Here is a 70,920-nt window from a genome sequence, read left to right on the forward strand (position 1 = left end):
CAACAAATGAGAGGGTGGGGCCCCTTGTTCAAGACTTGGATTCAGTGCTTAAGAGAGCAACCTATCTACTAACCCTAAAGTAGGTAGGAGAGAATTCCATCTTGTACCCTATGTTCCAGTTATCCACTCGATCTTACCTCTGAAAAGGGAGGCTTATTGGGCCAACACTGATGAAGTGCCCTCACCTATACAGATCTAAGGATAATCTCGTGTGAACAGGAGTTCATAGTTAACTCAGGATTAAGATTAAGTTACCTAGGTCATCAATAATCGAGATAGTCAGTTTTAAACAGTAAACAATGTTATAACGTAAAAACAAGACTAATTCATGGTTTAGTCTTATGTAAACACTTTACATAGGATGCCCCCACTTTCACGTCTCTACATGAACGATTCACGATCACCTCGTTTGTACTACAAAGTGGGCCGCATCCATAGTTTCTCTAAATAAGACACTAAACCTTTATTCATATACTATAGACTATTTAGACTATATATACTCGAACTTGATCCACGTTTTATGTTTACACATAAAGTTCAAGTTTATTAAAAAAAATAGCCTTGAAACTTGATTTATTGGATTTAGGATTATAATATTTAATTTCTCAATAACAACTTTATTGAACCGAATATGATTACAAACTACGAGTTTTAGGACAAAAAATTCCAACAAGATTGTCTTTTGATTTGTACGGGTGAGAGTGGCCAAATTGCCGACTCAATAAACTTATCATTTTGGGAACACAAACATGTTTGATAATCATTCTCATTCCACGTTCTCAAAATTTAATGTGTTTTTAAAAAATAAACAAAAAATAGAGGAAACATACAAAACAAAAAATAGACATGTTTATTAAGGGGTTAGAGGCACGCATCCTCTTCACATTCATGGTTTTTGTATTTTAATATAAGAACTAAAAACCTATCCGTCCTTCGCAATATTCTTTGCACCGCTCCGTGGGTCCTATCCATTAGAGAATTTGAGATTAGGTCCATTGAATGAAGCTACTTTATTAACGGGGTGATGAGACTATCCATTAGAATGACAAAGGGAGAGATTTCAGAGAAAAAGCGAAGCAAGGAATCCATAAAAAATAGAAGTTGAGAGAAGAAGCTCTGATTATTTCTTTCGAATCTTGGATCTCTACCCTCGATCCAGTTATGATAAGAAAAAAAGTCTCCTCTTTAATTTTGAACAATTAAATTACAATATATATTAAATAATATTTTTTTATTATTAAATTATGTATATAGTAGAGTGGCTACGTCCTTTTCAAAGTTTCAAGATTTTGAGTTCATCCTTGATAAACTAAAACATATTTTGTTGTATATGATAATATTTTGAATATAGTTGAACTGTTTTTATATATATGTTAATGAGTAAGATCGAAATGCCAATCAAATTTGTGAGTATGAGTATAATACATTTTTTGTTATGAAATTTGGAATGAGTGTCTAATTAATATTGAAGGTTTTAGTTAGTTAGTTGTAAGGAAAATTGTAAATGGGCAGCAAATTTGGAATTCCCGCTGCCCGACTCACAAATTTATCTTTGCCCGCCAAATAATTGAATTAAAGCGCATTTTCAAACCTCGATCCGAAAAGGCTTCACGCGGATCGTCCTTATCAACCGTCGATTAGATCGATAATCCAACGGATAAGGTGCTTCGTTTCCGAACTCCAAATCCGACTGGAATTCGGAGTTCTGTATCATCACATTCATAAATACCCCAAACCACTAAATTAGGGCATTAACTCAGAAAAATTCCCAATCAATCGATTCATTCTTCATCCCTTCAAGTCAATCAAGGAAATGTCTGGCCGTGGAAAGGGAGGAAAGGGGTTGGGGAAGGGAGGAGCAAAGCGTCACCGGAAGGTTTTGAGAGATAACATTCAGGGCATTACCAAGCCTGCCATTCGCCGTTTGGCTCGTAGAGGTGGTGTGAAGCGTATCAGTGGATTGATCTATGAAGAAACCAGAGGGGTTTTGAAGATTTTCCTTGAGAATGTTATTCGTGATGCTGTTACTTACACTGAGCATGCAAGGAGGAAGACGGTGACTGCTATGGATGTTGTTTATGCCTTGAAAAGGCAGGGAAGGACTTTGTATGGTTTTGGAGGTTAGGTTATGGTTTTGGTCTAGATAATATTTGTATAGGTTGTTTCTTTTCTGCTGGGTTTCTTTGTTTCTGCAAGTTCTTTTCTTATTGTTCTGGCAAAATGATAATGGTTCATTATCCAATTGTGCTTTTGCGTTACTACCTGTCTCTCGTACCATTTCTCTCCCTCTTCTTCCGAATTTGAATCAACAAGAACTCAACAGTTGACGAACTTAAGGTTATATACAGTTGAATGAAGTTTGAATTTCTTAAACATTTGGTATGGGATTTAAACAACGTTTAACTTGGATCTCCCGTTCCAATATTTAGGCACGCTTATTGTGAATTCAAGAATTTTTGTATTACTGATTTTCTAAATAATCAGCAATCCAATTTGTTGAACAAGTTCTGGCAGTTATCTTGCTTAAATAATTATGCCGAAGAATTGCAATCTTGGAAGTTGAAAGATCTGTGATGTAAAAAATGGTATGATGTTCCACTATTCATGGATGAATGAATCCAATTAAACTTGGACGACTTTGAACATTTTGCTGGGTGCATGTGAAAGGTTTATTGAAAGACTAGCATTATATTCAAATGATCGTCTCTCCTTGATATTTGAGTCTAAACAACATAACCTTAAGGAATTTCTAGTGCCACCAAAGAAAGATCTTTTGCAGAATTGTCAAGAAGAACAATCGTGAGTTTCTTGTTCTTTGCTGGCTTTTTGGATTGATATATTTCATAATGGCGTTACTTTCCTATCATTATTTTGGTACTGCATCCTAATTTCAAAGCAGTTCATTTGTATCAGGTGGTAGTTTTGTTAAGGGTTCTGCAGGTTGACAATCCTTACGATGCGTTTTAACATTGCATCTTCATGGTTTTAAGTAATCTGTTGTATTCACTGGCTACAGCAGCAACTTTTGTCTAAATGATGCCAATCCATCTTCTACTTAACTGGTGCTGTATGTTGAAGAGCAGCGTATGCATTTTCAATTTGTGCAGTAGTTCGGGGTCTTTTACAGCGTATGCCAATCCATCTTCATGCTTTTCCTAGATTGGGTTCTCAGGTACGATTCTTGAAGTTGATCTTTGTGTAGTCCGTGCATATTCTCAAATATGCCTTGGTGTTTCTTGCTGTAAGTTGATGTGCTAGAGCATTGCTAATGCTTAGAAAGTTCACAAAGTCTAGTTATCATTGAGGTTTTCAAGCTTTGCTACTTGCTTGCTATTCTACATTTATGTGGATTTAGAGGGGCACTTCCCTCGAGCAACAAAAGATATGCATACTGATCTGTGATCTCAACTTCTTGATCGACTATCAAAATATCATTTGTTAATGAGCATTTGATCTCAACTGGGTTAAGTTCTTGAATATACGGCCGTTGGTCCAACTATTTAAAGCGAGCAAAAGAATGTTGGTTAAGCTCTTCCTTGAGGAATCCCCATTTTGACGCTTGCTGCTTCACGAACAAATTCTTTTTCTGGACCACAACTGATGTTCTCTGTTTTAGTCTCATGACGTCGTATTTGCTTTTATCTCGTCTTTACTAGTCCATCGTTATACTTCTACTTCCTTTGGATGGCTTGATTGAGATCTTTGCTTTGTGCTTTTGGGATGTCATATCATATTTTCCATTATGCTTGGCAGATATGGGCAGCTTGATAGTAAGTTGATACAATAAGTATTGTCAGATCTGCAAATATTCTAGATCTATGCAAGTCCCATGAAGTATAAAATAAAACAATCTGCTTCTTAACTCAAATCTATTTGATTACCAATGCTACTTCTGCAAGTATGAGCATGATCCACAATGGTATCAGGAGACTTTTGTTGGAAATTGATAGTTTAGACTAATGGAAGGTAGAGTTTCATTTAGTTGATTAGGGCTATTAGCGTACTCAAGTGTGGCAGTGCTTACGTTACTCAAGAGTTTATACGTTCGAAGTTAGGAAGTTTGTATTTGGGGTGTAGAGTTGCAAGTTAAAGTTCTATATAGTGAAAAATATATAAAGAGGAAACTATAAAGTTTATCGATAAATGTACGATGTGTCGATGACATTTATATTTGAACACAAATTAAATGTGTAATCACTTGCACCCAAACAGTGTTGTGCAACTTGTATCTTTACTATCATAATATTTGTCGACAAACATCTTAAACTCGAATATTATGTCTTAGGGATGGCAAAGTAGCCATCTATGAAATTTGTTGGAGCCCAGTAACTCTACATGGGTGACTAAATGAATACAATATAGCCTCAAAAAGAAAAATGACAATATTTCCAATGTGATATATATGATAGGCAAAAGGTTTGTTCAAGCATTTAACTTTACAAATTTTGTTAACCATTTCGTTCGCGCTTATGTCTTCTTTGATTATTTGAGTTACTCAAATGAGATACTTAACATGAGCATTAGCTACAACACTATACAAAACAAAGATGTGAGATGTGAAACTTATTATGTATGTGAGAGTTTAAAGTGAAAGGGCTGTAGCCGTTGCTGCGGATAGGTCTTCTTTTTTCATTCTTATCGTTTTAGTCATCCATCCGTAAGCATGAGTCTGAGTCTAGAGGAAGAAGCCCCCAACGGAATGAGCAACCGCGGAGTGGGCATCGGGTATCTAAGGATGATTTCTGAACATATGAAGTAATTACCGGATCATATTTCATCGTTGCACTCCAATTCCCAAGAATATCCCTGTCTTATGGCACCTGTGAAAAGTCAATCAAAGAAGCTCATTAACTCGAATTCAAGAAGCTCAAAATTCATCTGCTAGATTGAAGACGGAGTTCATTCCTAGAAAATGCAAGGTTTTGCCTATAGGTTCAAAGAATATTGAAGCAAGAAATCATGAAAAAGAATATTGAGAGTTTACAAATTAGGCGCAAAGAATATTGCAAGGAGCGCAACGATGAAATCCATATTAAGCTAGCCGACCCCATCCTGCCTTTCTTTATGGTATTCCACCTGGCCGAAATCGGGATCATCGTCTAGCCAATCCTCGTATTTTTGCAAGGGTATCTACCCGCTCCTGGTCGCTTGCAATGGTTGTGACCTTCTTGTCTTTGAAAGGCGCACAGGCTTCCTGGGAGAACTGGAGAAGGGGGCGTCTTCTCGTCTTTGCTTACGTGTCGACACAAGTCAACTTATAGGGATTCTTTGAAAAAGTATGAAAAATAATGGCAATATTCTTTCGATAATTCTTTGATCCTCCGTCCTTAGTCGTTCTTTATATTCTAGTGGATAAAAACAAGTCCGGAGGACGGTCTCGCTCCTTTTTGACTCAGCTGGAACTGGAAGTCTAGTTGTCGACTTTCTTCCTTCTCTCTCCGGTCTCGCTCATCCCTTCTAGCCTTCGGACCTGTCTTATGCATCCTTACTCAAATTTCATTGATCCTCTCCGCCCCGTGGGAGTCTGAAATATTCTTTGAACCTCTCCGGTCGAGCAGCGGCTTTGCACCGCTCCGTGGGCCTCTTTTCTTCGCCTTCTTCGCAAATTCTTTGCGCCTTCTATATAGTACTTTGTCTTTTGTCCACTAAAAACAATGTAGATGTCCACAGGTCCGAAGGACTATCCATATTAACCCGTCTGTCCTTCGGACGGGGGATTTGAATACTATTACTTCTTATTTGACGTTAGGAGCTTTGAATTTGCGAAGCGGGGAATCGGCAGAAGCCCATAAAGAGCATTACGTACAAAGGCCTCACCAGCACATTTGGACTTTCCGCAATTAACCGAACTTTGACCCTCTCCTCTCTAGTCTCCCTTCTTCGAACCCTATTTAGGGAGTGCAATAGAGAACCTGAGATCCGATGCTTTCAATCAGTCGAAGGAGCGGCAAGCCTTTACTTTAGATTCTCTTAGTCAAGCTATGTATGAGTTCCAAGAAGTTCGTAGGGGAAAGTTAGAAAGAGATGTTGCGTATCGGGTATCATTCCGGGCAAGGAGAGAGCGGTTGAAAGAGGTGGAAGATTCTCGTTCTTCGATCTGTTCCGGCTCTTTCTTTCTTTGCTGGATCTCGCGCAAGAAAAAATGTATCTTCTACTTTCTGCCCTGCCTGCCTATCGTCTCCGAAGTCAAAATCGCATATTCCATTCCAGGTGAGGTTCTAAATGTCGAGTCATTTCATTGATCGGCTTGGGTCCTCGTATTCTTGAAATTCAAAGAATGAATAAGGAAGAGCTCTTACCGATCTTCTCGAAGAACCGACAGCTACTTCCTCTCAAGCCGATTCTTCTTCTTTTTTCATGCCGAGAAAGAGGAGAATGCTTCTTAAAGTAGTAGGCTGTCCCCTCCCGTCCGTCCTTACTGTGTGACTCTTAGACTGCCGATTGAGAGTTTGCGGTTTAAAGAAAAGAGCGGGTCGAGACTGAACCTCTGGAAAGAAGAAGGTTCTCCTCTTTATTCTGATTCAAGTTCATGCCGGAATCAGACCATCCGTAATTAACCGAAGTAGTCCTACGTCCTACGTCCGCAGGATTTATCCGTAGTCCTTCGAATGAGCAAGTAGGGGGCGGCAACTAAAGAGGTAGCGAGACTGACCGCAATTGCAGGAATAGGTTGACTTTCTTTCATTTTGGTTATGGAAAGTGCAAGTCCTTTCGTTTAGTAGAGGAGATCGATGAACACCTCGCGGTGCTTACACCTCTCGCCTATTCGAAGTGATGTTCAAAAACCTCGTCCGAGAACTTGTATAGAGAAGGATTTCCCGCGGCGCAGCGGTTCTTCCATACCAACTTAGTTGCCCGGCGCTGCTATTGGCATAACAACTATAATAGCGACACAAGACTATCCACTTGGGTTAGCAACTGCCACAGCGGCTGCCACTGACTCTTCTGAAACTGAGTGTGAGATTGCTTCTTCTCTCTCTCTCTCGGAAACTATTCAATTGAGTACACCCTATACATGTATCATAAATCTTTACTGAATGTGACATTGGATCTATCATTTTTTTTAAGACGATAAACGAGTCAATTTGTAAATGAATTATATATTTAGATACCAGATGACTCAGAATTTTGAGCGAGGGAAAGGTGCGAAGCCGCTCTCAAGAGTTCACCCGAAGGAGAGGTGCGAAAAGATGCTCGACATTCAAACTAGAAAGTGGAGTGGAACAGCGCGAGACTAACCCGCTGGGTTAGAGGAAGGTAGTTGTTGTTGGTGCAGAAATGCGAGGTTACGTACGAAGGATCGGAAGTGGCAGTTCTTCATTAAAACCGAAATCTTCATTCAAGCACTCTGGTCCCAATCCTTCCCTCAGATGAGAATGGCAGAGACTGATTACGAAAGAGATTAAGAATGTAGCAGTCAATAATCGTATTCATACCGCTCGGACACCGAAAGATAAGAGTTCGAGGTGAGAGTCCTACTCTTCCCCGATTGACTTCCGTAACCCTACTTATTTGTTCTAGTTTGAGGCGGCCGGCCAAGGAACCTATTCTAAGCGAAAGAGTCTTATCTTGATTTATTTCATAATGCTAAATGCTCCGAATCTAGTAATATGGAAATCAGGGTCAAGACGACCGTCCGAAGGTGCAAAGAATATTGCGGAAAAGAAAATCAGCTCATTAACCGATAATGAAAGAATAATTAACTCATTAACGATAATGAAAGAAGCTCAAAATGGGAATGCAAAATGTGCATCTTTGTGCTAGATTTCAGACATCTTTGCTTAATATGGGCAGTTCCATACTCTCTTTTTGACGGAGGGAAATCAATGATTTTGCTAGGTTTTGGGCCTATACGGAACGCAACTTTTCAAGTCAAATGCCTTCTTTTTCACTCTATTTTCGTTAAATATCAATCTTCAAAAAAGTCCTATTTAGAAGCAAAAAAGCCGGGAAATTGCAACTGGTCCATTAGAAAAATCTAGGTAAAAGAAATGAACATTGAGAACTTCTAGTTTGTGTTCCGGAGAAAGAGAGGTCTATTCTTTATTTCACTCCGTCTTCAATCTCCAAATCAATGAAGGAGTACAATGAAATATAATGATTCTTGAATTCGAGTTAATGAGTGAATTCTGATTTTCGTCAATATTCTTTCCAACCCCTCTGGTTAATGGTCGATAGCTGCTACCGGCTCCCGGGTTTTCTGAATAGGATGTATGGGGTGTAGCTCCTGGAAGGGAGCGGCGGATTAGCAAAGGACTGATTTATCCATATTAACTTCTTGGACTCATTCTCTACCCCCTACGTGGGCTATGGAAAGCAGTCAATGAAAAATCAAGCTCCAGATGAGTTGACTGATATCATAAAGAGCTTACTCTGGAAATTACCGCCTACCTGCCGTCTCGCTGCAAAGGGCGCGATCTACGAACAGATGAGTATAGTGAGAGAGCCACACCCATTCTATCGAAGGCGTCTTTCTCTCTTGAAACCGAGCTACTCTTGCTTCCCCGAGAATAGAGTGAATTCTTCTTTCTTAGTGTGATTTGTGACTTTCTGAATTATATAAGAAAATAGTGAACATTTAGTTAATTACTCCCGGGTTTTCATGGCAGTAGTGTATTCACTTCGCACAATGATCGGAGCGAAGTTGAAGGTAGCTGCGAACCAACTGGAATGGGGTCCGTCCTTCTTTTCCAACTGATCCTTAGTCCGATTCTTTCCTAAAGATTATCTTGCGGATCTTACTGTAAAATGAAGCTAATCCCGGTCGAGTATCTTATTCGAAATACAGTGGACTCTAAACCAGAGTCCGGAGCTCGATCCGTGGTTAATGAGATCCGAGTGCATTCCGAGTGGTTTGGACGAGTCCAAGAAGTTAATATGGATTTGAGAGTCCAAGAAATTGGAAGTTCCATAAAGGAGTCCTCCGTCCAATGGCTATTTTTTTCCCTTCTATATATTCTTTGCGCCCCTTGTTCATTGATTTCATGCGCTTCTCAACTCATATTAGATCTCGCCTCTCCCTATGTATGGTCGTCCGGTTTAGAGTCCTTCGGACGTGCTCAGTCCTTTCCATTAGTAGTTAGGAGCTTTTCATATTGCGGAAAAGAAGAAAGGAGCGCAAAGAAAGGTCCAGGGTTCGCAGTCCGCAGGATTTATCCGTAGGACTATCCATTAGAAGGAGGACTATCCATATGGAAGTAGTCCGGAGGTTTATCCGTAGGACCATCCGTAATTAACCGAAGCAGTCCGCAGGATTTATCCGTAGTCCGGAGTCCTACGTCCGCAGGATTTATCCGTAGTCCGAAGGAGTGGGTAGAAAGCCGAGCCTATCTGCACCTGCGCCTTCTTTTTCTTCTTCGCGCATCTGGTCCGAAGGACTGACCGCAGAGGTTAGCAGTCCAAGGCTATATGGAATAAATCAGTCGGAATATATGAAGAATTAATACATCTATTTCTCATAGATTATGATCTTTAAGAGAGATCTTGCCGCTACGTGGGAGTCCCATTCAGCCTTGCCACCTTTCTCTTTATCGCTTCGCACTCTTATCCAATTTGACTAAGCATACGTGGACCAGCCGAGATAATGAGATGAAGAGCTTTCTAAACGACGAGACTAAAGAGGAGATTTACTAGGGAAAATGGACAAAATGCAAGGTTTTGGGCTATGCTAGCTCTCCGCAATATTCTTTGCACCTCAATTCAACCATTATCGTGATATAATCACAGTCTAGAAAAGTCTTGGAAAAAGAAGCCAAAAATCCCGGGTTTCCGCAATGTGAGAATGTACCTACGGAATCGATCTCATTTGCTTAAGACATGAAATGAAATTCAATCACCTGGGAAAGTCACAGGAGCGGGTCGGTCGGCCTAGTTTGTGAGGAGTCCTCGGAGTAGAAGTCAACGGACGTCGTGCTCCTCCGCCTCTTCTTACAGTCGATTCGACTAATCCTCTCTTCGTGCCTAATCTGATACCTCCCTCTCCCGGGCAGCTGCTTCTCTCAATTACTGTAACTGTCCTTCGCACCTCTTCCCCAACTTGCCAGTCTCGACTTTTCCTCATTCTATTCTGATGAGAATGAAAGAGCAAGGGCACGGACCAGGCTGAGGCAAGGATCCGAGGAACTTTCCTTCATCCAGTATGAAAGCCAAAGGCCTATGAGAAGAAGAAGAAGTTCATTCCTTAGAAATATAAATGAGAGCGAAAGCGGCTCGCTCGCAATATTCTCATGTCAGTGGAAGGCAATATTCGATAATTCAGGCTGAGGCGGAGGAGGAGTTGACGGCTCGCCTTAGATAGGAAATAGGGGGAGAGGCGCAAAGAATATTGCCCATGGGCTCGACTGAGATGGACGGAGGACGAGGCGCAAAGTTCGGTTAATTACGGAAAGTCCTCCTTCGGTTAATTACGGAAAGTCCTCCTTCGGTTAATTACGGATGGTCCTACGGATAAATCCTCCGGACTGCTTCCTTCCATATGGATGGTCCTACTTCCATATGGATAGTCCTACGGATAAGAATCCTCCGGACTCCAGACTACTTCTGTTAATTACGGATGGTCCTACTTCCTTCCATATGGATGATCCTACTTCCATATGGATAGTCCTACGGATAAGAATCCTCCGGACTCCGGACGTAGGATAAATCCTGCGGACTCCGGACTGCGGACTGCGGACTCCGGACCCTGGACCTTTCTTTGATGGAGGCGCAATGAAATATGCGGCGTGAGAAGCAAGGTTTTAAGTGCAACTCAACCTACTAAAATAAAAAGAACCTAAAAAATACTGTTTTAAGTGCAAGGAATGATATTAATCTTTTACATAGTCTTTGAAAACTGGAGGCAAGGCAGACCAGTTTGCTCTTTTCAAACATTAACATGCGAAGCGAAGCATTAAAAGAAGAGATAAATAAAGAGTTAAGGAGCGCAAAGACGCAATATTCCTTGCGCCGGAGGACTATCCATATTAAGAAAGACTATTACAAACATTAGTATGGACTATTCCGTGCCTTTTTACATAGTCTCGGGAAAACGCAATGAAAGAAGAACTCCTAGGACAGGTAAAATCAATGAAGACTTCTAGTTTGAGTTTATGGTCCGGAGAAATACGGGTCTATTCTTGATTTCCCTCCAAGTTATTCAATCAAAATTCTTCTTGAATTCTCGTTAATGAGCTTCTTTCTTTGCGCCTGCGCCTGGACCAAAGGTTAATATGGATGGATAGTCCTACTTCGGTCCAGGTGCAAAGAATATTGCCTGGAACTTGAATAAGGAGCGTAGCGGAGTAGCGGAGCGGTGGGTTCGGTGGCTTCGCCCTGCTTCGCCCTTTGTTTTCCAGCCAGCGTAGCGGACACCGGACACCTTTCTTTTCTCTTTTCCAGCGTAGCGTAGCGGAGAAATCAAGCGGAAATCCTCTTTGAACCGCGGAGTGGGGATTTTCAGCCTAACGTAGCGGAGCGGTGGCTCTCCCTATTAATAGAACTTTGTCTTTGTACTTGGTCAAAATCAAGCAGAAATCTTCCTGTCCTCCGGACTATCCATTAGAAGCGCCTCTTGTCGAGTAAGAAAGGTTCGGTAAAACTCTCGGGGATTCCTTATCCAGTTTATTCCTTTCATATGAAACCGCGATACTTTTCATTGACTTCCTTCTCTTTCTTCCTTTTATTCCGTTTCGGATTCTAGAATCTTTCCCCGCGTAGTGGGCATTGACTTCTTCATTGATCTTCCCCGCTTGATTTATGTATGTTCATTGATTCCTCTTGTTTTTCTTTTCTTCTTATATCCTATTATGACTTGAAAACCACTAAATCTTTCTTCCAATTGAAGTAAATCATAAAAAACCTCGTGAACTAAGAAAAGAAAAGAATAATTCTGATTTCATCACCTTGTTTTTACGGAGGGAATATTAAGTCTAATATTCCCCCTCAAGATGGAGAGTATATATCTTTCACTCCCATCTTGCATAAATGAAGAGATAAAGTTATGGCATTAAGGGGCTTTGTGAGAGCATCAACAAGCTGATTTGAAGACCGTATAGTAGTTTGATAGTCAGTCCGGAAATTCTCTCATAAGAAAGCAATACGGTATGGTATGTCTGCTGAAAGGGGGCATGATCGGGCCCCCACGGAGGGGGAATCACTCGCGCATCCATCTTGCTCTCAGTTGTGCCGACCGAAGAAGAAAGAGTTGGTGGGGACTCATCATCAGTAAGACGAAAGGTGGAAAAACCCGTATTCAGACAAGGTTTCCACGGAATGATAATGAGATTTGACTCCGTCATAGCAAGCCTTCATCTATGGGCTAGAACCAACGGAAAGAGTCTGACTCAAAGGTTATTTTCGGAGAGGAGTTAGGCTCGACCCTGTTTAAGAGAAAGAGTCCGATCTCCTCTTGAAGCCACTTTTGTCTTTCTAAACCCCTTGAGAACAGGAAGAAAGATACAAAGAACAAACTATCGAGAAATTGAGTGATTCACTCATTTATGATATATGAAAAAGAGAGAATGAAAGAGTGAATAGTTCATTCTTTTGTTGTTTCATTCTATGTTTCATTCGTAACAGGGAATCTTTGCTTTCTTCTATTACGATAGTGCAAATTGTTCTTTATTTCAAGAATAAGTTGGATACAACCAACTGTACTTTTCTAGTTATAACTACGAAAAGGTGCATGATCCCGCGAATTACTTCTGACAAAATGAAGAAATCATATTGAAGAACCATAGCCATTTCGCGATTCATTGGTAAATCAACTTTGATTTGAAGGCCAAAATCAAATAGCGGACCGAGAAATGGTGCCCGAAGATGGCGATGGCGGATACTGATAAAGGGAACTGCGTGCGTTTAAGAACTCTTTACATTCTAGGTGAACTCCCACAACAATAACCAAAGATATGACAACAAAGATCAAGAAAAAAGAAAAACTTATTCCTAACTTCAAAATTTCAAACTCTCCACAATGTAATTTATCAAACTAGATCAAAAGTTCTAAACATGTATCATAACACAAGAATACAAAGTAAAACATAATGGTTGAGAGATAAAATTTTATGAGAAATTTCATTTAAATTCAAATCATGTTGTTCTAAAATATGGAAACTACAACTCCTTTTATACCAATTAAAAATGTTATATGAAGGACTTAACATTTAATTTTATGTCATTTCGATTATTCTAATAAATGAAAATACATAATATTTAATAATTACATAAATCATTACAAATGTGAATGAATGGATATGAATTTCTAGAATCATTAAGTGTTGATATGACTTTTTAAGAGTCTTAGGACTATGTTCTTTACCTAATTCATTAGTCAACTAACAAATTATATGAAAAAGAGATTGATTTTAGATGTCATGTGTGCTTAGTCAAAATGTCCCATTCAAATCCTAATTTAACTAATTACCACTTCTTTTTCTTAGCTTTCCCCCCCTCTTTTTCTTAAGGGAAATTATTTAGTCTATTACTATTCTATTTACTAAACTAAGATTTGCATATTCTGTAGTATATGGTTATATCTTACATCCATGCAAATGTGCATCACTATTTTCTTTACCTCAAACCTCGCGCCTACACAGGTTCACTTACACGATTCAAGTGTTAAACAATAAATCATATAAGCAACCCAACTGTACGAGGAACAATATACTTGAATGCTTAATTGAACTAAGTGCTTTATTACATTTGAGTAGACTCCACACAACATTAAATTAGTGCTTAATCTGATCAAACATCTTATGAATTTGACAAAGTAGAATACATATATTAATTAATTAAGGTATATAGTAATGAGTGAGAGATGAAAAGTGTTTGTGCAACTTGGCTTCGCTAAAAATGGAAGAAAGAAGTATCCATAAAAAAATGCTTAAATAAAAATTACACTTTATTTTTCTATTAAACGTTCTATTTTTTACTATTTTTCATATCCATACGGAAAACTGTCCTCAAATATAGAATTTTATTTTGAACTTATAAAATTGTATTTAAATTTAGGCACTTTAAATATGAAAAAGAACATTTGGGCATTTCCCGCTGCCCGGATTCAGGAATTTCACATTACCCGCTACCCGGGAAAAATGAGAAAAAGTTTAAAAAACAATTTACACTTTTTAAAGTACAATCCCTAAAGGAATCACGCGGATCGAGCTCTTGAACCGTTCATCTTTCAAAGATCTAACGGTGGAAAGAATACTGAGCTAAACTCGAAAACCAAGTTTCCAATTTGCACTTCCATAAATTAACCCAATCGTTTCTATATCTTCATCGAAATCAAAATCAAAACTCACAACCGATTTAGTTCCACATCGCTGTTCTAATATAACCACCAAATCACCGGCGACAATGTCTGGACGTGGTAAGGGCGGTAAGGGATTAGGAAAGGGAGGAGCTAAGCGTCACAGGAAGGTTTTAAGAGATAACATTCAGGGCATTACCAAGCCTGCCATTCGTCGTTTGGCTCGTAGAGGTGGTGTGAAACGTATCAGTGGATTGATCTATGAAGAAACCAGAGGTGTTTTGAAGATCTTTCTTGAGAATGTGATTCGTGATGCTGTTACCTACACTGAGCATGCAAGGAGGAAGACGGTGACTGCTATGGATGTGGTTTATGCTTTGAAAAGGCAAGGAAGGACTTTGTATGGTTTTGGAGGTTAGGTTTAGGGTTTGATTCCAAGAATGATTGTAGACCATTACGTTTGATCTTGTATTTTGTAGTCGAACTCGTTCTTATTGATTAATGTAAGTTAATTCCTCATTAGTTGGAAGTGATGGAAGCTTTACTTCATTGATGCCATGTGCTATAAGATTTTCGTTTTTTTCTCTCCAGTTTTCTTAATCTTCTTGTCTCGATAATTAACAAATTTCTTCGAGCTAACTGTTTAATTGTTTCCAATTTGAAACTTTACTATACGTTGATATCGAAAGAAAATGGCAGCCACAGTTTCTGTTTCTTTCATTTAATACATAGTATGGGGTTTGAACAATTCAACTGTCATCGCTGAATCTTTTAAATCTTTGGAAGCACTGCTTTGGTTTGAATATCTAGTTTCAACTACCACGCTCTTTGTGCATGGCTTGTGGAAGTATGTGTCATCTCAATTTGGCTTTTCATGAATATTTGTTAGACATGAATTTGTGCAAGAAGGCAGACATGAATTTGCTCTTACCTGCCACCGTTGTTAAGTTGGAAGGCTTGGATCAATGTTACCTGTTAACCTTTTTATTCCTGCAGTAGAAATTAATGCTTCAGATGTCAGCTTGAACAAGAAGGCACTTTAGTTATCTCCTTTTGCTTAGTAATATTTTCAGGTGAGAATCCATTTTGTGTTGCCCTTTACACCTCTCCCTGGATGATTTTTCATTGGTTGATTTGTTTGAAGATGACAATTTGCTGTAGCAGACTTCGTTCCATCCTGTTTTTGTCATGGAGCTTAGAATTTTGACGTTTCGTGATTGTTTTCGTTCCATTGGCTTAACTGTGCGTCCTATGATCTGTTAACACTTACTAGGTAGCATTCTGTAGTTATCGATATTTTGGACGTTCTTTATTTATTCCCTTTTTCTCTACACTGTTTATTTACCTTTGCCTATGTTATGGGAATGCTTGAAATTTTTTACTTTCCAATTTGTTTCTCTTGCTTTTACTTGTACCCAATTTTTATATCTGCCCTTATTTTGGTTCTTTCCCGCTTCTTTTCTGTTCTGTTTATTTCTAGAATTGATATTTTTGTCTACTGTATTATATCAGGGAACGAAGAATGCAATTTTTTGCTATTATTGATTGCTTTTCTTATTTATGGCTGGATCTCATTCTTATTTGATGTTTGCTTCTTTTGGTTTACAGAATGCTGAGTGTTCATTCTCCCTTTAACCGGTAACTTTACAATACCTGCATGTATGAAATCATGAAAGATGCTGATTTTGTTTCTTTCCCTTTCTTGCTTTCTATGTATATTGTTGAAAGCCTTGTGAGTATAGCTGCCTCTGTCTTTTATATGTGTAGTATGCTCATTGCTGCCAGTAACTTTCAATAACGATCATAATTCAAGATTACGTGGCTCTTGAAAGAGACTGCCTGATTTTTCCAATAGCATATTTTACCTAGAGCACTGTTTATAGCTTTACTGATTGATCGACATTTGACCCATGCTTCAAGTCCTTGATATGGAACAGAGAGATATTGTGGGTTTCTGCGATTTTGTATTCCCCTGAACCAATACAAATGAGAACCAACCGTGCGTCATTCAGTTTTTGCTACCCTGGTATATGTTAGCCTTTTATGTTAGTTATAACCTTGTGGATTGTGATGAAGTTTGAAGTTTGAACTCATTTCAACTTGATCAGAATTTCACCCCTTGATCAACCTGCTAAGCCATCCTCTTCTCTTTTTCGATGCACCCTTTGTCCAATGCTATAATCTTTTTACTCTGTTTTTCATTGGCATATTTGATCATTGTTCTCTTTCCTGTTGATCGGTCTCGGTTTATCTAGAATTGTCAGAACTCTTACCATCTCCTCAATCATGTGATTTTTTACAAATGTCCTTAAACACTATTAAGACCACATTGGATTTTTTCCACCATTCCATGTTTGACTTTAATCTCCGTACAGTTCTTCATCCTCTTCATGTGGATCCTCCAAGAGCTTTTGAATTTTTTTCTTTTGATCCCCAACCAGAGGTTAGAATTAATGGATCTTGATATCGTAGATTTTAGAATACCATGTATTTTGGATGATGTACTGATCTCCTCAACAACTTTGGTAGCCAACATAACTTATGCAATATAGAACTGTTGGAACATGTCGGTATGTTATCTATATAATGAAAGAAGACATCATTTCAAGATTCAAATCCTTTCAGGTTATCTACCCTTTATAATTTACATAAAATTCAGCTAGCATATCTGTGCATTAGTTATCCAAAATATTGATGCCGTGAATGTAGCATGTCATGTTATGCCTGTGAATGTAGCATTCAAATCCTTCCAGCATGTCTGTGCAGAAGCTTAGATAGGTTTGAAAATATTTGAACTGAGCCTGAAGGTTCCTACATCACAAACAGGATTAGAGGGAATGTAGAAATCCCACAAATATTGATCCTAGTTCATTTACGTTCTCATGCCTGTGAATTGGCAAAGCCTCCACATAGACCTACGATCTTATGAACTTCTCTGTTAGTACAGTATCTTCCCCAAGAACCTTTTAAAACATTGTTCCATCACATTTATTGTTCATATCTTGTTAGGCCTCCAGTAATACACACTTATCTCAGAAGGGAATAGTAACTGTTATATTTATGGTCTTAGGTCGGTGCGTGGGCTAATATAAAAAGTCTACTCGAGAAACTGGTCTGAGACTCACTGCAAATGAAGTAAATCCATATTATGTATCTTTTGATTTCACAGAGAACCTGATATCATTGCTTGATTTCTAGACATTCACAGGCATGAGAGGCCTGAAGTTTAAAAAATCCCACAAAATCACAATGCTTCCCTTTAACCACACAGTTAACTTCCTCAACCATATATATTCATAAAGATATATAAATGATTTATTGATATATGAAGACCCGATTTATTGATATATGAAGATATATAGATGAGTTCTTTTCTTCTGTGGTTTCTAACTAGCTTTATTGATATAAATGATTTAACACCATATATATTCATAAAGATAGTGTAGAACACACTCTTATAAACTCAAGATCCCAAAGCTTTTCAAATGCAGTAAATATTGAAATGAGAGATAACACACCAATTTATGTGAAAATCCAAGTATTGGAGAAAAATCACGATTGTTTGTTGTTATTATTTTTTAATGAATAATTCAATAGGTACAAGGGAAAATAAATATAGTATACAAATGAATTAAAAAGGAAATGATTTAGGAAATAAGGAAAACATTCTCATAATCTTTCCATAAATATTCTAGGATTCTAATAAGAAAAATATTTAGAAAATAATGAAATGATTCTAACACTTCCCTCAAGTTAGGATGTATTATCAATGAGGCCCAACTTGCTAACACAAAAGTCAAAGTTTGGTTGGAGAAGCCCCTTGGTAAGAACATTAGCAAGGGATGTACCAAATGCATATGCTCTATTGTCAAGTCTTTCTTTGATGAAATGTCGGTCAATCTTAACATGTTTAGTGCTATCATGTTGAACATGATTGTTAGTAATATTAATAGCGGCTTTATTATCACATAAAAGCTTCAATGGTGTCTTACATTCCTGATGAAGATCTCACAGGACTTTCTGAAGCCAAATTTTCTCATATATTCCCAATTCGGCCTCAGCACTGCTCCTGACCACAACACTTTACTTCTTACTCCTCCAAGTTACAAGATTGCCTAAAACAAAGGTACCATAACCAGAGCTAGACTTTCTGTCAACAACAAATCCAGTCCAATATGAGTCAGTATATACCTCAATGGTATTTCTGTCTGTTTTTCTAAATATCAGCTATTTACCAGGTGTTGATTTCAAGTATCTCAAAATTCTGTTGACAGCTTTCATGTGTTCCTCATACGGAGCATGCATAAACTGGCTGGCAACACTCATAGCAAAGGAAATATAAGGACGAGTATGAGATAAGTAAATTAATTTACCAACGAAGCGTTGGTATTGTTCTTTATCAACTGGAACTTGATCATCAAAGTTTTCCAGTTTACAATTGAATTCGATAGGAGTGTCAGTGGGACGACATCCCAACTACATGTCTCGGTTAGCAAATCAAAAATGTATTTTCTTTGAGACACGGAGATACCTTCTTTAGATCTGGCCACCTCCATTCGAAGGAAATATTTCAGATTTCTCAAATCCTTGATTTCAAATTCATCACCAATTCTCTGCTTTAGTTGACTGATTTCTGCCTTATCATCTCTAGTCAAAATAAATTCAATCCACATAAATTATTAGAATAACAATCTTTCCTGTCTTGAAAACCTTTGTAAATAAAGTATGATCAAAGCGCCCCTGACTATACTCTTGGAACTTGACAAAGGTAGTGAATCTGTCAAACTATGCTCTGTGAGACTGTTTCAGAACGTATAGGGATTTCTGGAGTTTACACATATGCCGACCAAACTGGGCTTCAAATCCAGGGGGGCTCATGTAGACTTCCTTCACAAGGTCTCCATTCAAAAAAGCATTCTTCACATATAGCTGGTATAGAGGTCAATATTTGTTCACAACAACAGATAACAGAACTCTAACATTATTCAACTTAACAACTGGAGAAAAAGTTTTTGAATAGTCAATACTATTGGTTTAAGTAAATTCCTTTGCAACTAATTTTTCATTGTGTCTGTCAAGAGTACCATCTGCTCTGTATTTGAGAGAGAACATGCATTTGCATCCCACGGTTTTGTTTTGTGTTCCTTGGGTAGAGTACAAATGTCCAAAGTATTAACTATTAAGTAAGTAAACACCCATTTGTTATTATCTTTTAAAAAATCGTTATTTTGTGTCCTCAAAGAAACAACAAATTCAAATGATTTTGGGAGTTTACGATTCCCGCTCTCTACCCGCCAAAGATATTGAAAATGAAATCAAACCGCTTTTTATTTCACTTTTCAAAAATCCTTTACCACCATCCGCTCTACTTTCACATGGATCGACCTTTTCAGCCGTCCATCAACAATAGATCCAACGGGCCTCATATTTCTACCCTCTACCAAATCACACATATATATTCTCTCTCCCCCCACCCAACTCATCATCGTCATCTCCACAACAAAATTTTCAAATTTTCCAATTGCCTTAATTCTTCTTCATCCCCGAAATCACCCATCTTCTCTGAAATATGTCTGGCCGTGGAAAGGGAGGCAAGGGATTGGGAAAGGGGGGAGCAAAGCGTCACCGTAAGGTTTTGAGAGACAACATTCAGGGCATTACGAAGCCTGCAATCCGCCGTTTGGCTCGTAGAGGTGGTGTGAAGCGTATCAGTGGATTGATCTATGAAGAAACCAGAGGGGTTTTGAAGATCTTCCTTGAGAATGTTATTCGTGATGCTGTTACTTATACTGAGCATGCAAGGAGGAAGACGGTGACTGCCATGGATGTGGTTTATGCTTTGAAAAGGCAGGGGAGAACTCTATATGGCTTTGGAGGTTAGGTTATCGTTCGATTGCAAGAATAATTGTAGACCTTGGCTGTAGATCTGGATTCTCCAAGAATGATTGTGTTTGTCCGTTCTTAATCATTTGAGACAATGAATTGAAGAAATATAATTTCTTAGTATGTCCACTATCTTCTCTTTCTGTCACAAACTACGAAATTTTATAGCGATTTTCCGAATTACAGAGTTGTTTATATTTTGAAGTATTGATCGGTCTAATGTTTTAATTGAATCTTCTACAAACTCACAGTTGATTGATTGTGTTAGTGTTTTAGGCATTTTGGATGATGTCTTCTCATTCCTAATTTTAAGGAAAGCGTAAGCGCGTCCCTTTCCTTCGCTATGACTTTTGGTATTGGGATGCCTTCATCTTGCGTATTGTTTCGTTGGGCGTCGACTTATAAAATGGACTCTTCCTTTAATTTCTACATAACAAATCATTTTCACTTCCTCTCTTGGTACTAAAACAAGGCTAGAATCATGACGCATTTTAAAAGATGTACAAACTTGAACTTTAATAGGTTTTTGTTTTGCATATTATGTTAACATTTTTCACATTTGACTTGCTCATATCAACCGATTTTTTACTAGAGAAAATCAAATTTATGAGGTCTAAACCCCCATTTGTTGTGTATTTTAATCCTTAGACCATTACAAAATATTTACTTTGATATTGTTAACTCTTCAATGAAATAGTGAGCTAATGGTTTTAATTAAAGGTATGCAAAATTTGATTAGAGTCGATCTTTCATCAAAATTGCAACTGAACCACCATAACCGTTGCAAATAAACAGAAAAATGACAAGTTGAATGGAAAAAATCTTGTGCAACGATTATGTATTGTCAACTAGTTCTAAATGATTCTATTTTCTGCCACATCGACCTACCTTGCTACCTCCCCATCGTCACTGGATCTTCCTCAACGAGTGCTTTCTCAAGTACGAGAATTACTACTCCTATAAGGAGTTCACATCTTCATCTAGGGATTATGTGAATTGCCCCTCAGAAATGAGTGAATTAATTAGGATTACGATTTGACGGAGTCTTAGAATTGCATAGTGTAGAATTATTTCACACATATCCAACGTAACAGAACAAGTCCGCCCTAAATTTGGGTTCCATTTCATGAACAGGGAGAATAGTCCCTCTTTTCATGTGGAGGTAAGATAGACAATCCGGAGTACAACCCGTATAATATTGATTGAATTAATAATATATTCATTTATTTATATTGAAAATATTTTATTATTTATTTAATATTTATGTGTAATGTTTGAAATATTACTTCTATTTAGAAACTTTGAATTTTTGAATTTATAATTTTTGGATGTGAGTATTTATCAACCTTTAACAATTAAAAAAGAAAAAAGAAATGAAAAAAAAGTTGGATTTTCAACCCAACTAACGCAAAACTAAACCAAAAATATGGCAAAACTAACCCAAAAATATGGATTGAAATAGAAATGCAACTCAACCCAACCAGATTACTCCCCTATAGGCAGCACCAAAGAGAGTTACAGATGAAGATTTCATAGACGGGGATTGTCCTAAATTCTTCCTTCCAGTTAATGTAACATCATGAAAACCATTTGAAATTTTAAAATTGTGACAATTTGACAAAAAAAGAAATTAGAGTTTCGTTGTACAAGGAAACCAAACCAGTATGTGTACAAGGGAAGAGATTGCACTTCTTTTATAAAAAATGCCTAATCAATTAAGTCTTTCATGAAATACTTGAGAAATATCCAGTTAAGGAAGAATGGCACATAGAGGTCAACGACATCTGATAAAGGCAGATGAGAAAAAAAAAAACAGAATATAGAATCTATGTTTACATCCATCTTATTTTCCTATTAAACATATTCTTACAAGCTAAATGCACCTATTTATAGCTTAGCTAAGACACTAAAAAGGTATTTTCCCTTCAGTTTTAATAGCAAAGATCAAACAAAACATTCTTAAATATCAGTCTACAAGAGTGAACCAAAATAGAACAAAATAGGATATAGACCGATTTAAAAGATTCCAAGCTAGTACCCTAAACTTCACCACAAAGGCCTACATGAGGACTTAGTGTAGAGAACAATGTTTGGTCGTTTGGTAAAACATTGTTCTCTTATAGTTCTATTATAAAAAGATCAAAATAAATAAACAAAGCTTCCTCAAATTAGAGTCGCGGTCTTCCAAGCACTGACACCATCTGATTCCATCGTGCAATCACATATATACATCCACATTTAACTGTGGAATCAAAAGACTTTCAGTCTGATATTCTATTTCAAATTTAACATCGCAATATACTATTAAAAATACATATATATATTAATTTGTGCTATTCATACCAGCTACGAAATAATCTATAAATTAGAACATTAAACATCCCCCCCCCCCCCCCCCCCCCCCCGTTATCTATATAAACAACCACATTCAGTCAAAATTGATATTGACATACACATTATAGCTTTTACAAATAAACCATCAAAACTGGTCCAAATTTAAATCGAAGGGGAGTATGGAAATATGAAGAAGGTGATATCAACATACCTATCTACGCTATTGATACTATATGTCAGTGAAAATAATCATATGAAAATCCAATGGCATTACTCCTTACCCCTACACATATTCGTCTCAATCCACAGGCAGGTTGTTTTCAAATATTCAAACAAATGTAAATGCATTGAATATGATTCCGAAGAGACCAAGTTTTTACCGCTCGTTGATCAGGGTCAAAATGCCATGATGCTATCCATGGTCTAATGAAGGAGATCATGTTGCAAGACTAGCACTCAGCAGTATAAAAACTTGATACTGTCCCTCAACAGTGATGGTATTGTACCTCAAATGAAGGCCTCTGAGTTGCGGCAAACTGCTCAGCGGATTCACTCCACAAGCACAGCAGTAGAATACCACCACCACGTTGCATACATTTGGACAATTACTTTAAAATAATGATATCTCACCTATTATCAGGCATTTTTACTATAAAACGCAGGCAAAGATTCCATACACCAACAAAGGCTTATTCTTCTTGCAAATTTCTTAATTTCATTCGCCTCGAGTCGGATCCCATAGCTATGAAGACTGTTCATCTTTTAGCACGTTAGCCAACTCTCGGTTCAATGCCTTACATATTAGATTTATTGAGTTGAGGTTCCCTGAGAAAAAATTAAAAGAGAAACATCATCAGTTACAATCATGAGAGAAAAATATGGAAATTAGCAGCACAAAAATATAGACATCATACCTCAATGGGGAACCGCAACTCATTTGATGTATAATTAGCAGCCAGGGTTTTATTCCAACCAATGTCACCCTTGCAGATGTGATCAGGCTAAGGGAAATAGAAGATCCTTTGATTCCCAACTCATTAAATGAAACAGAAAGGACTTAATGAATGAAAGCAGAGTACACAGTGACTACTGTTCATCAATTACATTACCGTGCTGAAGTCATACGAAAGCTAACAATAGAAAGCCCAAAAGCTGTAAAGAAATTCAAACCAATTCACGGAAAAACTATAGCCCTTTTCTGCCAAGTCTAGACAATGGTGGTGATACAGAGAACAGAGGGTGCTCGTTGAACCAAAAGCATCTATATAAGAACCAACTAATTTATCTGCATAGACTCAGCATGATACTTTTCCAAGTCGGCATCAAGATCTTCAGCAGAAACCTTTTCACTAGGGCCTCTTCCCCGCCCACGCCCTCTTCCAAAACCATGACCACGTTGACGTGATGGTGGACCACCCCTACCTTGCTGCCTGTTCCATTATAAAATGAATGTCACTATGATATGGATGGCTCAGAGGACGGTACCACTGATTATATAAAACAATGTAAAATCAAAGCCAAATAAACTGAGCTCAAAATATAAAGAGACTTGAGTAAAGGGGACACACTACAAATGAAAAAAAATGGCTCCAACCATCTTTATCGTGTATCATTGTACAAATCTGTAAAAAAGTTATTCAAGTACGAATTCATATGCCATAATTGTCTGCATCAGAGACAAATTTTCCCGAGAAAACATACAACAGCATACTCCACCTAAAATATACCACAAGTTAACTACTACAACAAATGAAGAGGCCGTAATACAAATCCTTTATAAGCAGAATTAAAGGTCACCAAAACAAGGGGAAGAAAACTTTAACAGTTATAATAAGACTTAAGAATCTGAAAACAGCTAATATCAATCTGAAAACTTTAACAGTAATACTTGCAATTCATGATATATTATGTTACAATATGCGGATGTAGTTAACTATTCCATCCAATTATAAACAAATCTGTGTTCTAATTTCAATGATTAGGCATAAAAACATAATAGAGTTTATACCTTCTCGGAGCCCCATTTGAATTTTCGAAAGGGTTCACAGCAGCGGTAGGACCAACAGCAGGCGTGGAAATATTAGTTCCAACGATCTCTATCTTCATTGGTTTTCCATCAAGCTGAACGTTGTTGTACTTCTTTACAGCCGCAACAGCATCTAGTCGTCGTGAGAAAACTACTTCCGCCGTTCCCTATAGACAGAGAATTTCTTAACTTCGCCCAAAAATAGATAATGCTCAAGAACCAGTATCTTATGCCAGGCCTCGTAAGATACCTTGGATCTCCCACTTTTGTCATAATGGATTCCGTGGCGTTTCATATCACCAACTTCAGAAAAAAGTTCCTGCAAACACGAAGACTGTCAACAAAAGCAAACAAGAAAGGAAACAAGAAAGGAAACATCTCTTCTCGTTCCACTCATCCACAAGAGTTATAAATACCTTAATATCTTCGTTAGATACACCGTAATCCAAATTAGATATATAAAGCTTAGTCCCAGTCTGAATAGCAGAAGCTCGCCCACCTTGCACCAGAAATCCAGAACTCGGATCGGCGAACATATCATGTTGCCACGTCGTCTCCGGCGCCTAACGTTTAACAAATCAAAAACGTTCAAAACAAAACCTAAATCCAGAATTCAAGGAGCTAAATCGAGACAAATCGACATAAACATCGAGAAACTCGAAACCGTACCTTGGGAGCGGAATAAGGTGTGCGGTTAGCGGCGCGATTGGGGAATCTACGGACGGGACCAGGTCCAGAACCTCTTCCTCGACCTCTAGAATTTCCGGATCTGGATTTCTTGTTGTTCTTTATGATATCGTCAAGACTCATATCCAAAGGAGCGGCCATGGTTGAAGAGAAAATTGAAAGAAAACAAAGTTGAAGGAGTAATCGAAAAAAGAAGACTGACAAGAAAATGGGAATTTAGGGTTTCGGAGATTCCTCGACGGTGTAATGGTTTGGTGAGAGAGATTTGGCGATGGAGGCCGATTTTTTTAGTCGATATAAAGACCTAAAGAAGACCGCGTAGTTTATACGCGTTGTTCCATTTTACGACGCCGTTTCACCCTCCCCAATATAAGTTACACGCGCCCGAGCGTGTATATACCGAAAATATTTAAGGAATTTTTTAGGGTTTTTCCAAAAGGTAAAAAATAAAAGAAACAAAATTCATTACATTGGAATAATATTTTTTACGACAAAAATAGGATAGTAATGAAAAAAATAAACAAAAAATGATAAAACTAAAACTATGTAAATAATAAAATAAATTTGTTGTGGAGGCTAGTACAGCACCACCTTTAATTCACAGTCCAAGTGATTGGAGTTTATGATCAAAGTTTTGTTGATCTATTAGAATGCTTGTCCACATCTCTCATCCTAAACGGATTTCTAACCGCATCACCATTTTTTTTTTTCAAAGATTAAGAGCTAAATTATACAAAGTTTCATTATAGATCTTTTCATTACTTTTTATTTTTTATTCAGATTTTCCCAATCAATTTTAAAACATATTCACATGTTGTGTGCTATTTGAATTAAATTCATTATATGATTATTTAATCATTAACTTTGAGCACTAAATTTAAGATTTACCCAAGATAAAAGCGAATGTACAACTACTAAGTGCTATATTAACCAATTTTGTATTATTGTTAAAAATAAAAACAAAACCCCACAAGGTTTAAACTGAAAGATACGGCCACCAAAAAGTTTAATCAACTAATCCAAAACTTATGCAAACCACCTCAAGGTTCAAAACAAACCCAAGTTTCTCACCATATCCAATTGAGTTTTGTCATGAACTCAATTTTGAAAGATGATTGAAGAGAAAGTTATCAAGGAGAGGGTACAATTCAATTCAGAATTAAGCTACACTAAACCCTAGAAATTTCACAAATCTGATGAAGAAATGGAGAAACTTTCAATGAACAATGCAACTAACAAACGCTACACAAGTAAAATAGTCCCAAAATGATTAGATTAAATACCGATGTGATTATCCAAAATTCAAATGGAAATTGTTCCTTAACAGAAAGTATTAAATTCCAAATAACCAAAAAACCTAGTTCATCGTCTTGACAAACAGAGTCCCAATAATGATTCAAAGATCAGAGACAAAAAATTACATGATAAACAAAATCACTTCAATTACCACCAGATGAAGAGAAGCATTTACAAAAGCATCTATATATGTGAAAAGAAATTCACAAATCCAAAAGATATTAAAGACACAAATACATCGTAATAGTTAAAAATAGAGACACTAACCCTAATTTATTTCATCTAAAACCACCTATAGGATTCCAATCCACACTAAATTAAGATTTAAGAACTTGTGAACTTAGTCACCGCCTTGGTGCCTTCAGATACTGCGTGCTTGGCCAACTCACCGGGAAGAACAAGTCTAACGGCCGTTTGGATCTCCCTGGAAGTGATGGTGGGCTTCTTGTTGTAGCGAGCCAATTTAGATGACTCTTGGGCGAGTTTCTCAAAGATATCGTTGATGAAACTATTCATGATTCCCATGGCCTTGCTGGAAATTCCGATGTCTGGATGAACTTGCTTCAGCACCTTGAAGATGTAGATCTTGTACGTCTCTACACTCTTCTTCGTCCTCTTCTTCTTCTTGTCTCCGGCAGCAGCACCGCCTTCCTTTGGAAGCTTCTTACCGGCCTTGGGCTTTTTCTCCGCCGGGGCTTTCTCTGCAACGGTTTTCTTCTCCTCGGCCGGTTTTTCGGAGGCCGGCTTCTTCTCGGCGGGCTTCTTATCGGCCTTCGGTGCCATCGGAATTTGTTCGGAAGAAAGAAAAGCGGTGAAAAATGAAGGATCGAATTGGATTCGATAAACAAAGAGCGAAATAAAGAATAATTCTCGAAGAATGGGGTTGGACTAATATATTTATACTGGCGTTCGATCTGTTCTAATTCGCTGATGGGCTAAGGCCACAGATTGCTGACCTGTCTTGAAAAACATGCGTTAGATCGTGTTTTAGATGAGCAAATAATCAACGGTTGATAAGAGGAATGACTTCAGAAAAAGCTTCCTCCTTGGCAAGACCGAATGATGTTGAAATTGGGCCGATGCAGGCCCATATTTGCGTTCGATCAGTTCTAATTCGCTAGGCTAAGGCCACAGATTGCTGACATGTCCTGAATAACATGCGTTGGATCGTGTTTTAGATTAGCAAGTAATCAACGGTTGATAAGAGGAATGGCTTCTGAAAAAGTTTAGGTTGACCAGAAATTTAACAAATTTAAAGATTTAATTTTCATAAATCACAAATTTTTATTTTAATTATTAAAATGAAAAAAATATTGTTACCAAGTTGCCTTCTACCCTAAAAACTCTTTTCTAAATTCAATCATTTTCAAAACCCAAAATATCTCACTTTTCAAACCAAACTAAATAAACTCTTTCTTTAATTTTTTTTCCCAAAACTCTAACCATTCCAAATCCTCCACCCACAAATCCCAAAATTTCCTCTCAAACTTCATCTTCTTCGTTGTCATACCCATCTAAAATACATCAATAGACAATAGCCTATGACATCATATAACATCCAACCATCTATCTCAACCGACTTAATTTCATCATCTTGTCTATTACCATCTACACAATTATAAATTGGGAGACGCTAAAATTTAAATTATTAGAAAATGAAAATAGCATAGCAACAAATAACTAAAATTAATTAAATCACAAAATGAAAAAACTAACACATTATTACTATAAGTAAAAACGTTTCAACAACTTCAAATTAAATATAAAGATTATTAATAAATAAATAATAAATTACAATTTGATTAAAAAATGCAGTAAATTTCAAATACAACCACTTCAATTTGGATAACTAATTATTTTAAAATTTATAGGATAATTTCTTCATGGAACTTAATAACATATGCTTTTACTTTACATTTACAAAACATACAAATACCTAGTCATTTAAAATCCTTGGCATCTAAAAGGATCTAAAAATTAAACCATCTTATAAGTTGGTTTAAGATTCCAATATAATTAAATAGATGTTTTCTATTTGTTGAAGTTTAAAAACAAATTTCAATATGTAATAAGCAAGATAGAAAGAAAAAATTAGTGTATTAAGGAAAGAGAAAAAATTAAACCATTGTGTAAATTGATTTATAATTCTAATGTAACTAAATAAATACATAAGTATTTTGTATTTCTTGAAATTGAAAAAAAAAATCAATATACAAGATTGAAGGGAGAAAAATAGTGTATGACCAAAAGTTAAAATTTAAGCCTACTTCAATTTTAAAGAATTTAAGAAAAGTTTATCATTCAAAAAATGAAAAATGTGAATACAAAATACCATGTATTTGATATTTAATTTACCGCGTAGATACGTTATACTTCCAGCAGCATCAACCGATACAGAGACAATAACCACGAATAAAAAGTCGAATAAGACACAAATAGATTGGAGCACGAAAAAAATTTACCTTGAATACGCTCAACAAATTGTTGAAACAAAAATTCAAATAGAACATACACCTCAACGATACGAGATACTAAGAAGTTTCTATCCATCTAGCAAAAAAAGTAGTTTTTTACCAATTGTAAAGCCATTTAAAAAACGTAATGAGAGCAAGCAAATAAATAGGTTTTTCTTAGAACATATTTGCTCTAAAAGGTAAACCTTCTTTAATGAGGATATCAGATTTGTGACGATTAAAAAGCTTAAAAAATAATTATTCTATAATCAAACTCTGATGGTTGGACACAATGTTTTGTTTCTACTAAATCAAATTTAAGTACACTGTATTTTTCGAAGTGCATAACATATCACATACTCAACAACAACACATAAATTATTTAAATCACTTAGAGGGAATTTTTATAAAAGCAACATGAGCCATGAGACAACCTTATCTTCAACAATTCTAATAAGATTAGAACTATTGTAGCCAAGCTAGTAAACCGTCAAACGAGACACAAAGTTTAGAAGAGGGAAAAAGCTTACCTTAAATACAATCTATGAATTGTTAGAATGAAGAATTGGATGAAATCTCAACAAGAAAAGGAGGTTCGCCGAGAGATAAACGAAAAAGTGTCATAAGATTCTTTTCTGATGAATAAACATGTGTCAGGATCAGAGTTGGACAAAATGAGTCGAGAGTGGATCTTTTGACGCACAAGATTACGACGTCGAGAGAAGTGTGTCGGATCTCTTGACACTTAATCTTGTGCGTCAAGAGATCCTATATTTTTTTTGTATAAAAATACACTTTCCATAATAATTGAAGGAGTTATGTATCAATGGAGAGCCTTTAAAAAAAAGTATTTCAGAGCTGGTATACTTTCATATTTATTCAAAGTTAAAAATACAAAAGTTGAACTCCATCCTTACAAACCTTTTCTCAAAGTATAGGTCTTACCATTCTTACCTATAAGTTGAAACATAACAAAACAAATCAAAGATGAACAAACCAAAATGATTCACCATAAAATCCTAAAATAAAGAACAAAGTCAACATTGCTAAATGAAAAATTAACAATCGGTGATCACTACGACATCTTCTTCTTTATTTCTTTCTTTATTCTCTATGTTGTACCATCATTCTTGACGTCAAACCCTAACGGTGGCACACGGCGTCCTCTTCCTCTTCTTCTTAGATATGGAAGAAAAGACACGCCCAAAGAAGAAAAACAGGGTAAAAGGGGAAGGAGAAGGAAGAAAAAAATAAAATAAGAAAAGAGATGGGAGAGAGACGTCAAAACAGGACAAAAAGATAATAAAATAAAGAAAGGAGAGGGAATTGACAACACTACTACAAAAAGAGCCTTTCTTGACGGTTGTTATTTTTCTTTCTTGGCGGTTGTTATGCAAACTAAAGATGACATAAACTAGGGGTAATCGGAGCATATAACTAAAGGTGTTTGCATAACTAGTTTAGGTGTTTGCTTTTCATTATAGGTTATAACGCTTGGGTGTGACGTTTTGGCATTTTCATATGCAAGCCTGCCAGAGCTGAAAATGTTCAAAATGTACTATAGGGGAGACATACCAGTTGAATCCTCGTCCGAGCATTAGTTGTACTCTTTGCAAGCAACCATTTTTCCTTGTAATTGACAGACTTTAATGTTTATCGTAACGTCTATTTTAATGTACTTCTTTCTTTCTTGCGTTTTATAAATAAAATTTCCCTAAAACGCAAAGGAAGGTTACGACATACGTCGACGTTATCCACAACTCTTAGATTTTTATCGGCTGACTTGTTCGTTGAGTTAGAACAAGTGTCGCACAATCGTCCGTCTCGAGGTTGAAACGCTACGATTGTGACAAGTGGTATTAGAGCCTAATTGGCTGACAGTTCAAACAGAGAGATGTCGACTGCAAAACGAGTGAGCAAGACCCATGAAGAACGGTTGGTGGGGATTGAAGAGCAGATGCTCCACCTTATGGAAATTCCTAATTCCATCCGATTTATGGAAGAACGAATTGAGGAAGTTTCCGAGAGAGCCGAAGTTGTTGACGCGGTGTCCGGTCGCCTGAACGGATTACCCATACAAGATTTGTTGGCTAGAGTTGACACGTTAGAGTCACAAATCCAGAGAATTGAAAATGTTCCCTACGAGCGTGGGGACAATTCATCGGGCTCTATTGCCCGAATGGAGGAGCGAGTTATGGAGAAGATAACTCTTAGAAAGACATACTGGAAATGATAAACGGCATGTCAGAGGACTTTCGAGCCACCCTGGATGTCGTTAGAAATGAAATCGTAGAGGTGAACATGAAGGTGAGCCTTACGATGCGAGCATTGGCCAATCAAGCTCCGGGTTGAGGAGCAATTACAATTGGCAAGATAAAGATCCTGAAACCCAACCCCTTTTGTGGGGCAAGGGATGCAAAGGCATTGGAAAACTTTATCTTCAATATTGAGCAGTACTTTAAAGCGACAAACACCGTGGCAGAGGAAGCCAAAGTGTCGTTGGCGACCCTGCATCTATCTGAGGATGCAAAGTTGTGGTGGAGGTCCCAATATATTGACATTCAGGAAGGGCGTTACATAATAGACACGTGGGACAGTTTGAAGAGAGAACTCCGTTCACAGTTTTTTTCTGGAAAATGTCGAGATTCTAGCTCGATGAAAACTGCGGGAATTAAAGCATACTGGAACCACTCGGGAGTATGTGAAGCAGTTTGCGGGGCTGATGTTGAACATATCCGACATGACTGAAAAGGACAAGATCTTTAGTTTTGTTGAAGGACTGAAGCCATGGGCAAGGACTAAGCTATACGAGCAGAAGGTCCAAGACCTCGTATCAGCCTATGCGACAACTGAACACTTGTTTGATCTATCTAGTGACGTTCAAGAGAAGAGACGTCATCAAAGCTCTTCACCTAGAAGAGACAGAAACAGCCGACCGAATTCTCCTGAAGTTGTCAGTGGAAATAGAAGTCCCGGTAGAGACCGCAAGCCTTTCCAGTCAAACACGGGGAACAATGGGCAAAGACCCAATAATCAGAGGACATCTCACACTTCTATAAGTTGCTACATTTGTAACGGACCACATCGGGGAAAGGAATGTTCAGATAAAGCTGCCTTTTATGCCTTTCAGGCCTCTTTAGCTGCAGACTCAGATGACACATCGAGTCAACTAGAGAAGGAAATTGGGCAAGTAGAAGGAGTTCAGAATGTTAGAGTGGGAGCCATAAGACTCTTGTCGTCCCTTCAGAAGAAAGCAGGAGAGACAAGTGGTCGTACTAAAGGGGGCCTAATATATGTTGACACCTGGATCAACCGAAAGCATGCAAAGAGCACTATGGTTGACTCCGGTGCCACTCATAATTTTATAACGGTGGCCGAAGCAAGACGACTAAACCTTCATTGGAAGGAGGATACGGAAAAAATGAATGTCGTGAATTCTACAGCTCTACTTGTCGTTGGGATAGTGAAATGGGTAGCGATACAGTTGGAAGGATGGAGCGGCTTCGTTGATTTTGTGGTTGTAGGCATGGATGACTTTGATGTAGTTCTCGGAATGGAATTCCTTCTCGAACATCAAGTGATCATAATGCTTGCAGCCAAATGTCAAGTGATCATGGGGTATACCCCCACCGTTGTGCAGACAGACCTTCAGCAACCCAAAGGACTGAGAATGATCTCGGCCATGAAACTGAGAGAGAGCCGTGTTGGAGAAGTTAGGAATCGAGTTTCTGAAACTTAACAAAATCAAGGTAAATGACAATTGAATTTAGGAATCGAAAGCACCTTAGAACCCTAGCTTTGTGCGACGTTGCGCACTTTCTCTTGTATCGATCGTGTTGTCAGTTCTCAGGCGAATCCAATGCGGGGTCGGCCTATTCTGCCTCTTCTTCTTCAAGAGCTTCTTCTTCATTCTAAAAGTCTTATGAGACAACATTTTCGACGATGAACGGTGAGTGTGGAGGGTTTCAAATAGATTTTTTCGAATGGAGGTGAGCGTTTTGAACGGATGGGCAGAGGTTTCCAAAAGATTGACTTCGCGTGCGGCTCGTCCTTTGGGGTGGGCAGACGTCGTCGACGACAATGGCAGCAAACGGTCGGAGTTGTGGACGTCTGGCGGCAGAGGGTTTCGGTGTGTGCGGGGGGTTTTGAATGGGTTTTTTCGAATGGAGGTGAGCGTTTCGAACGAATGGGCCGAGGTTTCCAAAAGAATGACTTCGCGGGCGGGGGTTCTTTGGGGTGGGTAGACGTCGTCAACGACAATGGAAGCAAGCGGTCGGAGTTGTGGACGGTCGGCGGCAGAGGGTTTCGGTGTGTGTGGGGGTTTCGAATGGGTTTTTTCGAATGGAGGTGAGCGTTTCGAACGAATGGGTCAGGGTTTCCAAAAGATTGACTTCGCGCGCGGGGTTCTTTGGGGTGGGTAGATGTCGTCGACGACAGTGGAAGCAAGCGGACGAAGAGGTGGACGGCCGGCGGCATAGGGTTTCGGTGTGTGGGAGGGTTTCGAATGGGGTGAGGATTTTCAAATGAATGGATTTCCAAAATGGTGACTACGGATGAGAGGGTATGTTTTTGGGTATAATATTTTTTTTTTCGTTTCAAAATAATCAAAATATATGTTTGTTGAGTTATTTAAATGACTTAAGTACCATATCTCTTATTCTTAAGCTTTTTTAATGAAAACAAACCTCTTATCACTTCAAATAATGAGAATATTATACTAGGAGCAAAAAATACTAGGAGAGAATAGAGGCAAGATAAATAAAATATATCTACCTATAAAAATTATATTTCCTCCTTTACTCGCCTTCTTCCTTCTCGGGTACCTTTAATATTCTTCAACGTACTGGTCAGTCAAATCCAAGTTCTTTTTTTAGTTATTTTTGGAGAGAAAGGGAAAGATGAAAAGAGAAGAGAATGAAATTAAAATTTTAATAGATTTATATTATTAAAATAATTTTTAATAAGTTTATTTTAATAAATTTATTTAATAAAATGAGAAAAATAAAAAATATATATATTTGGACAAAATAAAAATTATTTTCGAAAAGTATTAATCAAGATTTTAATGTAAAATCATGTTTAAGCATGATTTATTAACTATATAAAATATTTTTGAGAAAATATGTTTCCATTCCTACCTAAAACAAGCAATTAATTATTAAATTATAGATAGCTTGTATTTATTCACACATTGAATATATAAAACCCCAATACATATATTTGACTTGAAACAGAAAAATATATGACGTACAACAAAGTCAATCACGTCAATTATAGCATCTCAATCATAGCTCCATCATCCTACAAAACCAATATCATTAATTGTGAATATATGCTTCCAAAGTTATGCTAATTTCTGATCAAGTTGCAAGATAATGCTTATGATATTCTCTAGTAATAATAATTTTCCCATGTTTTTTAATTTCTTATTAGAACTTGAATTTCTATACTTTAGTATAGAATCATAGCCTCCTCAAATTATTTTCCTATAAATTATTCACTCAACATTTTAAATTTATTTTTTCCACTAGGTTGCTCTTGAGTTTCAGCGTAAATTTGTTGATCAGAAAGAATTTTGACAGTAAGTCCCACTGCATGATCGAGGTCTATTGTCGTCATAACTGTTGAGCATTAAACTCAAACTGTGTCAGTTTTTCAACAGGTATTTGAGAGATCAAACGACATTCAAATTAAATAGATGACTTATGGATTTTGATGCCTCAAATGTGTACTTTCTAATGGTTCAAGTTTCAAGTGATTTGAAGTTATCTAAAAAAAGTTATGACAGTTTTAATAACGAAATGTCAAGAATTACTACATCCTTTGAAATTCTATCTTAATTATTTTGTTCTCTTTAATTTTACTTTTATTAGTGATTTATTGAAGAGACACCATGTACAGTGATATTGTAACCTTTGATGGAAGGAAGTTGACAAAGAAAATACAGAAGATTAAGCAATTTTTGTTAATACTTTCTCTCTTCAAATACTTGCATGGTTGAATAGATTTTGCTATATTTATAATTTTTTAAAAATATTGTTATATATTTAATTATTTTGAATCTAATTACTAAATTTGCAACTTATCCCTAAATCTTTCATATTTATTTAACTCGATAGTTTAAAAAACAATCTTATTATTACACTTAGATACTAAATAATATCGAACCACATAGAGCTATTGAGCAAACTTCTTATTAGCTACTTCAAATTTTTAGCACTACTGCATACTTAACAATGTTAACCAGATGATTATAAAAATTAAAACTAAAACCATATAAATATTAAAATTTAGAGACAAAATTGAAATTAAGATAGAGCAAAATTACAACGCTAAAAAATAAATGACTAAATCCAAAGTAAAAGTAAAACATTAAGAAACGTTAATACAAAAGAGAAACTGGACCCCTAACCCATATGAACCAAAGAGATATTTTTTTTCTTTTGTTCAGTGCTGTTTTAAATTCAAAACTAAGAACTCAAAAAATGTTCAAAAGAATACTAGAACCAACCCTCCATAAAATTGTAGATGAAAAAGAATGAGATAGGGAACCCAAAAAAAATCTAAATTCCAGAATTTTAACTCAAAAATCAAGAGTAAAGATCATAATATTCATATTTATTAGTTTAAACAGTTCATTTTAAAAAATATTCCAAAATATTTCATTAAGATCAATATTTTAATTAAATTAAGACGCATTTTACTTCAGAAAATCAACCTAGACTTTCCCAGAAACAATATTCTAGTAAACGATTCCTAGGGAAAAATAATTGAACTACATCATCATCCATCGGGCTTGTTGTCGAAAAGCCTCCAAATAATACAATATCGAAAAAGGAAGAAAACTTTGCAGCAAACAAGATATGATTATTGTTTAACGTAATTGAATCATAATTAAATTGTACACAATCTCACTGTGGAAGCATAATCAATGGTTGGCCTCACTACTGACTGGGAGGAGGTTAGAGATGAACAAGAACACTTCTGCATAGTTCTTGTCACAAAATGCAAAGCCAAACTACTTCGAAGACATCTCGAACATTTAAATCTTAATCTATCAATGAATTGAGTGGAGCCCCCGAGTTAGGTGATGCCTGTAGCATCAGATCTGCATCTTCTAAATCCTGTGGTTGAATTGGTACATCCTGTTTGAAAAAATTGCATCATATCAGCAACAATGAGCATTTTCTTTAATTAAAGATACAAGGTAAGAGAACTAAAATTAGCCTCTAAGTTGAAGGTATATGTCTCAACAATGAGCATCTCTCAGTCGAGTTCACGTTTAAATTGGCAATAATGATATTGTCAACACACAATTTTGTTACCAGAATAAAAGAAATATATACTACAAACAAATTATATTGAAGGATTAAAATGGGAGACAAATTTACAAATCCAATCGAGTTTACTCACACTGTCAAGGAATAATCGGTTCGGTATGGATTGGTTTAAGCACAAAAAAACCATTTATTTTAAATACAAAAGAAATGAGGTTGAGGAGTGGATTTCATTTCCGCGTCCCATTGGTTGGTTCACATATAATCATAAACGCAAAAATATCTCAAAGGTAAGACTACCAAAAATTTTGAACGTTGAGTCCATTTAATAAGAAATTGCAGAAAAGGGAACTCCTTTTTTTCCAAACATGATTTTGCAGTTATGCAGACATTTCCAGAAATTGCAAAACCAAATTTCATCTATACTTAATAAACACGAGAAAGTCAAGACTCGAGAAGATAGTGGAAAACACGTAATGACATACCTGTGATGGAATTAGCTGATGTTGCTGATCTTGAGCTACGGGGTAGACTTGTGGTTGGGACATTCTATAGTAGGGCTCTTTCAGGTCAAGTTTGCACGAAGACGACTGAAGAATTCCTCCTTGCTCGGCACCAGGTCCCCACATTTTGGCTATATAGAAATCTTGGTTAGCAAGTTCAAAATATAAACCATGGAACAAAAATTATGAGAAAGAGGAATCAATCAACCTGATAGAGTCAAATAAAGCGTGTAACTCTGAGCACTGTGAGCAACCATGTGAAGTCTACCAGTAATTTCCTGTCCTGCCATGACATAAATCGGCTGGGAAAGGACACAACGTAACTGATACCAATGGGTTGTTGGGGCACCTGGGGCAGTGGTAAGCCATCTCTGCACGGTGCTGCAGGTTGAAGTGGTTCATAAGCAATCAATAATGTAGGAGTGAACTTGCTATTCAGACTTGTAATAGCAGTAGCAAGTAGCCAAAATTTTATCTTAAAACCCAATATTTACCTGCCATTAAATAATACATCAAACCAGCAGGCCAATCCATGGATTCTGGCACCCACGGAAGCAACAAACTTCAGAGGAATATCTATGTCATACAATTCCTCTTCCTGAAGTTAAGAGTGATTGTGTCAGAGTTCATCATTTCAAGCCATATATTTTTAGAGGGAATGGAAAGGACAACCAAGATGGAACTCCAACTCAGTTCGGCTTTTCTTTTTAAAATACTCCATTGGTTTTTTGGTAGTTCATTTCGATTTGCATCTGTCTAGGTCGATTTGCTCAGTTTCAATTTTAGGCAAATCGATTTCTGCGCAGATTTAAATTATTGAGGTAAATCCATTGGTATTGGTTACGTTGTGTCCACTCATTCCCTTAAAAGATCCAAAATAAATAATAAATGAAACGATAAATGAAAATAAGTGAAAGAAGTTATTTGACCAAACCAATCGCTTAACCGGTAAAAAGAGAAGGCCATAATACCAGAAACGTTCCATCAATAAGAAAAATAGAAGTTCTGGGTCAAGAGAATAACAGTACCTTGACATTTGTGAAGTCTAAAACATGAGACATTGAAGCGGCCACCAATAATCTTGGATCAAAAGCATCCACCACCGGCTGTTTGTAACACAAAACAGAATATTACAGATACACAGTTTAAATAACAGAAACAAAATGAGAAATGAGATGCTGCCGCATGTTTTAACTACAAATACTGTGGTACATCATAGTGAACAGGGGTGCATTAAGCCATTGTTTACAAATGTAATTTCCTTTGCTGTCATTCAGAAATCCTCGAGACATGGGAAAAATCCAGATTCTACTTCTAAGTTAATCATCAATTTTTTATCTATAGATTAAAAATTACCCAAATTTTCATTCAGGTTATTGAAAATAATACACACCTGAGAAAAATAGCCTTGAAATGCTGATCCATGCAAGGCTGTCAAATCAACACCATAATAATTTTGTTGCTGCCAAAAGAGTGCCTACAGAAAAAAAAAACATATTAAGTTTACTTTGTTCATAAGCATTTTGGAAGAGAAAAACGACAGTAGAAAAGACCATGACCAAGAGGATACACTTTAGTTGTCAGGATTATTTGCACGGTGGTGTTTATTAAACTATGAGCTTCCCCAATCACAAAACATTGCGTGTCATTATTTAGAGCCAGAACTTGTGAAAGCTATTAATCATCAGAGTTCTCGTTCTGCTAATTATGTTCAGAAATTGGTGGAGTGTAATTTGGACAAAAGTAATAAAAAGAGGACTAAAAAATACTTCTAACAATGTATTGAAACAAGAACAATTGTTTCTAAATTGTGTACAGGTAAAATACTGTGATACATATTGATACAATTAAAGGAGACATCTCAACAAGCAACGAAAGAAAGTAGCTTCTTACTCAAATGCAATTTCACAGACGTTCATGCTTTGTCCTTTCTTATTCTATAAAAAAAATGTCCTTTTATTAAATATGTAAGCTAGAAATAAAACAGAGCTATGATTTCTCTCAATTTTCTAAATGAATTTAGGACTAAACATATTTTGAGAAAATTGATAAATTTGACAGCAATAAAATCCTTTAGAACTCCAAGATCCAAAGTGAACAAATTTACACCTCGGAGGCAGAAAGAGTAACTTGACCTAAGAGAAACTTCATTAAATGTCTCACCTTGTTAGCTACTTCAACAAATAGATATTCATCACTGAAAGGTGCCATGTGAATCCTACATGGAAAACATCTTAACTCATAAAAACCAGAAAAAAAATATTTATAAATGATTCACAAGCACTTAAAAGTACAAGAAACAGAAAAGTGAAGATGCAGCGGAATAAATCACGATAATAAAATGGTTTACAATTAAGAAACTGTCGTTTCCTTACATGAAGATGAGAATAGCTTTGAGATAATATTTTTTCCCAAGCACATTAAAGAAATGAAAATTTCCTACAATCAGCTTACCTTCCTATTGTCGGGAACATCTTTCCATTTTGGTGCAAAAAACGATCCCTTGCGATCACATACGATTCAAGCATTCTTTCATTGACCAATAAGGTGCCTAACAGCAAAGAAGAAAAATGAGAAACCGGGCTGAATTGAACTTGTTTCCGAGATCAAGGAGGGAAACAGGAAATCACAACTTTCAAACACTTTCATTTGGGGCTTATACCTTTTAATTGTTTAATTACAGCTCATTCGGGGATGTTTACATATGAGTAAATAGCTAAAAGTTTTAGGATCATTCAAAATTGCACAACCTCCCAAGATAATCTGATAATATATGACAATTCGACTACATCTCTCACCCATTGGCTCTGAGATTAAAATGTCTGCTTTCTCAGGTAATTCTACATCCTCAACTTTGCCTTTAATTACCTGAATTTTAAGTTGGAGAATATGAAAATAACATAAATATTGATTAACAACGATACTTGGGATAAAATTATAACTTTTACTTGATTAAAAACTCACTGTGATTCGTTGACTCAAGGCAGGGTTCCCTGCAATTAATACACGAGCATACTCAGCCATTTCAGATGCTTCCACAGCATAAACATGTTTTGCACCGGCCTGTTAAAGATTTAAGGCATGAAATTTGAATTCAATTACAGAACTGTTGAAGCGAATAAAAAAAGGAGAGTTCTTATATTCTATTTTATTTTTTAAAAAAAATAAAAAATAAAACAAAACAAAACCATCAACTATAACAGAGAGTACCTGAGCAGCAAATAACGACAAAATACCACTACCAGCACCAACATCAACAACCACTCGGCCTGTGAAATCAGCACGATTTTCCATCACTGCTGCGTAATATGTCCCTGAAAAAACACAAGACCACCAAAGTTAACTTACCAGGTAATTCAGTTAACAAATTGAAACACCACCGTATGGGCAGGTAACACATGCCCTGGCCAGTGTTTTAACCTAGCTATCAGTACAATAATAATTATATGTTTCATTTGAAAATTTCAGAAAGTGATCCATAAAATAAAATTGGAAGATAAACAACAGCTAATTTATATAACCTGTCCTCACATAGTCCTGCAACATATTTTGTTGGTGTAGAAGTTGTCCATAGTAGTGGAAGTACATCTTTGCAGATGACGATTCTATTTTATCATCGAACTTGCTTTTCAAGAAGGAAATTTCACCATTTGGTAAAGGGGTGGTCCCTGAATATATAAAAAGGTTAACTTCGGAATATATAAAAAGGTTAGCTTCGGCAAAGTATTTAAAAAGAAAACGTCAACAAATTTGTACATTAAGAGCTGCAACATTAGGAGCAAACTCCAGATTTCTACCTTGGACAATATTATCCTTCTTCCTCTGATCAAAAGCAGAATGAAACGCACTGCTCTCTTCCTCATTTCTAAATTGAATGGTAACTCCTCTGGAGTGAGATTTCTGTTATAAAAGTGAAACTATTGAATGACACGAGAAGAAAAAGGCCTGACTCGTCAACATGTTAAATTGTACAGAATTACAGATGCCGAATTACCATAGCAGGGACAGATTTGTAAGGGAAGCAACAAATAATTGACATGGCAGAGTTGATCAAAATGGTGCCACAATTTTTTTTCTATTGAAGAGCATGCAAAAATTATTTAACAACGTTGTAATTATTAAAGCATGAGACTGCGATTCTTACCTCTTCACTGCCATCGCCTTCGGAAATGCAAACTGACTGAACAGGGCCTAACCGAAATATCTGAAGTCATGAAAAGAAATATAAAATTAATCATACTATATTCTCTAAATTTCTCACCATCGAGCTAAAAGGTTCAAGTATACCTAATCTTTTACACATTTTTAAAATCACATGGGTCAAGTAGTAGAGTGTCAATTCAACTCGTCAATGCCAACACGTAAATAATTGATCAATATGGGATACACGGTCGAGCAAGAGTTCAACGCACTGCCCCGTCGTTTGATACTATAGTAAATCATCATAGAGCTTAAAAGCTTATTTAGGTTATAGTACATTCAAACGTTTATGTACATTCTTTTTACAATCAATCTTCTTAAGAACGGAAATGTATGTCATTAAGCTCATCTGTAAAGCAAAAACAAACATACATTCTTACTATACACTCACTATTTCTAATTATAAAAAATACAGAACCAAAAAACAAAAGAAAGGAAACAAAAAGTAGTTCTCTTTTTCCTCTCGTCTTTATTCCTTCTAAACTCTCCCACAAACAAAACAACAACCATGAATACGTAAACTCGTTACAAATGAAACAGAACCTGAGAAGTCCGAAGATCGAAAGCAAGGTCATCAGAATCGGTTTCCTGCCGTAACCGAAGCTCAGCAGCACCGGAATCGCTGCAGAACCGTGCGACAACCGGTGAGGAAGAGGAGGAGGAGGAGGAAGACGAAGAAGCAAGCTCAGAAATCGAAACAAGAGTGAACTCCTGAGGTTTGTGCTTTTGCCCTAAAGAGTCTTCCATTAATGCAAAACCTGAAGCAGAAAATTTATGGTCGGAAGAAAAAGGAGTTTGAAGGTTCAGTAGTGCAAGGCGTTCGGTGGAGAATTAGGGTTTTGAGAGAGAAACGAAAAGGTTTTTGGAAATTCTATGGAAGCAGCCGCCCGGCAGGGAGAAAGACAGAACTGAGTGGCATTAAACCCCAGCTTTTATATGTTCTTTTTTCTCTTTTTCTTTTCTTAATTTGGTATTAATTTCTCACCAATAATATCAATTTTTCACATGTTCATACAAAATACTTTTTCTTTCCGAGAGGATCTAATTACAAAAATTATTTATAAAATATAGTAAAATTTTGTATTAGTGTTTGGGTTTATGGATGAATTAGTGAATAATTATAGAATTTAAAGATTGAACCTCTCCCGTAGAATGAAGGGTTTAAGCCCATAATCATACTTAATAAATTCGATTTGTATTAATTTAATGATAAATATTAATATCATCCGGTTTGAAATTTGAAACTTTTATGGACCGTCTTATTTGTTTTGAGGGAAAAGGAGAAAGTTTGAAGGAAAAAAAGGAAAGCAAAGGTTGAAAAAGGCAAAAAAGGGGGGTTTGGGAAGGCATCACATTAGTGAAGGACTTTGCTTTGGGTGGTGCAATTGAGGAAAAGGGTGGGTCACGTGCTGCCTCGCGTGCCTTCTGGGCTATGTTTCTATGTGAGACGATGAGACTAGCCTTATAAGTGACGTGTCACTTAAAGGAAGAATCCGGTGCTTCTGTTGGACCCACCCATGGATGGTGGATTGGTTGGAAAGCAAATTCCTTAGGGCTATTTCTTCTTTTTCCTTTCTTTTCTTTTCTTCTTTTCCTTTTCTCCTATCATTTGTATTTCTTAGGATATTTATAGGCATAAAATAGTCATTTATTTTCTTATATTTTATTATATGGGTTAATTTTGATCCATTTTAAAGTAGGTTTTCTAAAAACGTGTGTTAAGAAAACACTTTTCATTCTTTAAGTCTAAAAAACTTCAAGTTTATTAGGATTTATCTTTCAAAAATCAACAATATCAGTCCAACTTGATTGTGACATGATGTAGAGTTTGTATTTTATAAAAAACATTAAGCCTCTAATTTGTTTTATTTGGGTGTTTATCTAAAAAAATATATATCGTTCAAACTCTAAACATTGGTTTTTACGCTATGAACTAAGTCGTTAATTACTAAATTTAAGTACAGTGACTATATTGTTTTATGGTAAAATGTAGAGGTTTAATGGTTTCAAGGTTGAAAGTACAAGGCTTAAATAGTGTCAAAATCAATTAACTAAATTGTTGTTTCAATAAAAGTTAAAGAACTCGGAGTAATTTTGAACATGTGTTGAAGTAAGTCGTCATTCGTTGCAATATTACATTCATATAATATAGTTAGGTATAGATATTTAAAAATAAATATAGGTCTCCAAACAATGGAAATATATAGTGTTTTGGAATGCTTTTTTAGTTTCTTTTTTGATACATCTAATAATGTAGAACTCTTCAAGCCTGGTGCAACACTTTTATTTGATAGGTTGATTTCATTGTATTTTATAAAACAATTGATTAAAAAACTACATAGTATCTAACTAGCAATCCTGATATAAGCACACGAAAACCAGTAGGAACCGAAGAATCCTTACAAGCATGTTTGCAAAGAAGTTGGGAAATAACAAAACCAAACTTACAATTAACGTTAAATATCGAATTACATGTAAGGTGACGATCAATGCCATTTGTCAGGTGTGGATATCAAACAAATAAATCAACATGAGTGTGCATAGTTAATTAGACAACCTTGATATTAAATACCAAATGGAACAACTCATACAAGTGAACCATTGCACAGTTGACATCATCAATAAGTTCAACTCATCCAGACCCAACAACAAGGGAAGGACAAGCGCCAAACTGGTAAATAATGTTTAGATAGACCCTTTATCACATCAAGGGCTTTTCATGTTTTTAATACCTCAATTCGATCTCACCTATTCACACACAACAAGAATGAGAGACCCAACAGAGTCACAGGCAACCCAGTTGATACCACCATACTCAACACAATCGACCAGTGAGACATCAACATTTTATCTTCCAATGATTAAAACGAGAAGGAGACCACAATCCCATGACTCGACTAACTCACCACCTTATACAACATGGGAGCCTTAACAACAAACAAACCAAAACTCCTCAATGTATAACGAATGTTCCAAGCCAATAGAGCATTACCCGAAAACATAGAGCGATTATAACTCATCATATTAAGACAATGCAAGACATCCCACGTAACGAGTCTCTCTACCTAGCCATAAAACTCCTTTAAGATCCAACCCCAACAATGGACCAAACTCCAACAATCTCCGGCAAAACCCAAAAAACAATATAAAAAAATAAAAAATGAAGCTAAACACATTTTGTAAACTTACAAAACCTCGTAAGACATGAGAAGATGATTCCACGCATTTTATGCAAAACAAACAAAAGAGATTTAGTGGAAACCTCTATTTAATTTGATGATATTGCACTCAATAGGGAAGATATATCCTTACCCCATGCGAAACTCTAAGTTTCCGCATCGAATAGAATAGTGCATACTAATCAAGTAAGATGTGTTGTGACGGTTTTGAGACCAAACTCAAATAATTAGCTCAATAACAATTTGTTGGTCCAAACCACAGTATACAAACCCACTCAAGATGATAATTGGACCGAGCTCAATAACCAAACCCAAAAAGCACAAAGCAACAACAAACATATAGGTCAAACAAATTCAGTTCAAGTAAGTTTCATGTAGAGTAGTTGATCTAAATTTAAACTCTATATGCAGAATATGTGATTCACAGTAACATTATAAAGTATCTGTATACAAATCTTCCCTAAACACGAAGAGTTGAGAAACAAGGCAGTGTTAATAGTTGAATATATATATAAATAAATAAAATAGGATCTAAACCTATTTACTGATTATCAAACTCTGCCAAATGTATATGGAAATGAAGCCTTCAAGGAAAACGAAACAAAAGAAACGACACGTCGGGGCCTATAGGGCTCGTAAGTGACGTGGAAAGTAGGTCCCACACGGCGTTATTTTGGTACTGACCAATAGGAAAGCATGCACTGGAGGCCACTTCATCATCGAACGTGTAAAATGTTTGACTCCATGATGGAATTATATTACTTCACCTCTTCCCTTGTAGTTTTTCTCTCCTATACACACGCATATATATATATTGCTCAAACGTTAATATCTTTTATAAAAACGAGGTGCATATTTTATTAAATAAATCTAAATTATTAAACCATTAGCGTGCTAATTGATACGATTTTCCATCTTGAGAGTTTCAAATGTGTTTTATCACTTGTTAGTCATTGCACTAAAAAAAAACTCGTACATAAAGTGAAAAGTGGCAAATTTAGCAACCGCACATAAAACATATTAGTAGACATAGCACAATGTAAATATTTTTTTTGTAGATATATCAAATTTCAGTTTAAATTCATAACCAATTAATAATAGATCACACAGCTCGTAAGAATCATAAATAAGAAAATATATCAATGATAAAAGTCTATCGACAAAATATCTATTGTTAATAAATTTTGTTACATTTACGATTTTTTAAAGATGTTTTCTACACTACATTATTAAATTTTCAAAAGTGATAACAATGTCACAACTTATCCAACGCACTCCAATTTTTTTTCACGATAGGAAATTTTGAATAACATAATTCGTTGAAGTCGATTGAGATAAAAATTATATGTTCACGATAGGAAATTTTGAATAACATAATTCGTTGAAGTCGATTGAAATAAAAATTATATAATATTATAATAACCACATATAACTACCGTAAATATTAAATTAGTTATATAAAACATTATTACAAAAAAATTTCATCCATTACAATTTTTACTATTTTAAATTTACAATATTTTATAGTTTGCTACACAATATTAAATACTATTTTCATGTCAAACTAAAACAATTTACCCATCTCATTATTAAAATTACCCATGTAATTACCACCTCAAAAATTTATATATATATATGAATTAAAGATTTATTCCCTCGAAAATCGAATATTTAAAATTGGAACTCCACGTTCTCCAATGCCGAAGCATAAAAATGGGAATGTAACGGCACACCATAATTAAAACGGCTAAATTTTAATTTTAATTTTAACTTTACATATAAAAACTAAAAAGGCCATAGGGATGGATGGGTGGGTGAGTGGGTCCCGCAACTTTGGAGAAAGACGAGAGGGAGAGGAGGGGTTCACGGATGCTAAAACGACAGACAGGGATGTTAATAAACCCGTCCAACAGAAAAGCTAAGATATCTCATTATTAAAGACGAGCGTCGACGTTGATTGCAATTTGCAAACTGGACTTTCCAGTGACCGCCATGTGACGCTAAACCAAACTCATTACCTTGCCTCTTAATCACTATTACTTGGACTTTTCGTCACTACTAATTCTAATCCAATCTCTTCCACATGCTTCGCCTTTTTCCCTTCATCTTCACTCTATACTAATAAATCCAAAATGAAGTAAAAGGAATTTTTAATATTGCTCGATTATATCTAATTTCCTTCATTATAGAAAAGTATGTGTAAGCTTTTGTTTCATTATATAAACTTGCAAGAATATTACCTTTAATACTCGTCAAGATGATGATGAATACATTAGATTCTTATACCTTTTGCATTCATTCAGAACCTCAACGGATATTATTCAATGTTCTAAAGATTGTCACAATGGTAATTTTATGCATTTTTTCAAGATATATGTAATATTCTAATATATACTAGGTATTTAGAATTTCAAAAAGTTCTACATCAAAAGAAAAATACCTGTGTGCATTTACTATTTTGTTGCATTGTCTAATCAAAATTTGTCGATTAATGTTTTATTCTTCTATATGAACGGTGAAAAGAAATCAAGTTGTAGTAAAGAGGAAAAAGTATTCCGTAAAATTAAAATCAATCATTATTGTTTTTGGGAAGTTTCAACATTCTGTTCAGATATTAAAAAAAAATGCATCGATTCAGATAGCCCAAACGTGACAGCCAAAATTTCAACCAACGAAAGTAAATAAAAATATATAATATAATATATATAAATGAATAAATGAAGAACTCAAAATAATAATGGCCTAAGGCCTTGCAAATTCAGCAAGATCCACCAGCAATTTACACAAATAATATGTTCCTTCCTACCACTGTATTACCAATTCCAAACAAGAACAAATGATTTGGGAAATAAACGAGAGGAATCAGCCACGAAAAAGGAAAAAAAAATCATGTAGAAGACTCAGAGAAAACAGAGATGTAAATTAAATTACATTTTTCAACCATCAGTGTATATATATGAATTTTATTACTCGATCGACATGTATATCCAGTATAAACACACGAAGAACTAACCGAAAGAGTACGACGACGAATCTAACTTCCAAAAAATGAATCAAGTGAAACGAAATCAACTTCTGCAGCGAGTAATAGCGCTGCAACCACGGGTGTAAGGATTCGCCTGAGCACCTGGTCTGCAGTTGTAATAAGAAGCACCACGACGAGAGCAAGGAACATTGTTCCTCCTAAGAGCACCGTAGCTTATGTAACGAGTAGTCGCCAGAATTCGGCGATTGATCTCAGAGTCCATCTGGAACTCCATTCCGAAACCGAAATCATCGTTGTCGTCGAAGAAATCGGACGTGGTGGGAACGAAGAGAAGCTCGTGGTCGCCAGAGAAATCGACGGCGGCCGCCATGGAGAAGACAAAATGAGGAGCGAGAATGAGGAAGACGGCAAGGAGAGAAGAAACGCGTGAGATTCCCATTTTTGGAGGATGAATACAAAAGTCCCGTTGGTTTCGAGAGGAACGGAGATGAAAGTGGTGCGTGAATATAAAGTGAAGGGTTATAGAGAAATGCCACTGTTTTGCATATTAATTACGAGAATGCCACTTGACATTCACGCGCTTGAATTATAGTTTTTCTTTTTCCCTTTTATGATTATATTATGAATGTGAAGAAATTTATTGGCACCCACTAATTGCAAAGACTTTGGCCTTATTTTCGGCTTTTTAATTTGTTGCCGGCAATTGCCGAAAATAAATCAATTAAATATATTGTTTTATAAAATTTATATTAATTAAACTACCAAATTAATCATTACGTTAATTTAAACTCTAGTTTTTATAATTAAATCAACTTCAAATAATTATAATTTAAGAAAATATGAAGTGGCCAAAATTTATAATCATAATGTGTAAATGGTGTTTTTTTTAATCATTGTTGAAAAACAAAAAAGTAGTTAAAAGTATTATTCATTTCAGCATATTTTATTTCTTCCATTTTTATGAGATTCAAAATTAATCTTGCGTTTAATTTAGGATTAACTCTTAATTTTTTTTATAAGAAAATGGTCTCTCTGTCTTTACTTTATAGAGACTGAAATGTATTCTACATGAAAAATATTGCTTTTATTTTGCTAAAAAGAAAAATTAACTTCAAACTAAGAAGAGAAAAAAACGTAAAAATTAAACTATTAAAACTAAAGTTAGAGATTAAATTGTTAAAAAAATTATGTAATGAATTTTAGTTTTTAGTGATTTTGTTGGTTGGTCAAATTTTTGTAATTTTGAAAATCTCATTTTATTTTTATAATTTAGTTAATTAATATTTGTGGTCTTCTTAGGTGTGCAATACAAATACAAGGTTGGATTTTTTAGTCAAATTAAAAAGAAATGAAAAAAATATTTTCATTTGTTTTTTTTTCTTTAATATTATTGAAAGATATACTAACAAAACAATAATTTTAGAGGTAAAATAACAATATGTTTTGAATACATTATCAAATGTTTAATTAAAAAAATATGTTAATTTGAGACAAAATATAGTTTTCGACTAAGTAGTTTATGAAGCGTATTTAAAACAATTTTTATAAAAATAGTTTTAAAAACATCTGTTTTTTATAAACAATTGAAACTGATATGGAATGATACTTGATTTTCAAAAAAAGAAAGTACAAAATTGAACTCCAACCTTAAGAGATTTTTTGGTAAACAACTTTCTGTCTGTTAGAAGATTTACCGATGTGATTGAAAAATCAGCAAATGCAATGCGTGTGTTTTTGTATAGTTGAAATTCAAATCTATAGATTGGTGCTATTCATGAGTTTATCTAATACTATATGGTTTTTTTCATGATATACAAAAGGAAGTTTGGATACGTCTTTACATTACATTATATATATATAGAATTTGGAGGACAGCTCATTGATTGGGAATTTTTGAAAATTGTGTTATATATTTTGTTTGTTTATTATAAAATTGACTTAAAATAAAAGTTGACAATGCACGTCTACAAACCAACACAGCCCATTTTTCATAAAATAAAACTAGCCAATATTTATATTTACATTAAGTCGTTTGTTCAATTTCGGCTAAAGGATATGAAGCGTTGCTCACTTCTCTAAACTTTCTAGGCAAATACTAAATTATAAATCACATTCTATGACTTCAGCTTCATTTTTTATATATATATACTTCAAACGTAAATGTGATAGGGTGTATCAATTTATCAACTTTCAATTTTTAATCTTATCAAATTGAACCATAAACATTGAGGACACTCGGTTGAATTGCCTGGGCATTAATGAGAATTTTTATTTGGTGTACAATTTGCGAACGAGACGCCTCGCTACACCTTGCCTAGTTCTCGTATTGTTGTTTTTTTTACTCATATTATTATTCCATATCTCAACTATATTTAAAGTGAAAACTTGTTAAAATGACAAAAAAAAACAATTAAAATATTTTGTACAAGTTTAGTTTTAATCATGTTAATAGTTATTTACGTCGAATGCAATATCCATAAAGTCAAAAGTTTGAGATTAAAATCGACATAATTGACCGGTACAATTTTAAAATTGAATTATTTTTATATATAAATTATTATCGAATGCATATCTAACTAAAAGGTAGGCGTTAAATAAAATTTGAAGAGCCATTCATATTGATCTACCAAGTTGAGTACAGTGCCAAATCTTTCTGTCATGTTGGCTGTTCTTTCAATACACACCAAGGTTGGTGAGGATGAAGGCTTCGTTTAATCAACCACTTCACTTCATCCTCTCACCTTATAAAGAAATAGCTAGCTCTTGAATATGGATTTTAATATTTTGTTGGAGAATAATAATGTTTTTATGTTGTTGACCAATTGCAGAGGACTAAAATGGAATTAATGTTGCATACTACAGATAAAATTACAATGTCATATGGTAGAAAGGGATTAGAAAGGTTTAGATTAATGTGAAAATGAGTCGATAGAATTCCAAAAGACAGATAAGTAAGAAGAAGGAAAAGAAGAGGATGATCTGTAGAGAAAGTAATGCCAGTTAAGAGGACAGCAAACCATTGACAACGAGAGGGCAAATCAGGTGCCATCTCATTTTATGGCAATCCTACTTACACGTGTTCATTACCAATTTGCTCTTTTTATATTTATATAATTTTGTATTTGGTAAATTTGTAAAAACATTATAAACTTTTTTAAATCTATAGATATACACGTTCATAAATACTCATATATTAAGGGAATGGTTTTGAAAATTTTGGTATGTTTACATCGTTTTTTTTTTCAAATAATTTTTATTGTGATATTTATGTGTGAATTAAGAAATTTTGTTTTAAAATGACAAAAATCAGTTAAAGTATTATAAAATATCACTTTTTCTTATGGAATAGAACAGTGATAGAATTATAAGTTATAGACAACAATAATTTATTAGTGAAACAAACACATTTGTACAAATAATTAATTTGGTCAATGATTTTTCTAAAATACGGTTAAAAAGTATTTGAACTAGTTTTTTTCAAAAATCTACTTTTCAAAACTCAAAATGGATGTATTTTTTAAAATATTGGGAAGAAATAAAAAGGAAGATTTACTAATTGTAAAGTTTTAAAATCGCAATAATTAATGAGAAACGTTTTGGACACGTGGGTATACACATGCGTGGATGTTTAAGAAGGCAGCTGTTGACATCAATAGCCAAACGTGTGAAGGGTAATTAATAAGGCCTTCGTATTACTACTAACATACGCGTCTGTATAACATATATTACGTATACGTATATTTAAATAAATAGCCAAAATACCTTTTACGTCTCTTTGCTTTATTTTCTACTTCATCACAATTTTACTTGCATTTCAGTTTTATTTTAATCTACACAATAATTTTTATTATTTTATATTTTTAAGATTAGTTTTTGCATTTCAGTTTTATTTTAATCTACACAATAAATTTTATTATTTTATACTTTTAAGATTAGTTTTTGCATTTCAGTTTTATTTTCATCTACACAATAAATTTTATTATTTTATAATTTTATATTTTTAAGATTAGTTTTTATCCATAGGGACTTCTAATAATTGACATGTAAGTTTTAATTCAATCATTATACCATAATGTAAATCTTTTCGACTTTCGCAATTAAATTTGGATGGAGAAAAACATACATCCATCTATGAATAATCTTTGGAAGGTGAATGAATTTCTTATAGTTCTATTTATAGATATTATTCAATGGTGTTTAATTAAAATATTATCTTTTTATCTAATGTGTCTAATAAAATAATATCGTTAAAGCGATAAAATAGTATATAATCCAAGTATGTCACATTAATAATAATATTGTATTTAAAATAAATCTAACGTCGTAATCATAGTACATCAAATAACGTCACCTTCCATCATTTAGGAAACCTATGAATTGACCATGATTAGTAGACTAAATTGAAATGCAAAAAGGGAGCAAAAAAAAAAAAAAAAACACACACACACAAACTTGTTTCCTTGAAATTTTCTCCTTCAAAATTTATTCACATCGATGATATATGAATTTCGAATGTGTCATTTTCTTTTACGTGTTTAAAGCTCAACATATTAACTTCCACTCAATTACTAATGACAACCTAATTAAAACATTTAATCAATCTATCGTCAATGTTTATAGCTTTTGTTATAATATATATGTTGATTCATTGGTGCAAAATCTTGGCAAAGCAAGATGTATCTTATCTCCACGGTAAATTTATATCTTAAGCGGAAAGAGAATTTGCATGCATGCAATGAGAAAACATATACCATTGTGATGTAAAATATATCCACTATGATACTTGAGTCATAAGGTAATAATAAAAATACAATATTTGATATGTTCCGGTTGGAGAACTTAACTTATTCACATTGTTTTATGTTGTATTTATAGGTATTGACTATAGGGTTTCAACTTGGTTGGTTGTATGTGAACTTCTTTTTGGGTTGAAGCCGACTGAATCAATATCCTTACCATATATTTTAGGGTCGAGTCCTCTTATAACCTAGCCCACATCAGACTCTTAGCCTTTTGGGCCTCCATTAGAGGCTCACCCTTGGTTGGGATCAAGGTTGTCTTCGGTGCTTATTTTTCTTTGACCATCTTATCATTGATGAGAGGATCCACCCATAACCATACACATACATTGAACGAAAATGATAATTTAAAAAATCAAAGAATAAACAAAGTAAGAGAGTATTGGGAAACAAAATAAGTCAAATGCTAAGTCATAGATTGAAGCAAACAATAGAGAGTGACGTGAATACGTGATGGAGTACTAAATAGTTTATTTTCATCCAATGTACTGATAATAAAAATATTTTATAATTAATTAATTAATCTTTGGGTAAGGTTTAGAGTATCAATATAACTTCTACAATCGTAGTCATTACTATTCCTATTGACATACTAACAATAAGAATATACTTTTGATTATTGGTAAGAAGTTTAAAAGTATCAATAATTTTTCTTTGAAAAAGTACAACTTTAACAAATATTTTATTAAACATAGATTCTACTATATTAGTAACGATGTTTAATCTATGTAGTGTATTTTATTTAACACAAACTCTACTATATTAGCAATGACTTTTATAGAAAAAGATAAGGAAAAATACCGTTTTAGTCATCGAGTTTTCATTATTATGTGCGTTAGGTGTGTTTGGTCGATGAATTTTAAAAAAGGATTTTTTTAGTCTCAATGTTTTTAGTGATAGGTTTAATAGGTTCTTCAACACTTCAAATACAAAAGGAAATACGAATAATAAGGGATATAACAATGTTTTTATGGGTCATTTTGAGAAATAACAAAACCATTTTTTTTTTATTTCTAGCAAATGACATTTTTTTGCATGGCATGGTATTTTATAAAATACCAAAATACTCACATTCCCTAACTGTAATTATTTCGTCTCTGCATTGTAATTAATTTGTGTTATGGGTTATATATTCATAACTTCTTCCTAATATCTTCTTCTTCCTAATATCTTGGGTCTCAAATTTATTCCGTCATATTGATTTAAAATGACCAAATTAAATTTGGATTTCAAAATAACGTCAAATACTTTTCAAATTAACAAAATTATTAATTATTTTTCAAAATTACAAAATTTCAACCATAAATTTTATTGAATTTCAAAATAACAAAATTATTAATTTTGAACTATTGGATAATAATAAATTTTGTATCAACCTAACATTAGTTAAATTTTAAAATAATAATTTTGTTATTTTTCAAAATTGGAGAATCTAACCAAATTATTGATTTTAGATTAATTGTTTGAATATCAGTTAATTGTTTGAATATCAAGATAACCAAAATATTGATTATTTTGAAATCGAGAGAATCTCAACTATTAATTATATCTTAAAAGAACCTCAATAGCTACAACCGTAACTATCGTGAAATAATATTTGTGTCTGTTTTGAAGTAATTTATTAGAGGATTTTTAACTGTTCAACAATCTATTCCCTTTCTTTTTGTACTTTCTCTTTGTATTATCTTTTGTATATTTTACCTTTTTCTTTATCTTTCGTATTATCTTTGGATATTCTACCTCGTTACTATGATCTTGCGTTTTAAATAATTGCATGTAAGTTATATTATACTGAAAAAATATAAGCATTTTGATCAAAAGTTGTTAAAGTATAATTATATTACTTTTGATCTTTCTCTCTTATTCATTCCTTTTGATTTCAATCTTTATTCATTTGGTTGTTCGTTTGTAGAAGAATAAAATAAATAGATTTAAAAGAAAACTATTTTATATTTGGGTTTTTCCAACCAAATATGTTAAATTAAAGTATTATTTTTAAATTAAATATCCCATAAATCTAGTTAATCTAATTGGTATTAAAATACAAATTATTAATATAAGAACAAAATATTTTTCCAACCAAATGGAATATTCCATAAATCATTTAATTTATATTAAAATTCAAATTATTAAAAAAAAAATAAACAAAATCTTTTTACATTATGTTAAATTAAATTATTATTTTTTAAACACAAATATATTATAAATATATTATACTTTAAACTAAATCAAATTTATTAAAATAAAACCCTATAATTATTAAACCCTCCTGACCACAATTAATTTTCTTTAGTTTTTTTTTTCTTTTTAAATTTTAGACTTAATATATACATAATTTCATGGGCTTCCTTTTGGCACATAATTTCATGTCATGTTGGTAGTAGCTTGTAACCACATTGCTTTTCAATTTTCTTAATTATGTAATTTCATGTTAATTTAGGTTTCTTCGAGTTCCAATATAAAATTGTATCGGTCCATATCAATCTCATTTCTAACTCTAGAGGTCTATCCTACCTCCTCCCCGTCATAATTATATGAATTATAAATGAGATCCTATAACTCGTAATTAAACTGTTCATTCAACCTCTTATTTAATTCAATTTCAACTTGCACATTTAATTATAAAATAGGCAAAGTTGGTCTATCTTTCACATTTTAGAATGAAACATCTCTAGAGGAAGTTCATGACTTAATCAAATAACCTAAATCGAAAAAAATTAATAAACATAAACATTATTATTTGTGAAAACTAAAATTAAAGCTTAAGAAACAAATATTAGCGAGGCGGAGGCCGATGAAGAAAAAAATCACTACTATGAAGACACATATTAAGTAGCCATGGTTGGTGGGTTTCTCAAAACTATCTCAAGCGTGAGAAAGAGACCGAGTAAATGTGGGTTTTTAGAGTTTTATTTTATTTAATTACTAAAAACAAAAACCCACTTCGACAAGTTTTAATCTATTATTCAATATACACTGACTAACAAAAGGTAAAATTTTAAAATTCATGGACGAAAAAGGGTATTTTTCACTAAAGATAATTATAATGCCAGCGTGGAAAATTAGAAAAAATAAATCCCTCCCACCCTGGGAATGTATAAAAATCAACATTGGGCCGCATAACGGCCCAAAAGAGATATATCATTTCGGCCCAAAAGTTATATATATATATAGCATTTTAGGTTTTTGATCAAACCCTAGTTCTCTTCCTTACCTTTGCTGCCGACTGGTATTAACTATTGGACTTTTTCCCGATTCCTCTAGCTGTTTGTTCATTCGTATGTGTGTTAGAAGTTAAATTTCTTGGCGTTAATTCATCGTTTACTTGCCGAAGCAGGTTTTTATTAGATTTTTGATCAAACATCAAAGCCAAAATGCAGAACGAAGAAGGAAAGATTACCGAGCTTTACATTCCTAGGAAGTGGTGCGTAATCAACCTATTCTTCTTGATTTTTTTTTTTACTATTTCTTAGAACTCTTTTACGAATTTTGTTTGTGATATGTTATTTCAGCTCTGCCACAAATCGACTCATTACTTCCAAGGATCACGCCTCGGTTCAGATTAACATTGGGCACTTGGACGAGAATGGCATCTACACAGGCCAATTCTCCACTTTTGCTCTCTGCGGTTTCATCCGTGCTCAGGTTCGATTTCTCTATGTATAATATTGGCTGCACTTTTTCTTGTTTATTATGTGATTTTTTTAACCACTGGCTGCTTCACTCGCTTCTAAGCATTGTATTATTGGAATTGCTTTCTGTATGTCCATAACTTGATTTATTGTATGAATCGGTAAGGATAATTTTGTGTATGTGTTTATTTCGAATTTAGTTGCTAACCTAAATATTGTTCATGATTTGATGTGCTTCATTTTTATTTTTAAGATTTACATTCTTAGGAAGTTTTCTGTTGACCACTCTTATCATCCATTCAACTATTTTATCTGAGGACTCACAAATCAGCTAATATCCCAAGCCTTGCCGAAATCTTCACATTCGTCAAACCTTGGTCTATAATATTTAATCTTTAATTTAGCTCTCCAGAGAAATCATTATAGCATAGAAAGGAAACGGAAGAGAAATTATGTATTAGTATCATTGATTACAGTTTTTAAATGATATGAAATCATTTAACGGATAGGAAAAGGATCAGATTTGATTCTTATATTTGATTACGATCTCACTCGAACACAGGATGTCATAGAGGTTCTACAAATACGTCCTTTATTTTTGAAGATTCGAGTACGTTGATTTAACATACACAATTCGTGTATGATGTTGATTGTATTACCTTGTGTACTATCTTTCATATGAACATGTGAAGATAATTTTCAACATATAAATTTTTGCAAGGATGGATTTTGATATTTTGAAGTATATCAATTTAGTCTTTTGACATCATTGTTTCCTCCACACAAAATCTCATTGAAGTTAGCGGGTAAAGTTTTACATTAATTACTGTCACAATTCTCAAAAACTTGTTTGTCATACTTCGTACATATTCAGGTATGATTGTTTGAAATCCAAATGTTCTCATTGTAGAGGATAAATAAAACTTAAAGGTTTGGAAACTAAATGAATACTTGTTTGTTTTATAACACGAAGATCGTGTATGTCACGAGTATTAATTTTTAGTATATACAACGAAGTTAATCTCTTGGCTCGATATTTATTCGACAGGGAGATGCAGACAGTGCATTGGATAGGTTGTGGCAGAAGAAGAAAGCCGAAGTTCGCCAACAGTAGAAAATCCAAACCTTCTTCTACTTGAAATATTATGTTTCTAATTAAGTTAGTGTTTCATTGAGAATTTATGAATATTGAGAGAGCCTAGCCTGCCTTTTGCTGCTAAAATTTGTAGTTTTTGTTGGAATCTTCATGTGGTGAAGCTGGTTTTTGATAATTTCTTCGTGGATTCATATTTGTGCTCTTCGGTTAATCCATATTTTTCTAGCACTTGGGGATTTTTTTCCTCTTTTAAAATTAAAAGTTTTACTTTCTAACAAGACAGTCAGTAGTAGTGAAAGCAGGAAACGATCTTGTTTCTTGCAATCAAATTTTGATTATTTGAGTTTACTAGTAGTAATATTGTCCAGATTTTAGAATGGTACTTTTTATCATTCAGTCTTTGGTTTTTCTTGATTGTGCACTTGTTTACTGCAGTTTTTATGACGAACAACTAATATAAATTACTATTCTGATCTCTTCTATTATCTTCTCTAATAAATTAAAGGGGTGTTGTTTGGGAGTTGAAATGTACCAAAGCATCCCATGTAAATATGGGCTTGGAATTCTCATCTCTCGAACGTAACTTCCAACAGTAGAAAAAGCCAAGTGAAGCTGCTTCTTTCAGAATCCATATGTTAAAATCCATGTGGAAGAGATCAAAAGGGAAAGAAATTGGAGTGTAGGAAACATGGAATTTCGGAAAAATCATCATTCTTTCTCTCTTTCTAACAGTCTCAATGATGGTTGCGCGTTGTGTAAGAGGCAACGGAGGCAACGAAAATAGAGAAAAAAACGTAAAATTAGACCACAAAATCAATGGATGTGAACTTCCTGATGCATTAAATATGTGTCTTACCCTAAAAGTGTTGGTAAAGGCAGATTCGGTTGAAAGTTCAAAAAACTTCTATTTCACATCATCGCTTTTTTTCATTTTTCCTTTAATTACAATTGAATTGAATTTTGAATATTCGAACTAAGCTAACTTCCAACAATTTTCTTTTTAGCATAAATCAATAACTATCATTAATATTAATAAATTAATCAAATGTTTCCAAGTCTTAAAGTGTTATTGTACCTTTATATAAACTTCTAACATATCTTTTTTTGACACTCTAAAAGTTGTAATTAATACGTACTAAGTAAAAGTTGTGACCAACGTTAATGAAATCTCTCTGTTTATTATTTATTATTTTAGCATTCATTTTATTTTTAAATAATGTGTTTTCAACATAATTACCCTAGTCAAATTGAAAATGAAAAGAAAAGAAAAATGAGTTGGCTTAGTATAGAAGAGACAAAAACGGACTTAGATTCAACTTTGGAAATTGATCCAAAAGAACTTACTGACACTGAAATATATATATATAATGTCGGGAAAAATTTAGAAATAATTAGGTAACAAAGGATATTAGTAAGGAAAATTAATTCCAAATATACACTTACCTTATATCATAATTTTTTTAAAAATTTATAGGTTGTGAAAGTAAAAACAAAAGTGAGAAGCTTTTAAGAGTAAAGAGGGAATGATAGTGGCACGCAAAATAAGGCACCTAATCATTTTTAATCATAATGTTTTGTTAGCAAAGAAAAAGATGCTAAAAAAAAAAAGGGTTCTATTTAATAAAGTTTGAATTACAAATTTCAATTTGCCATACATTTCCCAAAAAACAAAGTTAATTAATTGTCATATATATAAATATATAAAAGCATAATTGACATATTTACTTCGATTTCAGATGTGGATTCCTCCCTTCCACGTATTTAATACACTATATTTATAAAAAAATGATATTTATTAACACATACACGTGAAAAATTAAATTGAAGTGATTGGACCTTTGAACTCGAATATGCATAATTTGTTATTTAACAAATGTATTTTTACATGAAATTCTAAAGTTACCTCCATGTACACAACTTCTAAAATTTTATCAAAACAAGTTAATAATTCATTGGACATAGAGTTTCTTTTGAAACACGAGTCTATTAAACACATAATTGAACCATTAAATTTATTAAAAAAACAATAATTCAATTTGGGTAACCAAACCATGCCTTTAAAGTTATTTTCTATCATAAAATATAAAAGAAAATAAAAATAGAAATTAAAATGTGATTACATGAATACCTTATAATAATAAAGAAAAAGAAAAATATTTATATATCATATAACCTCATCATCATAACAATCATATAAAATTTTAAGTGTTTCTTTTAAGATACGATATCTACTTGTCTAATTGATAAAATTATCTACGTTATAAAAATAAGAAAAAAAAAAGTCACCTAACAAATTTAATCAATGAACTTTTAGGACTTTTAGTTTGGTTTGGTTGGTGGATTATTAAAACTATATATTTATTCCTTCGACATTATTATTTTGTTATACTTTAAATTTAGAAATGTATTAGATTAGTAAAATTTAAAGAGCATAATTAAACACTTAAGAAACAATGTGTTAAAAGAAGTAACAAACATAAATATCCTAAATTTAGAACCTCTTCAATTAATTAATTAATATTTAAGACGACCCTATTACGTAAACTTATGACCAAATGTTAATTATTTGACCATTCCCCTAAATCTTTGTTCTAATCATAAATTAATTAATAGTTAAAGTGAGAGAAAAATAACACAAAGAATTTGGCTTTCTTCGTAAATAAGGAAAAGAAAAATACACACAAAAGAAGAAAAAACCAAACACTCACTTTTTTTTTTCCTTTTTAAATTTGATTAATTTTTAAATTAAACTTTTTTTTTATCGATTCCCCAAAAAGCAAAATTAAATTAAATTAAATTCCCCAACGGCGATTTCTCTCTCTCACTCTCTCTTTCTTTCTCTCTCGCGGAGTCCTCTGTTTCCTCTTCTTCCGAGTTGGCTCAGTCGCTCACTCACCTCGAAGAAGATGAGTCAAGACTCGTTTATTTACAGCTTCGTGGCTAGAGGAACCATGATCTTGGCTGAGTTTACTGAGTTCACCGGAAATTTTCCAGCGATTGCGAATCAGTGTCTTCAGAAACTTCCTTCTGCTAACAATAAGTTCACTTACAATTGCGACCATCATACCTTTAATTTCTTGGTTGAAGATGGTTATGGTAAGGATGCTTTAATTTACTTCTACGTTTTGATTCTTTTTCTTTTTGGATTTGGGTGTTTTTGTGTCAGTTTTTACACGGTAATTGGATTGAATGGGAAGTTGAGTTTCAGCTGGAAATTGTTGGATCTAGTCTGGTTATTGTTGGATTTCTTTTGCTCTGGTGTTAATTTCTTGTGAATTTGTTTGGAATGATGAGGAATTTGGATTTGGAAGTGTATTGATGTTGTGTTGGGTTTAATTGATTGTGGATGTTTAGTATAGGTGAAGGCTGTTCGATGTGAGTTTCCAATCAGTTTTTGTTTATCATCTGAGTTGAAATTTTGTTTTAGTGTATGCCATACATTTCCAAACAAAACAAAGAAAATGGGTTGGTAAAGACAGCATAATAAAACTAAATTGTGACCAAATGGCTCTGCGGTAGCTAATTCCAGGTTCTCAATGTGGAAATGTTTCTAAAATGTAATTGGTATTGTAAATTTTATGTTTGTTAAGAATAGCTCAAAGTATGTTGACATAACATGAAGTTTCTGAGTTCAAATTTGTAAATTTTTTGTTTCTTCATGCTCATTTCCAGTATATAAGTAATTGTGTAAGTGTGTTATTTCCTCCATGAAATTAGTCCATGTTTAGGAGTGATTTTGAAGAGTTAAAATCACTTTTTTCATGTCCAAAATCAATCCAATGTTTAATTTTGTTATTTTATAAGTAATTTTCATTCTATTAAAATTGTTTTTGAATGATTAAAAGCGTTTTTCAAGTGACTTTGAAAATGACAGCGATTCTAACTATTTCAGAAGAATGTATCTGTGTGTGGGCGTTCAAAATGTCGAGAATTAGCCTGTTTACTGTCCTGAATTTTTGGGAGCAATAATTTCTTTTACATGAATTTAAGTTCAACGAACTCTGTCTTGTTTTAATTCCATATAAATGGTACCTTCATGGAGTTTTGCAGCTTACTGTGTTGTGGCGAAAGAATCTCTCAGTAAGCAGATATCTATAGCCTTTTTGGAACGGATGAAAGCTGACTTTAAAAAAAGATATGGAGGCGGTAAAGCCGATACTGCTGTTGCGAAAAGTCTCAACAAGGATTTTGGGTAAGCTCAAACACGAAAAAGCTTTATTTTGATTGCATTTGGTTGTATTTCCTTTAGCCCAGTATCAAGAGACGTACTCCTGCGGATAATTTGCAGTCCAATTATGAGAGAGCACATGAAGTATATCATCGAGCATGCCGAAGAGATCGAAAAGTTGATAAAAGTGAAGGCTCAAGTATCGGAAGTTAAAAGTATAATGTTGGAGAATCTCGACAAGGTAAAATCATACATCAACATGGGTTTGAACCATATTGGATTTATTTGAATTTGAATCTCTCTAATAGTTGTCATATGACATTTATCATTGTCATTTTGTTTTATAAAATTTCTGGTTTGGCAATCGCCTCAACTTCGCCTAGTCAATAGGAAGTTGTGAAGTCAATTACTTTAAGATGCATGTTTGTGGCATACCTTAAATCATTAACACTATTTGCTAATAACTAGCTAATGTGCATGTGAAGCTGAATCTACATATTAAGTGGTAGATACAACAGCAAAACCATCTTAGAGCATCTTCTTGTGGTCTAGTCAGTTAACTAATCAAACAACACTGAGCGGTTTGACCGTTTTTGTCAATTGAAGTTAGTTTCTAACTACATGAAAACCAAGAACGTCTTCAGTTAGCTTCGGTTTGGACGGTTTTTGTCGCCATCGGTTGGGCAGTCAGATCACGTTTGGGGATAGTTCCACTGGAAAGTCATCCCAATGTCGGCTTGGCTTGGGGCATATAATTTGGATAACTTCTAAATGCCTAAACACCATTTTTTACACTTAAAAGTACTTAAAAAGTCAATCCAACTAGAACCTTAACACAAAATTAGCCCTAATTACACCATCATCCTCTCCACGAAATCGAGGATTCTCACTTTCTTTCTTTTTTCAATTGTCATTACGAGATCTTTCCACGTTTTTCAGGCTTTTGAGAGAGGAGACAACATCAATACTCTTGCTGACAAAACAGAAAATCTTCGAGATCAGGTAAATAAAACCGAACCCGTCTATTCAATATCAGTGGAAACAAAAGAGACCTGAGAACTAATCATAAAATTTTGTTGGATTTCGATAGGCTCAAACTTACAGAGGACAAGGAACTAAACTGAGGAGGAAAATGTGGTATCAAAACATGAAGATAAAGCTAGTTGTTCTTGTGATATTGTTAGCTCTTGTGCTCATAATCTGGGTTTCCATTTGCCATGGATTCAACTGCACCAATTAGTTTTTAGTGTAGAGAAACAATGGCTGAAGTGAAAGAGAAAGTTTTAGCCTTTAGGCTTGTGTTCTATGGCTACAAATTGGGGCATGAATTTGGTAAAAAATTAATATTATTTTTATACATGTAAGTTTCTATTTGAATGGATCCCATTTTTTGTTTCCTCTTTTCAAACAGAGCTTAAATTATTAGGAAGAAAATTCTATTCTTTGCTTCTTCTATACTTCCTAAATAATTGTTTTTAAAATTATTATATTTTAAAAAATTAACTATTTTTAGGGTAAAAACATTTGTGAAAGACGGATTTTTTTTTTAAAAATAATGTGTTTTTAAAAAGTATTTTCAAAATTAGGGTAGTTGGAAATTTATGTTTTTGTTTAAATGTTACTTTAAATATGTGAAAATTTTAGTTTTTGTTTAAATGGCCAAATTTTTGGTAATTTATGTTTATTATGAACAAATTAAAAAAATAAACCAAAGGTAAACATATCATTAGTGATATCTTATAAGAATTTTGAACGGTTTTTTTAATACTTGGTTCTCTACTTTTAAAAAATATATATTATATATTGATATTATTAAGAATACTCCTACATCTAAATCATGTATTAGCAACTTCTAATTTATAATTAATTTAAAAAAGTTCAACTTTTTATTTATACAACTTGAAGGAAGAGGAAAGGAAAGATGAAGGAAGAGGAAAGGAAAGAGGAAGGAAGAACGAAAAAGAGGAAGAGGAAAAATTAAGAGAGGAAGGAAAAAAGATTTGGAATGAAGGCAGAATGAAGGGATTCTAGGGTTTTTAAAATAGGCGAAGTCGTGTACCCCGTACACGACTTCCTGCATGCGCGACACGTGTCCACACCTTCTGAACCCTACGTCCACCCGTGAACCCTACGGTTGACTGGACTGTTGACTCGTTGTACGAAAGTCGTGTACGGGGTACACGACTTCCACCATACGCGGCAAAATGTGCCAGCTGTACGGGAGTCGTGTACCGGGTACACGACTCCAGTCAGAAAACGTGGGCCGGGTCCACGACTCCACTCGAATATCGTAAGCCCGATCCACGACACCATTTTGATTTGTGGAAGTCGTGTACCCCGTACACGACTTCAGTAACCTATTTTTGAAAATACTTTCCCAACTACCCTATTTTTGTAAATACTTTTACAAAACACATTATTTTTAAAAAAAATCCTACTTTCACTCAAACGTAATGGATGAATTTAAATTATAATTACATTCTTTCTTTTGCAAATTTTTGTTTCGTTCCATTTTTGTTTATCAATGTTATCTTTTCATTATATTGAAGAGAAATAATGAATTAAGTTGAGGCATAAGCTGAAGTTGTAATTAAGTAACTTCAACCAAAGTTAAACTAAGAATTGATTAATGCATGAATCTACCTGATTTAATTTGTATATGTCCAATTTGGAATGAGGTGACATGTATAAGTATATAACAATGAAAACTGTATATGGGTGTGGTACTTGCCATACTATCTTCAATGAAATTAAAAGAAAATGAAGTTAAGAGATGGAACATATATAGTTTAAGGTTAGAAGAGAACGAGTTTGTCATTACATTGATTGGAGCATAATTTTCAAATCAAAATGAAGAAAAATTGAAACAAAGTTGGGAAGAAGGTGTCCGTGGATCGATTGAACATCTAGAAGGTTTATAGTCTAAAGAGTTTAAGCGTAAGGGTCGAGCTGTGAACTCCATCTCTTATTTAGTCTAAGAAGTTTGTAATCTCACCGCTAAAAAGGATTATTTTATATCTTACTATCTCTTTACTTGTGACCTTGGAATATACAACTTCTTAAGAGTTTACCATTTCATTCCTTACCTCTTATAGTTGATACCTTCTTAGATTATGGTAAGGTGAGTTGGTTGGAGCCCAACCTCGACATCGACTGAAGTGTGGCCAACATGGACTTTTTGACTTATGTTCGTTTTTTTTTAAGGGTTTGTGACACTATTATAAACTGAACAAGGTCATTTATGTGTTTTCTAAATTAAAATTGAAGACATAAGTTTACAAATCTCGATAATGCCACTGTAATTTTACCATTGGATTTGAATAAAATAATTTGATCAATTTAATTTAGATATTAATATTTGAGCTTTAAATCTAATCGAGCTTAAAATTGTGCTTGATTAGGCCGAAAAGAAAAAAATAAAGCCCAATATTCAATTAATCAACCCAATTAACAAATCCATACCAACTAAGTCCAAACACACAAGACTCACCTGAAAACTTTAAAACATAGAGAAGTTCTCCTCCGTTTGAAAAGTTAGAAATTTTACACTTCAGATAAGTTAAAAAGAATTCTTTCAACAACGAATAAACTCCCTGTGCTTTTGAAGACGGTATTACACTTGAATTGAAGATACAAACATCCTTAAGAGAGCATATACATCCAACATAAATAATTAAAAAATCAAAGTGTTAGAAATTGAACCACACCCATACCAAATCAACACAAACTTAAATTTAACAAATCAACACAAACTCAAATTTAACTTCACGAAATACGATTTTTCAAATGTAATGTGATCATGGAATAAGATGACTTGATAGATTGTATATAAATGGGTATTTCTCCCACGTGAAGTTAACTTTATTTTTAAATTACAAAAAAAGTTTCCTAGAAAGGAATACAATTCGTTGGCTAACACACACAAATATATATCTATATATTCCCCTCCAATCTCTTTAATCAATAAGCAAAACCCTTTTAACTTTGATAATACAAACGTTATATAACAAATTGAGTTCCTCCTACAATCCTAAACTAATTTCAATTTGATGGGAATGTTAAAGAATTTGAAAGGGTAAAAGATTAAAGTAATAATTTCAAAAGTTTAGGATCTAACAAGATAAACTTAAACTTAATATATATATATATATATATATCACTTAAGCCTATTAATTATGTAATAGAAATTAAAGTAATAATGGATCCCACCTTGTTTGTTTGTTTGCATTTTTAAATGGTTTGAACTTTTTAGTATATTAATAATTTAATACAGAGAAGAAGAATCTCTTAGTTTGATGTATTTATGTTATCTAAAGTAGCATATATATAAAAAGTAACAAAAGCATGCACTAACCCATATTTATATTCCATAAAGGCTTGTTTATGGATCATTAATTCCTATTAATAAATAAAACCTATCACAAATTTCATATCACTTCAAATTTGGTTTTAAATTTGGTTAAAAGATGATGTAGAAACTATTTTGTTTCATATAACAAATATAAAAGAAGGATCGAACCTTTGATTTCAAAAAAAAAAAAAAAATCATGTCAATTAATTATAGTTTTATACTTTTGATGCTTTGAAAGTTAAGCAATTAGAAAAAAAGAAGAAACTTTTCAAATTATGTTGAGTTTGGGAGTTTTAGTTCTTTTTCTTCCTTATCTTTCGTCAAAATATTGTATACTTTTATGAATGAAAAACACTTTAATTTATAAGATTTGAAAAACACTTCCAAATGAGTGTGACTTGAAAGAAAATAAAATGTCCTCTACGAATTGTAAATGAGGTAGCAATTTATTTTACTATTTTTCTGGTTTTTTATTCAACTAAAATGTGAATTTTCCTTTTCCTCTTCTCCTCTTGTCTTTTCATACTACTTCTCATTTTCTCCCTCTTTATTTTCGATCAGACAAATAATATATAATTAAAAAGTTACACCTTTACTGACACTTAGTTTTTAGGTCAATAAATGATTTAGTTAGGTAGGAGTAAGCAACTGAAGCATGATCGGTTTCAATATATATTTAAATCGACCTCGATGATGAAAGAGTACAAATCGGCTGTTAGTCGATTGATCGATCAGTTCAAGTCCTTCAAATATTTAAAAGTGTTCGTCGGTTTTGATTTTTTTTCAAATAGACACCGCCAAACCCTTTCGTATCCTCGACTAATGTGTTCCATTTCGTTGGTTGGCTCTCGGACTTCCATTCTAGCTATCATGCTCAAAACCCTAATAGCATATTGGTTCATGAGATCTCATGTTATTAGACCTTTCAAACATTCTAAACTTACTAATAAAAAGAGTACATATATATGTGGTCTTTAATCTCTTAGATTTAGGGTTTAGTTTGTTGTATACCGTTCATTAAATTTGTCGTTATATTTTAGTTTAATTTAGATTTTGTTTACCAAATTCGTTGAACACAATAATAAAATCTTTAAAATAAAAGAGTGTCTAAATCCAATTTAGAAAGTGAAAAATAAATCCAATTACATTTCGTGCACCGAACACAACCCAAGGGTTTTTGGCAACCTTCGCATCGTGAGTGCATGGAATTTTGATTTCAAATTTTATTTTATTTCTTTAATTTCTTTTCGAATTTAACTTTCATTCGTCAAATTGGTTTTGTTTCGATTTATTGTACTATGGTTCTAAATGGTTTAGATTTAAGCCAATTGAGTTGGTTTCAAATTTATTAATTAGATTTAGGAGGGCCACTTAGTGTGTTTCAAAATGTTAATATTTTAATTAAAAAATTATAAAAATTGAAATATCAAAATTGGAACTATTATGAAACTAAACTTAAAATCTCAAATGTACACACTACCCATTATACCCAAGGGTTTTGGCATCGACCGGTGCCACATCCTCGACGCATGCAATTTGACATGCAGCCACAGTAACGTCCTCCCATGCTAGTAATAAGGGTTTCTCGAGATTTCTTGATTTTCAGATTCTGGAATAAAATAAAATTTGATTTCTTTCATTTTTTTTCCAATTTAATGTTCAGTGTGTATTGGTTGAATGAATTGTAATATGATTTTAAGAAAATTTAGACAACTATATTAATTAATGATCTAATTAACTTAGAGAAACGGTTTATAAAGCATTTTTTTGAGCAAATAAAAACATCAATTTTAAACTTCAAAATTTAAAAGTACATTTAATTTCTTTTTCGTCGTGAATCAAATCAAATTCCTTTTTAATATTGTCAATAGCATCGACCATCTTTGGGTTGACCTTTATGAAACCAAAAACAACGTCAACCAGATACTTTTGTATCATGTATGGGGAGTTAATGGGGTTTGTTAATAGAAATGAGATTAGGTGAAACAAATCTCATGGCATTAATCTCTCCTTCTAAGCCAATAAAAACAATACAACAATTCAATTTTTTTTTTGTAAATTTGTTTTAAATGATATCATCCACAAATGTATTTACAAATATATAACAAAATATCACAAATTCTCAACAATAGACTGTGATAGACTATTGTCGGGGTCCATCACGATTTATCATTCATAAATAGTTAAATTTTATTATATTTGTAAATATTTTGATTCATTTTAATATATTTAAAAACAACGATTTTTTTTTTAATATTTGTTACTCGATAAATATTTATTTATGCTAACTATATCTAGACAACAAAAATAACACTCAAGTTTGTGAAATGGCCGCAGTGTTAATTGGCAACAAAGTGACCATCCTCTTACTCATTGGCGGATCTATTAAGGGGTCATGCAAACTCACATTCCTAGTTTTTGTATTTTAAGAGTAGTTCTGAAGTGTCAAGTTACAATATATATTATAAAATGTATTTTTTAAACTATATTTTGTCTTTGGTATAGTGGCGTGTCCTCTTTTAAAATGCAGTCTTACTAAAAGGTGTTGGACCTAATTTCATTCCATTTAGTAGAGAAAAAAATGTTTCCTTATATGAGAATTTTGGTTGTTTTTTTAAAAAAATTAAACTCTGTAAAGAAAAGATTGGAAATCTTAAATGGATTACATAAAATTTTCACACCAACAACTCAAACAATACACAAATTATCATAGCAACTATATCAACTTACACAAACTCAATCGATTACACACAATTAAATCCAAAATCCCACAAGTATTCAAACGAGCTAAGTAACGACCAACAAATATAGATCACACATCATAACTTATATAAACTTACACAGACAACAATCAACCAAACAGCCGATTGGAACGATCATCACATCCAACAAAAATTCAAAAGAAAATATGAAGGTTTTTTCTTGTAAAATTAGAACTTTATTTATATTTATTTAAATAAAAATGAGTTGAAAATTAAGTGTCAATAACTTCGAAATGGTTTCGATTCTTAACGACGATGTCGTACATATGCATGGATTTGAACTTAGCAAAATCTTTGGGGAGAGAGATAAGGTGGACCGTTGATCTCTTATGAAATTGCAACAGATTTGGATCATCGTAATACCGCTCCCATCCCAACGGCACCAACTTCTTTTCCAACGCTGCGTACGACGTCATCACCTCCGCCGTCTGACTGAACACCAGCGCTTTCCGCCGGAGTTGCGACTGCTGACCCCCGCCCTCCGCCGCACTGCCTCCCCCGTTTTCCACTAACCGAACGACGCCGTTTCTGAACACCCAAACGCCCGACATTTTCTTTTGTTCTTTGAGATATAGTTAATTAATTTGGGATTTTAATTTCAAGGTTTTGGTATTTATATAAGTGGTGAGAATAATTAGTGGGTAATTAAAATTTTTATTTTTGATCAAATCACGTTTAGTTCCTTTTGATTAATTATTTGCATGATATTAAAAAAGATATTCTCTCTCGAGATTATTAATATAATTAAAAAGATTAGAGAATATGTGTTGGGGATGGAAGTGTTCTCCAGCACTTTATTTGTTCTCTTTTATAAAAAAAAAGAAAAGAAAAGAAAAGAAGAAACTTTATTTGTTCTCTAAATATATATTTTTATTAAATTTAAAGAACCCTCCAAGTATTTAATTAAAAAAAAAAACGAAATAAAGGATCTTAAATAGTAAGAATATAAGTGTAGTACACTAATCTGAAATTAGGTTTTGCTTTAAATTAAAATAAGTACGATTAATTAATTAATAGTTAGCATGAAAAGAAAAGAATACAATATATACTTTTCTTTTTATTTTTCTACTTAAATAATTTTTAGAAAGAAAAAAATGTTGATGAAGAAATCTCTTGGACGACAATTCCTAACATACATATGTAAATTTAGTGGATAAAAAAAATCTCATCCAATTTAATTGTCAATATTTTTTACTACGATTGATCCATGTACGTAAGTACGAATTTTTGAATTAAAATATTATAAAATTCAAAGTATGGAAGAACAAATTAAATTTCACAAAGTAAATTATTACTTACATATATAAAAGTTTCCGTGGTGAAAATTGATTGTTTACTTTAAAATTTAGTTTCTATAAATTGGTATATTATTCAATTGTATCATATTTTTATAACAAAAGATTAATATAGTTTTCTTTCCTAAAAGAGACATGATTTAATTTTTAAAGCTTGTATCTATGTTTTTAATCATACTATGACCCCCTCTACCCAAATATGAACTTATTATCTCCACCATTAATGCTCTTAATGAAAAGAAAAAAAACACTAATATTTCAATTGGGTAATTAAGTTTGTGTTTAATTTATATGTTTCTTAAAGAATGAATAATCGATGAAACATTACTATATATATATATGAGAATAATGCACAAAAATTTAGTGGTAGGGTTGGTGATGGTGTGCCTAACTTTGATTTTTGTTGTTGGCACATAAGAAATAACAAAAGGAATAATAGAAATGGGCATTTTCATTTTGTTAATTATTTATTTCCAAGTTAGAATAAAGCAGTAAGCAAAGCAATGAATTAGGATATATTCCTTTGATTGGACAAAATTAGGAAATATCTTACTTACCTTAATTTTCTTTTCAACATTGAATGAAAAGGATTATACAATCATTAATCATCAAAACTTTGATTGTATTATTCAATAAATAATTTTCATTGTTTAGAATAATTCAAATGTGACATTTTAATATATATATTATGCTCATCTTCAATGTATGCATAGCTCCACTAAAACTTTGAGAACTATATATTATGCTGATATATTTTCAAACTTTTAATCGTCAAACAATATAATTTCACTGTTAGATTTGAAGGAATTATTATGAATTCCATTTGGATAAATAAAGTGTTTCAAAAATTCTTTTATTAGTACTACAAGTGGTTAAAAAGAATTTAATAATTGAGTAAGAAATAAAGAATACATATTAAAAATTATTCATTGTTGAGTTATAGTCTTAATCATTGTTGAGTTCTTTGTAATGATTCGGGTTATGTTTATGGATTGGCAATAAAAATTAGTGATTGTAATAATAAAATTTCTATGATAGGTCAATTGTAGCGTAGGGCAGTAGTAAATGTAATTAAATTATTACTTTTCATTACGTTTATCTAAAACTATATGAACTTCGCAAAATTTAATGTTATTCTTATGGTTACCTCTACTTTTCAGGTCAAATCATAATTACAGTAACGATTGTTATAAATATGCAAAAATTGATTGTTATTATAATTATCTTGATCTCTTGAGATCAAATTACGGATGGATTAACTTATATAAATACAAAATATAAGACGATAAATAAGGGTATTGATTTTCTATTTAATCCCGGATAGTGATCACTTTTTAAATTTTAAATTTTATGATATTATTCTAAATCCAGTTATCATTTTCTTTAAAATCATTATTCTTTGTTTAGTTATAGTCTTATGATTTGTATTAATACTATCAAACTCTTAAAGACATAGAACGAATTTTCACGTAACATTTTCACTATTAGATTCAATTTTAGGTGAACATATTAATAACGACCAAATGAAAAGTAATTAATGAAAGCAATTGATCAAAGGTGTCACTTTATTTTACATATATTAGATCTTTGTTACTTTATTTGAAGTAATGACATATATTTGAATCTATACAGAAACTTAGCTCAAAATCAAAGAAATAAACGATAAAGAGTTTGTTGAGGATGAAAGAAAGTTTGTAATATGCTAAATAAAAGGATATTGCTTGAAGGTACGTAAAAGAGAACACAACTATAACTCGATTCATACA

General features: G+C 33.7%; 11 protein-coding genes across 11 annotated transcripts; 5 read left to right on the forward strand and 6 right to left on the reverse strand.

Annotated features, from left to right (window-relative positions):
* The first annotated feature begins 1,740 nt into the window (after positions 1 to 1,740).
* Positions 1,741 to 2,261, forward strand: LOC101218699 (histone H4). Its single transcript, XM_004143047.3, has one exon. It carries the CDS (start codon positions 1,814 to 1,816, stop codon positions 2,123 to 2,125), a length of 312 nt encoding a protein of 103 aa, XP_004143095.1. The 5' UTR covers positions 1,741 to 1,813; the 3' UTR covers positions 2,126 to 2,261.
* Positions 2,262 to 14,238: 11,977 nt separating this feature from the next.
* On the forward strand, positions 14,239 to 20,293 carry LOC101218464. Its single transcript, XM_004143046.3, is given in 2 exon segments — positions 14,239 to 14,643; positions 19,791 to 20,293. Coding segments are annotated over 2 exon segments (627 nt in total). The 5' UTR covers positions 14,239 to 14,334; the 3' UTR covers positions 20,109 to 20,293.
* Positions 20,294 to 22,909: 2,616 nt separating this feature from the next.
* Positions 22,910 to 25,472, reverse strand: LOC101217986 (THO complex subunit 4A). The gene is made up of 6 exons (XM_004143044.3): positions 25,140 to 25,472; positions 24,887 to 25,033; positions 24,721 to 24,789; positions 24,453 to 24,637; positions 23,359 to 23,874; positions 22,910 to 23,269 (listed from the first exon to the last, which is right to left on the reverse strand). The coding sequence occupies exons 1-5, from the start codon at positions 25,296 to 25,298 to the stop codon at positions 23,721 to 23,723; spliced, it is 714 nt and encodes a 237-aa protein (XP_004143092.1). The 5' UTR covers positions 25,299 to 25,472; the 3' UTR covers positions 22,910 to 23,269; positions 23,359 to 23,720.
* A 1,030-nt stretch (positions 25,473 to 26,502) lies between these two features.
* Positions 26,503 to 27,323, reverse strand: LOC101218225 (histone H2B). The gene has a single exon (XM_004143045.3). The coding sequence runs from the start codon at positions 27,234 to 27,236 to the stop codon at positions 26,778 to 26,780; it is 459 nt and encodes a 152-aa protein (XP_004143093.1). The 5' UTR covers positions 27,237 to 27,323; the 3' UTR covers positions 26,503 to 26,777.
* Positions 27,324 to 31,646: 4,323 nt separating this feature from the next.
* On the forward strand, positions 31,647 to 32,645 carry LOC105435997. Its single transcript, XM_011660119.2, has one exon. The coding sequence runs from the start codon at positions 31,647 to 31,649 to the stop codon at positions 32,643 to 32,645; it is 999 nt and encodes a 332-aa protein (XP_011658421.2).
* A 45-nt stretch (positions 32,646 to 32,690) lies between these two features.
* On the reverse strand, positions 32,691 to 32,840 carry LOC105435810 (60S ribosomal protein L39-like). The gene has a single exon (XM_011658865.1). The coding sequence runs from the start codon at positions 32,838 to 32,840 to the stop codon at positions 32,691 to 32,693; it is 150 nt and encodes a 49-aa protein (XP_011657167.1).
* Positions 32,841 to 35,610: 2,770 nt separating this feature from the next.
* LOC101217747 (probable histone-arginine methyltransferase 1.4) lies at positions 35,611 to 41,807 on the reverse strand. Its single transcript, XM_004143043.3, has 15 exons — positions 41,430 to 41,807; positions 40,831 to 40,890; positions 40,484 to 40,586; positions 40,208 to 40,354; positions 39,897 to 40,000; positions 39,651 to 39,749; positions 39,485 to 39,554; positions 39,141 to 39,237; positions 38,850 to 38,904; positions 38,080 to 38,163; positions 37,715 to 37,792; positions 37,181 to 37,284; positions 36,895 to 37,067; positions 36,669 to 36,817; positions 35,611 to 36,051 (listed from the first exon to the last, which is right to left on the reverse strand). Exons 1-15 carry the CDS (start codon positions 41,631 to 41,633, stop codon positions 35,956 to 35,958), a joined length of 1,623 nt encoding a protein of 540 aa, XP_004143091.1. The 5' UTR covers positions 41,634 to 41,807; the 3' UTR covers positions 35,611 to 35,955.
* Positions 41,808 to 46,747: 4,940 nt separating this feature from the next.
* Positions 46,748 to 47,544, reverse strand: LOC101217514 (protein RALF-like 33). The gene has a single exon (XM_004143042.3). The coding sequence runs from the start codon at positions 47,488 to 47,490 to the stop codon at positions 47,134 to 47,136; it is 357 nt and encodes a 118-aa protein (XP_004143090.1). The 5' UTR covers positions 47,491 to 47,544; the 3' UTR covers positions 46,748 to 47,133.
* Positions 47,545 to 54,981: 7,437 nt separating this feature from the next.
* LOC101217283 (40S ribosomal protein S21-2) lies at positions 54,982 to 56,833 on the forward strand. Its single transcript, XM_004143041.3, has 4 exons — positions 54,982 to 55,079; positions 55,188 to 55,274; positions 55,363 to 55,495; positions 56,531 to 56,833. Exons 2-4 carry the CDS (start codon positions 55,225 to 55,227, stop codon positions 56,594 to 56,596), a joined length of 249 nt encoding a protein of 82 aa, XP_004143089.1. The 5' UTR covers positions 54,982 to 55,079; positions 55,188 to 55,224; the 3' UTR covers positions 56,597 to 56,833.
* Positions 56,834 to 59,382: 2,549 nt separating this feature from the next.
* On the forward strand, positions 59,383 to 62,154 carry LOC101217038 (vesicle-associated membrane protein 724). Its single transcript, XM_004143040.3, has 5 exons — positions 59,383 to 59,674; positions 60,629 to 60,770; positions 60,867 to 60,987; positions 61,686 to 61,748; positions 61,837 to 62,154. The coding sequence occupies exons 1-5, from the start codon at positions 59,485 to 59,487 to the stop codon at positions 61,984 to 61,986; spliced, it is 666 nt and encodes a 221-aa protein (XP_004143088.1). The 5' UTR covers positions 59,383 to 59,484; the 3' UTR covers positions 61,987 to 62,154.
* A 5,587-nt stretch (positions 62,155 to 67,741) lies between these two features.
* On the reverse strand, positions 67,742 to 68,437 carry LOC101216805 (flowering-promoting factor 1-like protein 1). Its single transcript, XM_004143039.3, has one exon. It carries the CDS (start codon positions 68,408 to 68,410, stop codon positions 68,072 to 68,074), a length of 339 nt encoding a protein of 112 aa, XP_004143087.1. The 5' UTR covers positions 68,411 to 68,437; the 3' UTR covers positions 67,742 to 68,071.
* Between the last annotated feature and the right edge of the window lie 2,483 nt (positions 68,438 to 70,920).

This window comes from Cucumis sativus, chromosome 6, assembly GCF_000004075.3.
Source record: "Cucumis sativus cultivar 9930 chromosome 6, Cucumber_9930_V3, whole genome shotgun sequence".
In the NCBI taxonomy this organism is placed as follows: domain Eukaryota; kingdom Viridiplantae; phylum Streptophyta; class Magnoliopsida; order Cucurbitales; family Cucurbitaceae; genus Cucumis; species Cucumis sativus.

Bases quoted from the DNA above. Each gene is read 5' to 3' on its own strand.
- LOC101217747 (XM_004143043.3), bottom strand. From the start codon at position 41,633: ATGGAAGACTCTTTAGGGCAAAAGCACAAACCTCAGGAGTTCACTCTT. The intron at 40,891-41,429 runs GTTCTGTTTCAT...TCATGACTTCAG, and splicing joins TCGATCTTCGGACTTCTCAG to ATATTTCGGTTAGGCCCTGT. The intron at 36,818-36,894 runs GTTGATTGATTC...ATTTCTATATAG, and splicing joins GCTTTATTTGACTCTATCAG to CCAAAATGTGGGGACCTGGT.
- LOC101218225 (XM_004143045.3), bottom strand. From the start codon at position 27,236: ATGGCACCGAAGGCCGATAAGAAGCCCGCCGAGAAGAAGCCGGCCTCC.
- LOC101217986 (XM_004143044.3), bottom strand. From the start codon at position 25,298: ATGGCCGCTCCTTTGGATATGAGTCTTGACGATATCATAAAGAACAAC. The intron at 24,790-24,886 runs GTATTTATAACT...TCGTGTTTGCAG, and splicing joins TATCTAACGAAGATATTAAG to GAACTTTTTTCTGAAGTTGG. The intron at 24,638-24,720 runs GTATCTTACGAG...CTCTGTCTATAG, and splicing joins ACAAAAGTGGGAGATCCAAG to GGAACGGCGGAAGTAGTTTT.
- LOC105435810 (XM_011658865.1), bottom strand. From the start codon at position 32,840: ATGTTGTCTCATAAGACTTTTAGAATGAAGAAGAAGCTCTTGAAGAAG.
- LOC105435997 (XM_011660119.2), top strand. From the start codon at position 31,647: ATGACTGAAAAGGACAAGATCTTTAGTTTTGTTGAAGGACTGAAGCCA.
- LOC101217038 (XM_004143040.3), top strand. From the start codon at position 59,485: ATGAGTCAAGACTCGTTTATTTACAGCTTCGTGGCTAGAGGAACCATG. The intron at 60,771-60,866 runs GTAAGCTCAAAC...GATAATTTGCAG, and splicing joins AGTCTCAACAAGGATTTTGG to TCCAATTATGAGAGAGCACA. The intron at 61,749-61,836 runs GTAAATAAAACC...GGATTTCGATAG, and splicing joins CAGAAAATCTTCGAGATCAG to GCTCAAACTTACAGAGGACA.
- LOC101217283 (XM_004143041.3), top strand. From the start codon at position 55,225: ATGCAGAACGAAGAAGGAAAGATTACCGAGCTTTACATTCCTAGGAAG. The intron at 55,275-55,362 runs GTGCGTAATCAA...ATGTTATTTCAG, and splicing joins CTTTACATTCCTAGGAAGTG to CTCTGCCACAAATCGACTCA. The intron at 55,496-56,530 runs GTTCGATTTCTC...TTTATTCGACAG, and splicing joins GCGGTTTCATCCGTGCTCAG to GGAGATGCAGACAGTGCATT.
- LOC101217514 (XM_004143042.3), bottom strand. From the start codon at position 47,490: ATGGGAATCTCACGCGTTTCTTCTCTCCTTGCCGTCTTCCTCATTCTC.
- LOC101216805 (XM_004143039.3), bottom strand. From the start codon at position 68,410: ATGTCGGGCGTTTGGGTGTTCAGAAACGGCGTCGTTCGGTTAGTGGAA.
- LOC101218699 (XM_004143047.3), top strand. From the start codon at position 1,814: ATGTCTGGCCGTGGAAAGGGAGGAAAGGGGTTGGGGAAGGGAGGAGCA.